Source organism: Peromyscus eremicus, chromosome 7 (genome assembly GCF_949786415.1).
Source record: "Peromyscus eremicus chromosome 7, PerEre_H2_v1, whole genome shotgun sequence".
Lineage (NCBI taxonomy): Eukaryota > Metazoa > Chordata > Mammalia > Rodentia > Cricetidae > Peromyscus > Peromyscus eremicus.
Window position 1 is genome coordinate 84806691 of NC_081422.1, and position 54282 is coordinate 84860972.

At 50.1% G+C, this 54282-nt stretch overlaps 1 protein-coding gene across 4 annotated transcripts; it reads left to right on the forward strand.

The window, feature by feature from the left end:
* The first annotated feature begins 1948 nt into the window (after positions 1–1948).
* Positions 1949–53642, forward strand: Adamts7 (ADAM metallopeptidase with thrombospondin type 1 motif 7). 4 transcript variants are annotated; one of them, XM_059267063.1, is made up of 25 exons: positions 1949–2101; positions 11995–12350; positions 14246–14411; positions 14874–15052; positions 17957–18040; positions 18336–18460; positions 19371–19520; positions 20688–20834; positions 39257–39401; positions 39983–40075; positions 40443–40588; positions 41776–41945; positions 42252–42385; positions 43207–43327; positions 44411–44655; positions 44928–45063; positions 45407–45533; positions 46003–46218; positions 46655–47502; positions 47671–47897; positions 48831–48983; positions 49304–49477; positions 49557–49703; positions 50618–50780; positions 53313–53642. In XM_059267063.1, the coding sequence occupies exons 1-25, from the start codon at positions 2032–2034 to the stop codon at positions 53468–53470; spliced, it is 4680 nt and encodes a 1559-aa protein (XP_059123046.1). In that variant the 5' UTR covers positions 1949–2031; the 3' UTR covers positions 53471–53642. The 4 variants fall into 4 exon arrangements, with proteins under 4 accessions (XP_059123046.1, XP_059123045.1, XP_059123043.1 ...); XM_059267062.1 differs by having other exon boundaries at positions 46655–47897; XM_059267060.1 differs by having other exon boundaries at positions 46003–46216; positions 46527–47897.
* The last annotated feature ends 640 nt before the right edge of the window (positions 53643–54282 follow it).

Genomic DNA, 54282 nt, shown 5'->3' on the forward strand with positions numbered 1-54282 from the left:
TCGGTGGCTGGTTCTCTTTCTGTATTTCCCACCTGCTTGTTTGTGTGGCCTCCTTCAGAGTCCGGAGTCCTCTGTTTCTCACAGCTGCCTCCCTCAGTCCTACAGTGAAACAGTGAACAGCATTCCCAGGATGCAGTGGCCTATCAAAGGAGAGATCTCTAGCTTCGACGACGCTTCTGTGAGGGTAGATGAGGGGCTGAGCATGAGGAGAACTAGTATAAACAACCCCTCTGGAGAAGGTTGAGAAGAGGGTAGACAAGCAGGTAGGAGCTACAGGGGACACTAATCCACAGAGCCGTACATCAGTGTCTTTATGAGGAATAGAATGTTTTTAGACGGAGAGTCGGTAGCTCTTAGAAACCACGGACAGAGGAGCATTTCTGGACTGAATCCCTTGGGGAAAAAGGAGGGAGAGGGTCACAGAGCCCCGGTGAAATCGTTTTCCAACACTGCAAAGTGCCTGCTCTACATGTCCAGAGGAAGAGAAAGTGTCAGTTATAGGCACCTTTGAGCAGGACGGGAGGTGCTGGGGAAGATTTCCTGCCACTGACCAGCAAAACCCGCAGCTATCAGAGGTGGGGAGAAGGAAGATGACAAGGGACTAGAGGGGAAAACAAACAAAAAACAGTGCAGAAGGTGAGCGAACAGCAGGCTTCTCATCTGCAGAGTTCAGCCCCGAGGATGGCACTGCCTCATGTGGTCCAAAGGCCTGAAGGAACTGAGGCGGAGTCCCTGAAGATGACTGTGGAGAGACTAGATGGTTATGCATTACACAGGTCCTCCTGGGGGCCGAGAGAGCTGGAGTGCAGAGAGATAGAAGTGAGCTCTTAGACGTCAGAGAGACTGCAAACGAGCTGTGCACCTTGGTGGGCTACACCAAAAGTGGCCAAGGGGAGAAGCAGGACCATACAAGTCCATCACTCTCAGGGAAAAACCAGGCTTAGAGTGAAGGCAGGAAGTAAAGGGGTGTGTGTGTGTGTGTGTGTGTGTGTGTGTGTGTGTGTGTGTGTGTTCTCCTGAGTCTGCTCTTGGAAGTATATAGGCTAAGGCGGACACAGAAGCCAGAGCAGGGGTGGGGGGTGGGGCCCAAGGACAGAAGGCAGGCGTTTGAGATGGTCTGGTCTGGGGACAGGAGGCAGGGTTGGCTGGCCTGCGGCTCCCAGAGCCCCTTCCGAAAGTCTGTGGGTACTGTCTTGTCCCACTAGAGTCTCCCGGCTGTTGGCTGAACTCCGTGCTGATTCTAGGGGAACAGACACGGGAAAGCGTCTGGACAAGGAATCAGTGGCCTCTACCTTGAGTGGGAAACTGCTGCCCTGTCTATGAGGGCCTAGGCCTCTCTGAGTTGACTTTGGACCCAAATCTAGAACCCCCAGGCCCTGCCTTCTCACTGTGCGATCTCGGTCCCTTGGGAGGTTTCCAGGTTCCCTTTTCAGAAGGGCAGGCCTGCCTGTCCTGGGAAGCATACCCAAGGGTGTCTCCTGAAGCACAGATTAGTGACAAGGCAGAAACTGCAGGAACTCCAGATTCTTTGGGGGACCTCGCAGGGTACAGGCGGCCTGGGCCTGCTCCACCACCAGGGGACGCCTGCAGCCCTGCAGGCGGTCGGGAGCCTGAGTTGGTGGGGTGGGGACTGCGGGTGCGGTCCCCTACTCGGCCCAGCAAGAGGTGGCCCGCCCGCAGGGCTCAGAGGCCCTGCGGGGGCGGGGCGAGGCCGGCGGGGGCGGGGGTAGGAGCTCGCCGGGCGGGGCGGGGGTGGGCGCCCTGCTCCCCCTCCCTCCTTCCTTTTCTTTCTTTCTTTCTCCGCTTCTCGCTCTCTTTCTTTGCCTCGGCAGCTGGCCGAGGGGGCGGTCCTTGCAGTCTTTGTTGCCGGAGGAGCGAGTGCAGCTGCCAGCCGGCCAGAGTCGGGACCTGGACCTTGGGAGCTGCATGCGGCTAGGCGGTCCTGAGTCGGACCCCGGCCCGGGCTAGGACGCAAACTCGACAGACGAAGGCGTGCGCTAGGGGTCGTCCCGCGGCCACCCCACTCTGGCCATGCACCGTGGTACGAGTCTCCTCTGGATCCTGTGCGCTCTGGCGTCCGACGTCCCGGGACCTGCATCAGGTGGGTGGCTGAGCCTCTAGGACCCGCCTGACCCTGCCACCTTCCCCGCACCCCCAGTCGCTTCTCTGTGCACCCTGTGCTGGACGGGCTCCCCCTAAGATTACTAACGGGCCAGGGTCGGGTAGGCAGATTAGCGAAGCTGTACCCACCGGGAGCTATCCCTCAGTCTTCGCCTCAGTTGGCGTCCGGGACTTTCTCCTGGAGCGAGCTTGCACTCTTCGGTCTCCAGCTTCCCAGCCGCGCGTGCAGCGATGCGCGCATCTCTCCGTAGAGAGCGCTCCTCGGATGGGGCTGGACGAATCCTGAGGGACTCTGTTTGTCACCCTCTGCTGTGGGTGACTCTCCTGGAAAGCAAGCTGGCTAGGACACTGTCGGGGACCGCGCCAGGTCTCAGGTCTCCTGGGGTGCGTCGCCGCGCCTCCCAGCTTGGCGGCGCGGGGGTCCGAGTCCCCACCGCCCTTGCATTTCCTGCCTCCCCCTCCCCCAAGTGTGGAAGGCTCAAGGAGGAGAATGGGGAGCCGGAGCTTCTTCCTCCGCCCTGGGTTAACTCTCCCAGCCCCGCCCGCCCGGCCGGCCTCCGACGAGCCTCTGGCGAGCGTCCAGGCTCTTGTTTGGCTGCGACCTGCGTTGCAGCGCGCTTCTGGAGAGTCCGGAGCAGCCTGCCTGGGAATATGCGAGTCAGGGATGTAAGAGACCCCAGGCTTGGTGCTTATGTAGCTCCAGGTCGGCTGGGGGCTGGTCAAGTATTAGGGAATGTATCTGTAGGTGAGGGATTCAAGGGTATTGCCAGGTAGATGGATTGGAGGGATGGATGAACTCTGCATGGATTGGACCAATGTGGAGTGGGCAGGAGTGACCTCGAGGAAAATCTGCCCTGGGCGGGGTTAGGCTACTTGCCTTCCTGGTGAAGATACTGTATCTGTGGGCCCCGAATGTCAGGAACATTTAAACCACTGAGCGGAATGGCTGGGAGAGCACTGTTTTAGGGTTGATCTAACAGTAACCTTCAGGAAGGAGGGTGCGGGGTGTGTGTGTGTGTGTGTGTGTGTGTGTGTGTGTGTGTGTATATATAAAATCATTTAGTGAGCACCTACTAGGACCCAGCCTTACTCATTCTTATTTCTCACCATCTCTTAGTAAACCTGCAAGAAAGCTGACACACATAAAAACCTCTTTCGTGAGGAAACAGGTTCAAAGACAAGCGTGAACTGCTGGTGAGGGCGGTGGAAAGAGAGGGCAGAAACACGCTCTTGGGAAGTGTGTGTGGTCAGGGAGGGGTGCGCCTTTTAGGATTTTTATGAGGACCGAAATAGTGAAGGTCAGTTGCTTACTGCTGGGCAGTAACTGCCATGCAGTGGTCATTATCTTTATTACTCTCGTAGACAGACTCCATTGGATTTCAGGATGCTTTGATGAGTCCTGCTATTTGGACTTGTTGCCTGGGGTACCAGCAGGCCAGCCACCCTCCCTTCACTAATATGAGGACACCACCAGAGCAGAGTGTGTGTCTCTGGAATCCCTCTAGATATGTAGTGTGGGGCCCTGCTGTTTCTGCTCTCAGGATCTCTGACTCTGAGGCTGTGAACCTCTTTGTCTTTTTTTTTTTCCCTAAGCCTGGACTCTTGCCACTGAATGGTACCTCAAAGAGCATGTCCTAGGCTCACTTTTAGAAAAATGTATACTATCTTTTTTTTTTTCCTCCTGGACTCCCGGGTTGCCAGGCTCAGTCGTGACTGCCCCATTCCCTCACACAGGCTGTATTTCCCTCTGCATTGCTCTGCAAGCCCGGTGTCTATGTGCTGCGGTGCTGCAGGCCATTTGAAGGGCTGGATTGTAATTTAGGTTCTTGATAGGGAGGTGAGGGTTAGTCCAAGGTTGGCATTTCTCTGGCAGAATCCCTGACGTGAGAGTTGTCACCTAGGAGTGATATGAAGAGCCTTTATCACGGGAGTGTGTGTGGTGTGGCAGGTGCTCAGTCCCATCAAGGCAGCAGGCTTTCTGACCTGGCAGAACACTTGGCCATGAGCCACTGGCACCCTGCCGGCTGGTGCCAGCTGCTATTCCAAGGGAATTTCAGTTCTGATGATCTGCTTCCCTGTAGGTCCACGTTGGTGAATGTATTTGAACCTGCAATTATCTCTTACGGCCACTAGGTGCTGATGTTTTTCGGCCACCAAAGTCTCTATCCGGGTCTTCCGGTAGGGAAGGCATTACTGAGAGTTACTTATCTTTTAGCTCATCGTGCTCTATCCGGGTCTTCCGGTAGGGAAGGCATTACTGAGAGTTACTTATCTTTTAGTTCATTGTGCTTATCTTTAAGATGATTTAAGGTTGGAGAGATGGCTCAGTCATAAGATGCTTGCTGAGCAAGGTTGGGGACCTGAGGTTTTCAATGGGCTGTCTTTGACGAAGATCTCCTCATCTCAGCCAATCCCAGTCTAAGCAAGCGTCTCCTTCCTTTGCTTGGACGTTCTCTATACTGGGCCAGGGTGGGCACATGCGCACGCGGTAAGGGGGGCTGTGGATGCCTTGTGTCAGCCTCTCTATTTTGAGTGTTTTTTTTTGCATTTCCCTGGACTTTGGAACACCAAATGATCCCAAAGGGCTAGTAGCTGAGGGCACTGTCAACATACCAGGTACTGTGTGAACCCCGGCATTTCATAACAGAAATGAGCAAATAAGGCTGGTGGAGAGACTTTTTTTTTTTTTTTTAATTTAGAAACAATGAATTCTTAGCCTGTTTATTGCTTTTCCCAGTTTGGTTAGAGATGAAGTTTTTTATTGAGTGAATGATGGCTAACAGGCAACCTATGTATACTCAGTCTCAGTACTGGGAATAGTAGTAAGTAGTGGGGACAGAGACAGATGGGGAACACAGGTCTTCCAAAGAGGACTTCTTGCTTTCCTCCAGCCACCTTTGACAGGTGAAAATATAGGTCTGATGTGTGTAGATGACAAGATTTCAAGGAAGGCTGGGAATTGAAATTTTTGTGTAAAGATCACATAATTCTTAAACACTGGAAATTGACTAATTTTTTTCAATATCTGTGCCAATAAATAGAAACAGGCCTGCGGTCTCTGGCCATGGGGTAGTAGTCTCAAAATACTCTCATTAGGACGCCAGGGTAGTAAGCATGCTATCTCCCAAAAGAACCCCTGGAAAGATATGATTACACAGTATATGCATCTTGGGACCCTCGAGTCCAAGACTTACAGAATAGCAGTCTGTGGGCTAGGTCCTAGTTGCCTGTAGCTTTTCAAAGCTCTGTAGGTATTTGGTCAGTTAGCTAAGTTCACTCCCAGTGGGAGATTTCCACACTTCCTCAGAGTCCAGTTCCCTGAGGCTTTTGCTAAAAAAAAATGAAGCTTCCTCATCCTCTTTCTTGGAGATGCTGATTCAGTGAGTCTGGGATGGGGCCTGGGAATTTGTTTTTAAGAAAGTCTTGTCCAGGAAGTCTGGGAACTCTTTGCACTTACCACCCCTGAAGTTCATTGATTGGAAATACTTGCTCAGAGCTACACAGCAGTTCTTCCCAGGTCACTCATCCCATGACTCTCAGAGAAGGCACTTGCTAACAGGGTAGCCATGGGCAGTGTCATTTTTTTTTTCTTTATTAAGAAATTTTCTACTCACTCCACATACCATCCACAGATCTCCCTTCCTCCTTCTTCCTACCCCTTCATTCCTCTTTCTCAAGCCACCCCACATCCCCACATCCCCCAAATTGAGGTCTCCAATGGGGAGTCAGCAGAGCCCAGCACACTGAGCCTAGGCAGGTCCAAGCTCCTTCCCACTGCACAAAGGCTGTGCAAGGCATCACACCACAGGCACTGGATTCCCAGAAGCCTGGAGGGCAGTGTCTTGAGCAGAGGCACACCACTGGCATGTGAGGGGCACCCTGCATGAGTTCTGGCAGCAGACAGAGGGAGGATTTGTTTTGTAACATGGCACAGTCAAGTCTCTGAGTAGGCATAGCCTCCCAACTTGGCAGGTGGTAGCAAAGAGAGTTCAGAATATATCTACAGGACACTTGAACCAGAATATTTCTGTGGACCTGAGGGGTCACTGCTATGAACAGCCAGATATCTAAGAAGTAGTACCTGGACTGGATGAAACCTCAGTGAATCAGAGCAGTATGTTTCCTAGCTGTGCCTGGAGTTCAGGCCCTTCAGAGAGGGGTAGGGCTAGAGGACAAGAGCAGGGACCCAGAGCACCAATGTAGGCAGGTATGCACAAGAGGATTTTGTTTTGTTTTTGTTCTGTTATTGTTGTTTTGAGAGTCTCAAATAATCTACTCTGGACTCAACCTCCTTATGCGGATAGGGATGACCTTGGATTTACGATCCTCATTCCTTCCCTTCCCGAATGCTGGGATCTGTGTATGTCACCAGGACAAGTTTTGACAAAGTTGGTGATTGCCAAAGGGTTTCATATATATGCTGCTCATCACTCTACCATCCAAGCCGTACCCTCAGCCCTCTGAGATTTCTTTTGAAGCCTAGTTATTAACTTCTAGGAAATGTATCTCATCAAATTTCTTTGTATTGACAGAGGGGGACACAGACCTCTGAGAGTACAGAGTGGTGTTACTGAGAAGCCATTTGGGAAATGGGGTCAAGTCTCAATTCTCTCACTCCCAGTGTGTGGCTTTAGCCCACTTTACCCCTCTGAGCTCTTGTTTGCTTTCTTACCTGGAAAGTAGTCTGACACATCTTATTCTTGGTGCCCTAACCTAGAGTCTTCAGCCTAAGGGACTACAAGTCCCAGGAAGCTATGAACCTGGATTGGAAAACATTACACCTACAGTTTTTTTTATAACTTCAAGTGATATTTAGCATTTTCTTTAATTTTGAATATGGCCAACACATTTAATTTATAGAGTGTGAATATTTAATTTTGAACACTACCAGGGAATTCCAATGTTACCACATGTGTGTGGAGGCCAGAGGATGGCCTTGGGTGTCATCTTTAGGAATACCGTTCACCTTCATTGAGAAGGTGTTTATCATTTTCCTGGAGCTTGCCAATTTAGCTGGGCTGCCTGGCCAGCCAGACCCAGGGGTCTTCCTGTCTCTACCTCTCCAATTCTGGGATTACAAGCATGCATCACCCGGCGGCTGGGGGTTTTTACATGGCTTCTGGGGATTGAACTCATGTTTGCAGGGCAAGCACTTTACTGACGGAGCTATCCTCCTCAGCACCACAAGTAGGTTTTTTTTTTTGTTGTTGTTTTTAAGTTAAAAAAAACTTTAAAAAAATTTAGCTGGGGAGTGGTAACTCATGCCTTTAGTCCCAGCACTTGGGAGGCAGAGACAGGTGGATCTCTGTGAGTACAGGCCAGCCTGGTCTACAGAGTGAGTTCCAGGACAGCCAGGGCTGGCTACACAGAGAAACCCTGTCTGGAAAAACAAAAAACAAAACAATAACAACAACAAATGATTTATTTTATTTGTGTATGCTAAGTGTATGTGTGTGTATTATGTGTGTAGGAGTCTGAAGAGGCCAGAAGAGGGTGCTAGATCCCCTGGAACTGGAATCACAGGTGGTTGTGAGCTGCTATGTGGGTGCTGGGAACTGAACCCAGGTCCTCTGCAACAGCAGTATATACTCTTTTTTTTTTTTTTTTTTTTTTTTTGGTTTTTCGAGACAGGGTTTCTCTGTGCAGCTTTGTGCCTTTCCTGGAACTCACTCTGTAGCCCAGGCTGGCCTTGAACTCATAGAGATCCACGCTGGGATTAAGGGCATGCGCCACCACCGCCGGGCCCAGTATATACTCTTAACTAGGGAACCTTCTCTCCAGCCCCACATAAGTTTTCTTGTTTCACTGATGCAGATTCTTTGAAGTAAACCTCAATGCGCATTGCTGCTTCAAAACTACTACACCATTGTTAGACCTTGCTTAATGATCCGGTGAATGACCACACAGTTCTGCGCTTCACTTTCAAGGTTATCTTGATAGCTGTATTTCCATACAGTGGACTTTCTTGGTCTTCCTTATATCTTATGCATTTACAAACGGTTCTCTGAGAAGGGGTGCCTGGGAAACAAATAAAGAAGCAAACAGATAAACAATGTGAAGAGTCTTTTTCCTTTCTGGGCAGTGTAAGAGAACGGAGTGATACACAGAGTGATTTTCAAACCCCGAGGGCTTGAGCTGAGTGAGGTCTTTGGACATTCTTCAGCTCAGGAGCCCTTGCTGCACATGGACTCTTTCCAAGAGAGAAGTCAAGGATGCTCCCCCGAGACAGGAGTAGAAAGGCACCGGGAAGCCCCATCTGGGTGGTCCTTCTCCCCATCCCGGGAGGCCAATAGACACTTGCACATCCCACAGGCATCTGCGGACACATTTTCTAATCCACGAGGCTAGTAACAATCCTAACAACGTCTGCTGAGTCCAGTGGGCTAGGCACTGCTGTGTGTAGGGTGGCTCAGTACATTCAGTCCTCAGAACAGCCCCTGACTACATGTAAGTTCTGTTGTTATTTTAGTCTACACATTCAGTCAACAAATATTTCCTAAAAAGCGACTAAGTTCCAACCACTTCTAGAACTTGAAAAAAAATTCTTCAGCAAATAATATGAAAATTCTTACCTTCTTGGATGATATTGGAAGGAGAGAGAAAACAAAGGGACACATAATTTAAAAAAAAGTTAAGCGATGGGGTGTATCATCATTGCTGTGGGGGGAAATAAAGCAGGAAAGGGGGACAGAGAAACCCAGTGAGTCACAATACTAAAATCAAATGGCCAAGAGAGACCTCACAGAAAGATGTTTGAACAAGGGCTTGAAGGAGGCTGTCATGCGTGAACCATGTCAGAAACAGACACAATGCAAGAGGTTACATCAAGTTGGTTGGCTGTAATTCACCGAGCATTCCATTTCACTCGGTACTCATGGTCCTCAGCAAACAGGTTTGCTGTATGCGTGGTGGATGTGCACTCATTAATGTATGTGTGTACACTTGTCTGTGTATTCACGCACGTGGAGGTCACAGGTGGATACTGTCTTTCTTCAGTTGCTCCCCACCTTAAGAGACAGAGCTTTTCACTGAACTCAAGGCTTGTCGATTCACCCAGTCTGGCTAGTCAATGCCCTTCAGGGACCTGCCTGTCTTCATACTCCTTTCCTCAGAGTTGGGGTTACAGATATGTGCCACTTCACCTGGCTTCATATGTGGGTTCTGGGGATCCAAACTAAAGTTCACACTGTTGTGCAGTGGTCTCCTAACCAACTGAGCCTTCTCTCCAGCCCACAATTTTTTTTTTTTTTTTTTTTTTTTTGAGACAGGGTTTCTCTGTGGAGCCTGTCCTGGAACTCACTTTGTAGACCAGACTGGCCTCGAATTCACAGAGATTCACCTGCCTTTGCCTCCCGGGTGCTGGGATTAAAGGTGTGCGCCATTGCTGCCCAGTGAAATAGGTTATTTTATTCTTTTATTTTTTAAAATGTGTAGGAGTGTGTGTGTGTGTGTGTGTGTGTGTGTGTGTGTGTGTGCGTGTGTGTATGTGTGTAGCATGTATGTACATGTGTAGAGGTCAGAGGGCAATCTCGGGTGTCATCTTAAGGACTACTGTCCACCTCTTTTGAGACAGGGTCTTGTAGATAGAGTTTTCCTACCTGGCCCACAGTCAGGACAAATCTCTCTCACCTGCCAGTCCCACAGCCGCTCAGACCCGACCAAGTAAACACAGAGACTTATATTGGTTACAAACTGTACGGCCATGGCAGGCTTCTTGCTAACTGTTCTTACAGCTTAAATTAATCCATTTCCATTAATCTATACCTTGCCACATGGCTCGTGGCTTACCAGCATCTTCACATGCTGTTTCTCATCGTGGCGGCTGGCAGTGTCTCACTGACTCAGCCTTCCACTTCCCAGCTTTATTCTCCTCCTTGTCCCACCTACACTTCCTGCCTAGCCAATGGCCAATCAGTGTTTTATTTATTGACTAATTAGCAACACATTTGCCATACAGAACATCCCACAGCAGGGTCTCTTCTTGGTGTGGACCTCACTGATAGACTAGAATGGCTGGTCAGGAAGCCTGTTTTTCTGTCTGCCTGTCCAGTTCTGGGATTACAGGCCACCACACTTGGTTTTTCAAAACCTTGGTTTTGGGGATTGAACTTGGGTCCTTGTGCTTGCATGGCAAGTACTTTACCAACTGAGCCATCTCTCCCGGCCCCTGTTCTCATCTTAATTACTAATATTAACTCTCTGCTGGCACATTATACTTGGCACAATAATGTCTAAATGTTACAGAAAAGGTTAAAGAGGCATCCAGCTTCAAAGTGGGACCAAATTTGTTTCATGAACTGCAAGACCACAAGTCCCAGAGCTGTTCAGGGTTCAGAGTTAGCAAATACAGGTCCAGGTGGCAGAGGTCTTGAGTGTCAATTTAAAGGGGAGCGTATGTCCCTGACAGAAAAAACAAAAACAAAAACAAAAACAAAACTTCTTGATCTGAAGCCCCAGGATAGGTGAAGGTCCCTCACCATGGCAGTTTTCCTAGACAAGGTTCATGACCTACCTGGTGGTAGGCTAGTGTGCCTGCTACATCTCAATCTTGGGGATCCTTTAAAGTTCAAAGTGAGAGGATTCCATCTGGTCTGAAACATGTCTGGTGTTTCTGGTATTATTTTGGTACAGCCACATGTTTCTTTCTTTATTGGCACAAATAAGTTATCAGTTAGTCCTCACAATGGGCTGGCAATATAGCAGTTGTTCACTTGTATAAACAGGAGGTAGAGTCATTCTGTCTTGACACTTGTACTCAAGATGGTGTGACTCTTGGTGAAGACTGTTCGACTGAGGACCAGGTTTGGCTTGAAAACTGCTGTTCTGACAACATGGTACTTCAGAGTAGAGGTGAAGAGAGATGATGGAAGATAGAGGGAAGAACAATACAAAATCCTGAGGTGGGGACACATCTGGCCTGCTGAGGGACATCAAGGGACTGGGGGGTCCAGGAGAGGGAAGTAAGGAGTAGGTGGAGATGAGATTGGAGAAGTCTCCTTGCCTAGAGCCTCATGTGCCAATGCTATGAGGTTATTTTATGTTTTAAGTCAGATGGGAGTAGCTGCAGTATTATGAGCAGAGTGAGATCGGGAGTACTTCTGGTTGCCATGTTGAAAATGAGTTGACACAGGGCTCCTGAGGTGTAAGCAGGGAGACAGATGAGTTAAAAGTCACTGTAAGAAGCCGGGCTGTGGTGGCACACACCTTTAATCCCCCAGCACTCGGGAGGCAGAAGCAGGTGGGTCTCTGTGTGTTTGAGGAAAGCCCGTTACATAGAGTAACCCTCCCTGTCTTGAAAAAAACCACTAACAACAAAAAGTTACTGTAGGAATTCAGACAGAGAAACTGAGGCACGGAGTGATGAAATAGCAAAGCTGGTATGAAGCATAGTGAGGGGTTTAGTTTTGCTCTTCTGAGATAGGGTGCTGTTATGTAGTGGGGACTGCCCTCCTACTTCCTATGTGGTCTCAGTCTCTTGAAACTCCTCAGTGCTCGGGGTTACATGCCTGCCTCACAATGCCTAGCCATGGAGGGATCCTGACCCCAGCTGTCATTTCTTACCTGCCCCCTTCTCTAGTTCCTGGTGATCATGTAGTACAGTAGTTCTCAGTCTGTGGGTTACAACCCCTTTGGGGTCGAACGACCCTTTCACAGGAGTCGCCAAAGACCATTGAAAAAACATAGATATTTACATTATGATTCATAACAGTAGCAAAATTACAGTTATGAAGTAGCAATGAAAATAATTTTATGGTTGGGCGTCATCACCACAAGAGAACCTGTATTCAAGGGTTGCAGTATTAGGAAAGCTGAGAACCACTGGTGTAGAACTTTGAGTCTGCCTTGGACCTGAATGCTGCTTTCTCTCTGCAGGTCTTGCAACCAAGGGCCGGTCGGCTTTGGATATTGTGCACCCGGTGCGGGTGGATGCTGGAGGCTCCTTCCTGTCCTATGAGCTGTGGCCACGGGTGCTGCGCAAGCGAGATGTGTCTGCCACCCAGGCCTCATCCGCTCTCTACCAGCTGCAGTACCAAGGGCGGGAGCTGCTCTTCAACTTGACCACCAACCCTTATCTCCTGGCACCCGGCTTTGTGAGTGAGATCCGGCGTCGCAGCAGCCTAGGGCATATGCACATCCGAACCCGTGTCCCCACCTGCCATTTGCTTGGTGACGTGCAGGACCCAGAGCTGGAAGGCGGCTTTGCAGCCATCAGCGCCTGTGATGGCCTAGTGAGTTCTCTGGGATCCGAGTGGGGAGGGCCCGGGGTTGGCATGACGTTGACTCTGCCTGGTGGCTTTGGTCAATATACCTTTCCTCTGCCAGCTTCTGTGTTCACGAGGGAAACAGAAATGACAGTGCAGACCTCCTTGTTCTGAAGGACAGAACGTTTGAAAGTTTTATGTGAGCCAGATGCCAGTTGGCCTTGGTTTTTGTCAAGGTTTGGACCCAATTCTTGAACTTCTGAAAATGTCCCGGGTAGGATAGAAGCTGCTGCTCCAGAGTCCCCCGTATGGAAGAGAGCTTGCAGAGGCCAAGTAAGCCATTGGGTGCTTACTTCTCTGGGGTGTCAGTGATGACAGAATCTCTGCAGATTCTTTTAGGCATGCACCCCTTGCCTTTAGCCTTGCATCCCAGATTAGGGATCCCCTGAAAACTCTCTCTTCCTACCTTTGTCAGCCTCTAAGACAGTTCTGCCACTGCTGCAGCCCCAGTTGCCTGTGGGGTTCCACTACCAAATACTAAACTAGCTTCCACGCCAGGCAGCATCCATCTGCTTTCTGCAGCGTCAAACACCCTAGGGTGTAGAGCCAGACTGGGAGTGTACACACACAGCAACCATCCACGGCTTTCAGAGGGCTCTCAGCCAAAATGGCTCAGGTGAAAACTATGGGACCAGCAACAAGCACTATGAGCTGCAGAACGCCTAGGCTTGGGAGGCCTATCAGTAACATATTCTGGTTTAGGAGCCCATGCCTGCTTCTCAGGTTCAGTTCCTCTCATTAAGCCTGCCTGGCAACTGGGCAGAGATCTCCTTCCCATTCTGTAGATTAAGAAACAGGCTCCCAGAAGACCTTGCCTGAGGTCATCAGTCATTCAGGGATTTTGGAGGCTGATTCAAAACCCCTCTGTAGTCCCTTAAAGCAGGGCTACTTTCTAGTACTCTGAACTTCTTGACTCTGTGTGATCCAAGGGTTCTAACTGGTGCTAGTGGGAAAGTCTAAAGGAGGTGACACCTTCTCTATTGGAGTCCCAAGCTTGCTCCAGAAGTGGCGGGCTGCCTGGATGTTTCCCATGATCCTCTGTTCTCTGAACTCTGTGCCAGGCAGATGTGCCCAAAGCGCTCCTGCCAGCTTCATTTCTCTGGCCAGCTATGGACCCAAGAAACAGGATATCTTGGTGGTCATGGCAACTGTGCGGCTTGGGTATGACAGAGCTGCCTTTGGAGTGATTCATTGCCTCAGGGAGGCTGAAGAGGTCAATGAGAAGTAATGGCCAGCTGGGAGGGGGCATGGTGGCTGGCAAAGGAGATGCAAAACATCCCGAAGGCCTGGCCGTGGGCCACCGACTCAGGAGGGCTCTCTGGGACTGTGTAAAATGTCATCTTGTCGGGGGCTGGAGAGATGGCTCAGAGGTTAAGAGCACTGCTTGTTCTTCCAAAGGTCCTGAGTTCAATTCCCAGCAACCACATGGTGGCTCACAACCATCTGTAATGAGATCTGGTGCCCTCTTCTGGCCTGCAGGGATATGTGCAGACAGAACACTGTATACATAATAAATAAATAAATTTAAAAAAAAAAAATTAAAAAAAAAAATGTCATCTTGTCAGATTCCGACGCAGACCTCTTTCTCCCTCCTTGTTGTGGTGGTAGTGGTGGAGCAGAATCCTTGGAGATGTTTCAAGAGGCTTCTAGTAAGGGCCAGAACTTTGCTTTGAAGCCTTTGGCTGTGTACAATGGCAAGGAAAGAATTAGCAATCGACCAGCAGGAGGGAGCCTCCCTTTCTGTCTGTGGTGGGTTCAGGTTGGGGAGGTAGGGCTTGGCTGGGCAGGCCAGGCCGCTGGAGTATGTGGAAAGGGAACCAGGTACCAGTCCTTCTTCTGTGACCCTGGTGCATCTTCCCCAGAGAGGTGTGTTCCAGCTCTCCAATGAGGACTACTTCATTGAGCCTCTGGATGGAGTTCCAGCTCAGACTGGACATGCCCAGCCCCATGTGATCTACAAGCACCAAGGCTCTGAGAAGCGGGCCCAGCAGGATGACTCAAGGGCTCCAGGCACCTGTGGGGTGCGAGGTATGTAACTCCCTACGGAGTTGGGGCTAGGGATGACCTGCAGACACATGTCCTTTCTAGAAGCCTCTCTCAACATCCTCATGCCCAACTTCCTTGGGTTAGAGGGACACAACATTCTAGCAGACATGCCATTATAGCCTTTGATGTCTCATTAACCTGTGGCATGGACTTGACAGGTCCCCTGGACTGTCTCTCCTGCTGCTACTCACCTCCTTTGCCCACTTTTGACAGACACTTCATCTTCCTCTGCTCTCTCTGCATATTGCTTATGGTGTCCTTGACTCATTCATCATTCTTCCTCAGGTGGCTGGGCTGTCCGTAGCCAGTTCCAGCAGGGATACTGGTGAGGAGCCTCCTGCCTCTCTTTTCTGCTTCCACTCCCGACTAACCAACCTGTGTTACTGGGGCCTTACAGCTCAGTACCTGGGGGGAAGTCTCACCCACTCCATCTCTGCCCATCAGTGTCCCCAGAGCTGGAGCGTCGGCGAGAGCGCTGGGAACAACGGCAGCAGAAGCGGAGGCAGCAGCGATCAGTCAGCAAGGAGAAGTGGGTGGAGACCCTGGTGGTGGCCGATGCCAAGATGGTAGAGTACCACGGGCAGCCACAGGTGGAGAGCTATGTGCTGACGATCATGAACATGGTGAGGTTGCCACGCTTGCTGCAAGGGTGGTGCGGGTGCCTGGGAGGGGGCGTTGAAATGGGACCCAAAGGGAGAGCTGGGTGGGAATGCCGACAGGCTGGCTTCCAGACAGAGGGTCCGATTCCAAGCATGAAGGAGGTTTCCGGGCTCCAAGTCTAGAGAGAAACACAGCGTGGCAGGATCCCTAGAAGAGAGCTGTGGCACAGGACATGGTTGTAGGGCTTCTTGGACCTTGAACTGCACTTCAGTACCCCTTCCCTTGCCCCAGACTATCCAGAGTGCTGAGCAGTATGCTGTGCTACCCTGCTGGGAGGGGTGAGTGAAGGCTGGGCCACCCCAGCCCTGTGCCTGCCTAAGAGCGTGCGGTCTGGTTGTTTCACACGCTCTGCCCTCCCCGCCTTCTGTCAGGATCTGTGCTGAGTGCTGAGAACAGACACACCCCATTAGAAAAGCTCCACCTGAGACATCTACATGCCTTAGAGATGGGAATGTCTGCTCGATTTAAGGTCTTCTAGCTGGTGACCTTGGGCAGGTCTGTGGGCTGGGGAGGACAGAAACACTTGGTGGGCTGGACACACTACTCTTGATTCCACCTGACAGTTGAGATGACAGGGGCTCTGGGATGCATGGGCTTAGCAAGTCCAGGTAGGCAAGACAGAGCTATGCAAGGTAGTCTGGGTCTCTAAAGGCCCACTCAGTGGGGACTGTGGCTGATCCTCCTGCCTTAGTCCTGACTGTAGGGTCAGGGCCTCCTTCCCAGATCCCTCCTTGAAGGGCAAATGGGAACCTGCAGGCCACCAGGCTGATCCTTGTAGCGCCACGCCCCCCCCCCCCCCCCCCCCAGGAGAAAAGCTCTCTGTACTACTCTGTCCCCTAGGCCAGGGCTCACTCTCTGCCACCTTAGAGGAAGTGCCTCTGAGATCAGCTAGCATGGATGGCTGTGAAACCAGGGCTCAAAAGAAGGGGCTGCAGCCGTGACTGATGTCCACCTGCTAACATCACAGTCCCACTGTGTGAGTCCGCGTGAGCGAGTGTAGTCCTGAGGTAGCCTTTCCTGGCTTGGATACCATCACTGGCTCCTTGCTCTTTAGGGAACAAAAGGCCTCTGAGGCCTTCTGCTTCAAGGGCCTCACTCAGGCTTCTTTGCTGAACCTGGGCTGCACAGGGAGGTAGCCACTGAAGGTCAGGCTGTAGGGGGCTCTTGCTAAATAACAGGGCTTGGCCTCAGGACAGGCGAGGAAGGGGAGGGTAGGGTTATCAGCTCCGAGGTCCTGTTCTTCCGAGTGTCACCTCCTACAGGCTCAGCTTGCAAGAGGCAGTAGCTTGGCTGGAACTCCCTATAGTCAGCAGTAGAGTCTCTTAGGGATCCAGACTTAGGCACAGCGAGACCTACCCAGACTTAACAGGCTCCCATGACATCCTTCGGGTGACTAAGGATCAGGCATTTTGTTTCAGGGCTCAGCAGGTTCTCTTGGGAAGAGGTGGGGTTGGCCTTCACATTCTCCTGCAGGTAGTTAAGAGGCTGACACCCAGCCTGAATATGGGGTGATGGTAGCCCCTGGCATCACTTTATCTTCACTTTCGACTTCGGGAGGCCATCTACCCCCAACATTCCTCCTTTTCCTTAAGAATAATGTCTAGGGCCTAAGAGATAGTCCAGTTGGCAAAGTGCTTTCAACCCCCAAACTCACATACAAAGGCCAGATAAGGTGACACGTACTTGTCACCCCAGTGCTGGAAGGCAGAGGCGGGTAGGTCCCCAGGGCTCACCAGCTAGACAGCCTAGCCTAACCAGCAAGCTTCAGGTCAAAGAAGAAGCTGTCTCAAACAAGGTGGGGGCTTGAGAGAGAGCTTAGCAGGTAAAGGCACTTGCCTGGAAAACCTGGGCATCTGAGTTTGCTCCCCAGAGCCCATGGTAGAGGGAGAGAATGGACAGACCCCTGGAGGCTGGCCTCTGACCTCCTCACATGTGCATGCTACACGAGTGCCCACATGCACACACTGTATATAGGCAGGCTAATAATAAATCAATTAAAAAAACAAGATAGTTTCTGAGACGTGATAGCCAAGCTTGACCTCTGACCTCTACACACGTGCACACTCCTCCCAAGTCTCCTTTCCTATTTAGATACTATTTTTCTTTAGGTATTGTGAGAAGTCACAACCAACCTGCCATCTGTCCCCTGGGGACCTGACAACTGACCCCAATTGTGACCTGGCCTCCTCTTTTCTGTGGGAATTTTAAAGGGGCTGGTGGCTATTGGTATTCAGTTCTCTGCACCCTGGTACACTTTCTGTCTTTAGAGGAGGCCCTTAGAGCATTGTCAGTAGCCATGGGGCCTCTGACAGATAGGAACGTACCCACCTTCATCACTCCAGAACTACCATCCTCAGAAAGGACAGGAAAGCAGAGTGGTGGGGGCTCCATGTTGGCACCTGACCCCACCTTAGCTCTCAGGAACCATTCATATCTGCTCCTTGAGAAGGCTGGTCCTGGTTTCCCCAGGATAAAAAGAGAAGAGTCGGAGCCCATGTTACGCAGCTGACATTCAGTGCTCTGGGCTGCTGTTGACTTTGTTGGGGGGGGCGGGGGCAGGCTCGGGTGGGGGAGGGGTCGGTATCTGCAAGCAGATCGCAAGCTAAATTGTTCAGAACAGACCAGAGCCCTAGGAAGCTACTCGGAAGGATTTTGTGCGTGGTCGGTCACTGCTGGGTGGGGGCGGTGTGAGTGCAGGTGTGGAGATGGGCAGGCACAGCGCACACACATCCACGGTAATGTGAGCAGCTAGTGTGCGCCTGAGAGTGATCTTGTGTGTGGTCAGATGTGCCTGTTCCTGGGTGGCTGGGGTGCATATCCTACATCCTAGTTGTAGCCCTGATCCCCTCTCACATCCTCTCGGATAGGTGGCTGGACTGTTTCACGATCCCAGCATCGGGAACCCCATTCACATCACCATTGTGCGCCTTATCCTGCTGGAAGATGAGGAGGTGAGATGTCATATAGTCCTAAGCTGTTCTCAGCAATGGCCAGGGCTCTCCTGCCCTGTGCCTTGAGTACCCTACATGGGAGGACATGCATAGGCCTCCTTGGCCATCACAGTATCCTCCGACACCTCTAGCCCTTGAGACACTTTCTGTCAGGTCACAGACAGAGGGGTGGAGCCTGGAGAGCCCGGTTGCTCCATCCCTTACCTCTCTGACGCCTGTCTCGGTGGGGAGGCAAATCAGGCTTGTCTCTCTGAGCTCCGTATGAGGCATGAGCCACCACCCTTTCTGTCCCCAGAATGACTTAAAGATCACGCACCATGCAGACAACACTCTGAGGAGCTTCTGCAAGTGGCAGAAGAGCATCAACACGAAGGGGGACGCCCACCCGCAGCACCACGACACTGCCATCCTGCTCACCAGGTACCTCGCCAGGAAGGGAGGGAGGGCCTTAGAATTGAGGGATCTCCTGTTACTGTCATACAGAGACACCCCGCAGCCACCCAGGCTCCCCACGGTAATGTCTTGCCCAAAGAAGCTTAGATAACACAAGGCAGAAGTGGACAGAGGCGCGTGCAATCCAAAGATGTGTTCAGGACTCACCAGTTCTACATGCACGTGTGTGTGGTGTGTGAGCAGTGTGTGTGTGTGTGTGTGTGTGTATGAATGGTGTGTGGTATATGTGTTTATGCTGTATGTATATGGTCTATATATGCACATGTGATGTGTGTGGAGTCTGTGGTGTGTATGGTATGTGTAGAGTGTGTGTGTGCACTGTTGTGCTACTCAGTTGTGCAGGTTGGTGGCCAAGAATCCATTTGCAGAGCACTGGCTTTCAGACACTCTTATGCTGTTTATTTTCTATTGCGGTTCCCTCCCTCTCTCCTACTCTCTGGGGCTCTATTTTATTTTATTTTCCCAACTTTACAAGTTATATTTATTTACGTGTGTGTGTGCATGCCATAGCACATGTGTGGAACTCAGAGGACAACTTGCAGGCATTGTTTCTTGTCCTCCATCGTGTAGATTCCAGAGATCTAATTCAGGACGTCAGGCTGGCCACAAGTGCCTTTACCCACTGCCTCTTTGGCTCAGAGCCCGTATTATCATGTGTTATCTTCCCTCTACTGGGCTACGGCAGCTGGAGTGGTACCAGCATTGTTTGTTCTAGGCACACATCCCTGTCTGGGGTCCCACTGTGTTGGAAAGGTTGTATGTGAGCAAAAGCACCTGCTTCTGAAATGGCCATATGTGGGACCTGGGGTGGCCTGGGCTCCTCCTGGCCCTCTTGGCACTGGACTAAGCCAGCCTGTGACCGCTTCTTTCTTCGCAGGAAGGATTTATGTGCAGCCATGAACCACCCCTGCGAAACCCTGGGCCTGTCTCACGTGGCTGGCATGTGTCACCCTCACCTCAGCTGCAGTGTCAGTGAGGACACTGGCCTGCCACTGGCCTTCACTGTGGCCCACGAGCTAGGACACAGGTAACTCCCCTGCCCCTGCTGCCAGACGGAAACCCGACTTTACCTTTCCACTCTTGGGCACCAGCCAGGGAGGATCATGGGTCACAAAACCCCAGGGGACAATACTGTCTGAGATGGTAGTCCCAACCACAAAGCCCCAGGACTGTCCCTGTTTTCTTCAACAAGACTTCCTCCCGTAAGCAGGAGAGAAGGCCTGCTGGGGCATCACTGAGGCCCATCTGCAGGGTGTCACGTGAGAGGAATGGGGATGGCCGGTCAGTGTGTGGAGCCTTGGCCACTCCCTTTACTGCCCTCGGTGCTGGCATCCTTGATTCTTGTCACTTTGCTTCCATTCCTGCCCCACTCCGTGACCCCGGGCAAGTGCCATGTCCTTCCTGGGCCTCTGTGTGCTCCTCATAGACAGAGGAGGCTGGAGTCAGAGCAATGTCACCTCTGCCCGTGGCTCCTGTGTAGCGTGGCCTATGCCCTTCGCCACCTGTGCCAGGGTTGGTTATCTGGTGAATTGGCTTCACGGCAGGCTCCCAGAGAGCTCCGTGGGACAGAGGATTTGGGCTGGGTGACAGCCATGCCTATGTTGGTGGCCTCAGTCCTTCTGTCCTGGCTGTGTTGTTACTCTGGCTAGTTGTTACCTTTGCTTCTCTGAGGCTCTCTGGGGTGAGGAGGGTTAAGTGAGCTAGTAGTTGGCATGGTTCCTGGTTTACAGCTGTGCTCAGGAACGTTTTCTTGGGCTCTTTGTAGGGATGGTCTCTTGAGATCTTCCTGGGAGGTGGTAGCTAAGACCTGTTAACTCAAGTTCACAGCCTGAAGTCATCCTGGGGCCAATGAGGATGTAGGGCCACAATAGACTCTCATCCGCATCTCCTGGATTGCCATTCTTGGCTAGCTCTGGGCGCAAGGATGGGGCTCTGATGGTCTCAAAACAGGTTCACTTCAGGCTCAGCCTGGTACATGTAGGTGGGAAACCCAGGGAATCCCACTGTCGTCCCCATATTGTGTATTAAAGAAACAGGCTCAGAGAGGGTGTGTGAGTTTCTCAAGGCCACACAGCCATGTGGTGACAGAGCTAGCCCCGGGAATTGGGACTGTACCCCTTGCAGACCTCCCATGGAAGGAGGCCTGGTGGCCTCCCGCTGCTCACCTGCCCCTGGGGCCTGTGCTCTCACGCAGTTTTGGCATTCAGCATGACGGCAACGGCAATGACTGTGAGTCCATTGGGAAACGGCCTTTCATCATGTCTCCACAGCTCCTGTATGACGGAGGCATTCCGCTCACCTGGTCCCGCTGCAGCCGCGAGTACATCACCAGGTTCCTCGAGTAAGTCCTTCCCCGGGCCTGGTAGCCAGGCCCTGTCTCTGCGGTCATTGTCCCATGGCGGGGATGCAGTGCCAGGCAGTGGGATGTGTGGGGCGCCTGGTAGATGCGGGGCCTCAAGAGTCCTCTGGAACAGTGCACCAGTGCTGTGGTGCTGTGCCTTGGAGGACGGGCAGGAGCTCGTGGGGGCCCATCTAGGAGAAGTGTCAGGCTCCAGGGCAGGGAGGTGAGCCCGCTGCAGACAGGGAGGGCTATTACTGTATGCAGTCAGGAAGATGCTGGCAGTCAGGGCTGGCAAAGAGTGATCCTGGAGGATGGTGGCCAGCTTCACAGCCTAGTGAGGCCAGACAAAGAGGGGCAAAAAATAGAAGGCTTTTCCTTCCTTCAATCTCTTACTTTGTTGAGCTGTTTTGTATTCCTACTTAATATTCTAAGTAAGAAAAAGGTTTAAATCTAAATTATTTTTTTTACACTTCTTTATTTATTGGGGTGCACATGGGTGGAGGTCAGAGGACAACTTGTGGGCATGGGTTTTCTAGATTTGTCAGGCGTGTTCTGGGGCTTTAACTCAGGTTGTCAGACAAGTGTCTTTACCCGCTGAGCCATCTTCCTGGCTCTAAATTCTTTTTCCCCCCTTTTTTCTTCCTCCTCTTGTTTATAAAGTTAAGATCTCTCTCTCTCTCTCTCTCTCTCTCTCTCTCTCTCTCTCTCTCTCTCTGTCTCGACAGGGTTACTCTATGTAGTCTGGCTGTCCTGGACCCCAGGCTGGCCTCATACTCAGAGATCTGCCTGCCTCTGCCTCCTGAGTGCTAGGATTAAAGGTGTGCGACACCACACCTGACTCACGATCTCTCTTTTTAAAAATTATCAGTGTGCATGTTTGTGTGTGTATGCATGTATGTGTGTGCGTGCACACCACAGTGCACACATGGAGCTCAGAGGACCACTGTGTACACTCAGTTCTCTCCTTGCACCTCTATGTGAGTTCCTGGCATCCAATTCAGGCTGCCAGGCTTGCATGGCAAAAGCCACTTAACCTGCTGAGCCACCTCAGTGGGGCCCTAACCAACTTCTGAGCACACATTCTACCATTCACTTTTACTTTGTACAGGCCACGTGTGTGGTACTGCTGTTATCCCAGAGCCTCAAGCATGGCCGGGCATGCTCTTGGAGACCTTGCTACATGTCCACCCGCTGGTGCCAGTTTGATCTTAAATGCCACTGTCAGCTTTTAACACGCAGAATGATCCCAGCTGCACAACTGGCCTTTCTGAGTGATCTTCACTAGGGCAGTGGAAATAGTGAATGAAACTGTTCAAACTACTTGTTATTTTTCTGAGTTCTTTCCTCTATATGTGCATTCATTCCCGATGGTCCACCTTCTGCTTACTGATAAGGAACAACCCCAAAGGAAAGATGACTGTGAAGCCTATCTTGTCCTTTCCTCTTGTGTTGTCGCTGTTTGCACAGTCATTGGCTGATGCAGGGATGTAATCTGAGCGAGAAGGGACGTGGGGGCTTCTTAGCTGGCCCTGTTTCCAGAACCAATGCTTCTTTCTTCATTGGAAGGAAGTTGGGGTTTGAGTGACAGTACAGCCTCTGGGGCTGTCCATACTCCTCTCTCACTGTAGGCATGGCACTCTTATCTGCGTGGATTCCCTCTCTTTTAGAGGGTTTCCAGACAAGCAGTGCGTCCATCAGGAGAATCCTGTGCTTATGAAGAGTGAATGCTATACACAAATAGAGCGACAAAGAACACTGGGCGCAGACACTGTGCATCTCTTTGGCTTGTGCACATGCTCCTGTGTCCTTTCAGATCTTGCTTACAAAGCTGAGGTTCAAAGACATTGAAAAATTAAAAATGTCAACAGTAGAATCTTAAGTGGCCTCCTCCTTTCTCTTGAAACAGCTGCTTTCAACCCTAAATCATGTAGCTTCTTTCCCTAGCTGTACTTTCATGAAAGCATCCCTGGACTGTTATCTCTTGATTTTTCATTCTAGATCTTAGTGGGAAGTTGGAGAGTCAGCCCTCTTGCATTAATTTGTATTCATACTTGTTTCTCCTACGTCAGCCCCAAATAGCTGTAACACATTTCCATTAAGTATTGTACTGCTTGTCTTATTGCTGTGACCAGATCCCTGGTGAAACAATGTAAGGGAGGAAGGATTGATTCTGACTCACTCTTTAAGGATGCAGTCCATCATGGGTGGTAAGGGGTGGTGGTTGGATTGTCTTTGTCTATGTAGGTGAGAGCCTGAGGCAATTGGGGATGCTGCAATGGGTAGGAGACTGGGCGGACTATAACCCTCAGGACACTCACCCGGTGGGCTATATGCACCCTGTAGACCCAGTGTCTCAAGGTTCCTTAACATCTCCAAACAATGCCACCTGCTGGGGACCAGGTGTTCAAAGCCATAGGCCCATGAAGGACAGTTCACATTCAAACCATAGCAAGTACATATTAAATGTTTCCATTATTATGGCTTTATGCTTATTTTTTTCTGAACCAAGTATTATAACAAGATGAAATAATTTTTTTTTTAAAAATTATTGTATGTGTATAAGGGTTTGTCTGCATGTATATCTATGTATCATGTGTGACCTGGTACCTGTGGAGGTACTAAGGTGTGGGAGCCCCTGGGACTGGAGTTACAGATGGTCGTGAGTTGCCATGTATGTGCAAGGAATTGAACCCAGGTCCTCTGGAAGAGCAGCCAGCGCTCTTAACCACAAAGCCATCTCTCTAGCCCCCATATAACAAGTGTTTTGATTTGCCTGGTTTTCTTCTCTCTTTTAAGCCCTCCACATCTAACCATGCCTCTTTCGAGAATGTGGCTTTTCAGAAGGTTATCCCTGTCACACAATTTATTATTTTCTGTGTTTTCCAGATCCATAACCTCCCCACCTGTCTTAGTTAGGGTTTCTATTGTTGTGACGAAATACCATGACCAAAAAGCATGTTAGGGAGGAAAGGGTTTATTTGGCTTACACTTCCACGTTGCTGTTCATCACTGAAGAAAGTCAGGACAGGCCATAGAGGGGAGCTGCTTACTGGCTTGCTCTCCCTGGCTTGCTCAGCCTTTTTTTTTTTTTTTTTTTTAAGACCAGTTTTCTCTGTGTAGCTTTGGAGCCTGTCCTGGATCTTGCTCTGTAGACCAGGCTGGCCTTGAATTCACAGAGATTCGCCTGCCTCTGCCTCCCGGGTGCTGGGATCAAAGGTGCACCACCACCGCCTGCCTCAGCCTGCTTTCTTATAGAACCCAGGACTATGAAGCCCCAGGAATGGCACCACCCACCATGGGCTGGGCCCTTCCCCATTGATCACTGAGAAAATGCCTTACAGCTGGATCTCATGGAGGCATTTTCTCAACTGAGGCTCCTTCTTCGCTGATGGCTTTAGCTTGTGTCAAGTTGACACACAAAACCAGCCACTATACCACCCCCAGCTTCCCTGTAGACTGGATACTTTCCTAGACTATCCCTAAAATTGTCACAGAGAGGCTTCCTGTTTCCTGGATTCCATGCTTCTGCGGGATTATCTTTTGTTGTTGTTTTGATGGAGCACACCCTCAGGCACCTATCCAAAGTGGGCACATTGAGGTAAACGGTCTGTCTGAACATGCCTTTGCTCTTCTTTAACATAAGCTTGATAGTTTGATTTGGAATGTGGAAGGCATTTTTTCTATTATCTGCTAGTTCCCAACATTACTGTTGAGACACCCCATACCATTCCTATCCTGACGTCTTTGAATGTGACCTTTTAAATAGTCTGGAAGCTTTTAGGAATCTGTGCCTTGGTCTCTTTATTTTGGGGACATTCATTGGGCTGTCTTTACTTAGAAACACGTGTTTTTCGGTTACTGGAGATGTTTTTGTATTATTTATATTTTTTTCTTGTTGAAACCCTTTTAACATTGAGTTGTTTCCCCTTAATTTTCAGTCTTTTCCTACCTTTTCTTTTTAGAGCTGTTGCTCTGCTTTCATATACTTCTTCTGTTAAAGGTTTAGAGATGTCTGTCTCATGCAGCCCAAGCTGGCCTTGAACTTGGTATCTAGCCAAGGCTGATGTTGAACTCCTGATCCTTCTGCCTCCTTCCACTAAGTGCTGGTATTATACATGTGTCTCCCCACTCTGTTAAAATTTTGACATTTTATTTATTGTTCTTTTTATTTCCTTAGCTTTAGTAGTCCCTAAATATTCATCTTTAAGTTGTCTTACTTCATAAGTGCATTGTCTGCTCTTTCTGAGGTTCAGATTTACATGAATTTATGGAATCTTTTTCTTTTCTTTTCTTCTTCTTCTTCTTCTTCTTCTTCTTCTTCTTCTTCTTCTTCTTCTTCTTCTTCTTCTTTTTAGTTTTTTAGAGACAGGGTTTTGTAGTTGGATTTTTCTTTGGGCTGCCAGCTCATAAATAACTACATGGAGACAAAATTAATTATAAAAGATTGGCCTTAGCTTAGGCTTGTCCCACTAGCTCTTATAACTTAAATTAACCTGCTTTTATTAATATATGTTTTACCATGTGTCTTTTTACTTTTCTTATATTCTGTATGTCCAACTTCTTGTGTCTCCATGGCATCTCCTACATGCCTCAATTCATCTCCTCTTCCTTCTCTCTCTGAAAGTTCTGCCTATACCTCCTGCCTAGCTTTTTATTATACAGCAATACACAATCACAGCAATACATCTTCACACAGTGTACAAATACTCCACATTTCCCCCTTTTTGTCTAAGTAAAAAGGAAAGGTTTTAACTCTAATACAGTAATATTATATACAATAAGAACAATTATCAAGTAAGAATTACATTCACAATGTCCAGTCCACTTGTATTTGGCAAATTTAAAGAAATTACTCTGTTATCTTGATGAGTCAAAAGTTTTATACCTAACTTACTTTCTATCATAACTTGTATTATCAACCCAAAATTATCTTTTTAGATCTCAAATCATTTTCTTAGATAAACAGTTTAAGCTTTTATGTCTCTCAATCTTATACCCTTTATACCTCTTTTGTGAGTTTCTTTTCTGAATTTGGTAACAAGGAAAACTGTAACTATAACTATCTTGTTTTCAACTCCATCAGAGACCTGGGAAGGATATATTATCTGAGTAAACAGGAGGTCCACAGCAAACAACTTCTAAAACTATAGAAATGACGGAAGCAGCTGACTGCTGGACAGTCACTTAAGGTTCCTCTGCAATGTTGGGGTATCCATTTTTGGCTTACAGGCCTAGAATATCTGACAGACTTTTCTGTGGAGCAGCAATTTTGAAGGACTGCCCTATCTTGTCATGGCAAAGTTGGGCAGTTGTCTTTTGTGTCCTGTTTCTTCAACTTGGACAGCATACTGTCAGCAGTCAAGGCAAGGGCAGTTTCTTGCCCAGTATCAAACATTTGCACAACAAAAGCAAACTCCATGTGGAGGTTCTTCAATGTTCATCATTCTTTTTTGAAGTAAATTGGTGCTGCCAGAAGCAGACGTGTCTCACTGTCATGAAAAGTCTTATGTTATTAAAACATCTTAAATACCGTATTCTGTAGTTCTCTGAAGTGTTTGAAGACCATCTATCTATCTAAACTATATCTCTGTTTAATCTTGAAAACATATCTAATATGACTGTAAGTTTGATTATTATTGATGGCTAACTACTAACATGCATTTCTTTTTTTTTTTCTTTTCTTTTTTTCTGAGACAGGGTTTTTCTGTGTAGCTTTGGCACCTATCCTGGATCTTGCTCTGTAGACCAGGCTGGCCTCGAACTCACAGAGATCCACCTAGCTCTGCCTCCTGAGTGCTGGGATTAAAGGTGTGCTCCACCACTGCCCAGCTTAACCTGCATTTCTTAATTATCCTAAATAGCTTTCAAGGACTAGAATTTTACATTACATTTTAAAATGAGCTGCATGGGTATAATACCTTAAACAAGAATAGAAACATATATACAGTATAACAAAAATAACCTTGAATTTGTATTAACATACAAAAATCCATTCCAATGTAAAATATTTGAGATTAATAGTTGCTTTTCAGTTAAAAGTAGATTCAACAATTTACCCTTTTATCCTATCATTCCTATATCCTCCTTTTTTCTTTTCAGAATGAGATCCTTGAATCCAACCTCCCTTGCTTAGTTTCCTCCCTTACCATGATCATTAGCAACTTGTAACTAAACCCTCCCCCAAATAATGACAAGCATTCATAACCCACCAAACTACCAAAAACCACCCACCCTATTTCTTAGGAATGGGTGTTGTGTTCTCTAGTCTGCTTCCTGTTGTCTGGGGGTGATAGTATTACTAGGGGACCCTGAAAAAAATTAGGATAATGGTTGAGTCCTGGGAGAACTAGCTGTATTATTTTTTGTTTAGCCTCTGTTGATGGGAAAGAGTAGAGCTTACCTGAAGTCTTAGCTGGATAGTCTGTGAGGCTGGACTATCTCAGTAAGCAGCTTTGAAGTTGTTCTGGATGCAGAATTTTGAGGAAACTGCAAGAGAAGCATTCTGAGAGGCTGGATCACCCTGGCTACTGGTCTTTATTGGTGTCTGGTCCTTTTTTTCTTTCTGAAAACACACATGTAACATATATATCTACATTAACACAAGTATGGAATGTATGATATGCACAAGTTAGCTAAAGATAATCTTTTGTTCTATGTTTGAGCAGGTAAAAGGCATCTATTAACTTGATAAGTCTGTTTGGACTGTATAACCAAATCTCTAACCATGCCATACGAAAAGATGGCACGTAATAATAAGTCATAAAGTTTCTGTAGCCAACAAGCTTTATCATGTTTTATCTAGTCTCAGAGCTGTTCCCATGTTGAGGGATCAGTATATGCATCACTGGTCCTGTGGCTTTTCTTGGTTTCTTCATGTCTGTAGCCAAGATTTTCAGGAAGTCTCTCCTCATTCAAAATTTGATCTTCATTAATTTTGAAGAGAACCATAACTTTTTGTTTCCTGTGGAAACAAGGAGAAAACCTTTCCCCTAATGCAACGTATTTTCTGACTTCAACTTTGAAGTTAAGACATTCTTAAAATATATAGGTTGGTTTAATTTAGCAGTTTCCATTATCCAGTGTCTCTCAACAGCTTTTTTTTTTTTTTTTACATCAGCATTTAAAAAATTCAAAGTCATCAAAGCACCATATAGGATCCAGACACCCTGTGTATTTACCATCTTTACATGGCATATACATACATATATTACTTTACTCTCTCTTTAAAGACTTTTAAACTATTTATTTTTTCTATGGCTATCTATATCCATTTTCTTTTCTTTCTTCAGCATCTAAGCACATTTTTAAACATAGTGTACCTTTTTAGAGGTTTTCAGGGTCTGGACCTGGCTTTACTAAGGGCCTGCAGCATTCTCTGACTGTGTGAGACAAATCTTAAACAGCCATGTCAGCTGCTGTGTGGTTCAGCTTAGTGCATGGTGCTGGCACATGGTGCTGGTGGCTGGCTCCAGCCCCCTTCAGGTCAGTGACAGTGAAACCTCATGCCTGTGGGCCTCGGCCTGGAGCTGGTCTATCTTCCCCAGCTCTAATAGGCTTCTACCTAGTCTCCTGCCTCCATGTAGTGCACTGCCCACTTATTCAAGTGCTCCATAGCAGGGTCTCTTAAAAGGCCACACCTGTGTATACTGTAAGCACCGAGCCTATTCAGAATTCTTCTTCAGCTTTCTCAGGCCCTATGTGGATTCATATGCCACGCATTGGGCACCAAATGTAGTTGGGTTTTTCATTAGGCTGCCAGGTCAGCTCACTAATAACAACATGGAGACCTATTATTAATTATGAAAGCTCAGCCTTAGCTTAGGCTTGTCTCACTAGCTCTTACAACTTAAAGTAACATGCTTTTATTAATGTATATTTTATCATGTGGCTTTTTACTTTTCTTTTATTCTGTATGCCTGACTTCCCGTGTCTCCATGCCATCTCCTGCGTTCCTGGATTCATCACCTTTTCCTCTCTCTCCCCCCAAGAAGTCCCACCTATACCTCCTGCCTAGTTATTGGGTGTCAACTATCCCACAACAGGGTTTCCCTGTGTAGCCTTGGCTGTCCTGAAACTTGTACTGTAGACCAGGCTGGCCTCGAACTCAGACATCCTCCTAGCTCTGCCTCTCGAGTGCTGGGATTAAAGGCATGAACCATCACCTCCTAGCTTAAAATCTTTTTCTTTGGGTTATTTTATTATTTTTTTTTCCCAGAGCTGAGGACCAAACCCAGGGTCTTGCACTTGCTAGGCAAGCACTCTACTACTGAGCTAAATCCCTACCCCCCCACCTTTATTTTAAAGACAGATTTTATTTATATTTATGTGTCTCCATGTTTGCACATATGAGTGAAGTGCCTGCAGAGGCCAGGGAAAGACATTGGATTCCCTGGCACTAGAGTTAGAGTGAGCCCCATGATGTGGGTGCTGGGAACTGAATTCTGGTCCTCTGCAAAAACAGCAAGTGCTCTTAACTGATAAGCCATCTCTCAATAGCCTGGTTTCTTCTTTCTAAACGTGTTTCTTTCATGTTAAAGATTTTCTTACAACACGTTGGTATGTTTTGTATAGAGAAGGAGAAATAGCTGCCTACTGGGAGATCTACAGCCTTGGCGCTTTCTGAGTCACCGATGAAGGGCTTATTGGGATTCAGCTTTTTTTTTTGGGGGGGGGGAGGGTGCATCCTTAAATGCCAGAAACTGGGGCCATGTTTCTGAGTGACTTGGGATACCCAGAGAAGACTCTAGTTTCCTGGGAGCGTGTCACGTTTCTCTGCTGGCATCCAATATGGCAGGGCTGGCTGATGTCTCAGCGTTCACTGTGCAGAGCATTAATTCTGCATAGGTTCTTCTGCTGTGGGCCTTTGCCTGGGATTGGGATTCCTAGGCCAGATCCTCCTGGGTTTCTTTTCTTCTGAGTAGGGTGATGGCAATCACCTGGCCACACCGAGTTGGAGTTGGAAACCCTCAAATTAGCTCCGTCCTCAGCCCTACTGGCCCCCAGATTGCTGACGGTCCCTGAGATCCTGATTCCTGAGTCTTCTAGGGTTCTGTTTCTCCCTTGTTTCTCCACGCCGGCTTTAGCTCTCGGCTTCTGTCACTTTACCAAGTCAGCTACTGAGCCACCATCTGCTTTGCAGCTTCCAGAAGTTCTGTTGACATCATTCATTTGCTGTCATCATGTCCTTCTTACCCTCTGCCCGGGTGGAGTTATGCTTTGTTTATCCTTCAGATGTCAGTGTAGAAGGAGCTTCAGCGGAGATCAGAGGAGATAGGCCTGCTTGCTCAGTGGGCTGTGGTTCCCTGGAAGCCCGCTCCACTCCCTATGGCATTAAACTGGTGCATGCCTGGAGGTCTGGGCTGGTGACAGCATGGACACGGGCCTCCCCTAGAAGAGGGATTTGGGTGAGGGGTGACAACTGGAAACGGGAGAGTTCCGTTTGGTGGTTAAAACTTGGACTCTGGCCCAGTCTCCTTGTGTTGGCAGATGAGTTACATTAGCCCTTAAGCCTCCAAAAATGGGGATCATGATGGACAAGCTCGGTGTTTGCTTTGAGGATTAACCAAGAAAGCAAGAGGCACACTTAGCACATTGCCTACCACATAGTACACAGTCAGTACACGGCCATGGCTGCTATTACTCTTTCTACAGTTACCGAGTGGTTGACCTGTGCATTTGAACCTGAGAAGCAGCCTGGGTTGGGGAGGAGGTGAGCCTCCCAGAGAGGAACAGAGGATGAGATTTCTTGGGAAATCAGAATAGTGGGTACCCTGAAACACCCACAGGGCTTGTTCCCAGCTGCTCCACCCAGAGTGCCACCCAGCACCCTGGCTCAGGGACAGACAGCGGAACAGGCAAGTCTCTGTGTTCCTTTAGCTGCTGGAATGTATGAGAGCCTTGGCTGGGGGCCTGGGCTCAGGGTAGGAGGAGAGGCACAGAGCCTGAGCCTGAGGCATATCTTGCAGATGGAAATGGAACCCACCACCTGAGGGTGCTTGGGAGGGAGAGTCGCCCACACCAGGTCAGGGCACACTTCTCTACTGCATCTGTGAGTGAACAGGCAAGGGGCGCGAAGTCCAGGAGAAGGGGAAGCAGAGGAACCCTCTACAACAGGCAGAGTGGCTGTTCCATCTCCCATCCTCTAGCCCCTTGCTGGGGTAGGACAGGAGACAGTTTCTGCCAAAACAGGGTGGGAATCTGAACGGGTGGGTGCTGAATGGGTGGTCCAGCAGTCTTTCCACAGCTCATAGAACTCTCAGCATCATGTACAGACCACCCACTATCCCTATATGGCCACACCCCTCGGTTCTCCGTGAATATCTGTTTCCTGAGCCAGCACACTGAGACATGGCTTCCCCTGGCTGGGTCCACAGGCACACATGTAACAGAGGCCAGGGTCACACATAGAACCTGTCTGCAAGCTCTCACCCATACAGAGATGAAGGCACAATAACTCAAAGTGATGAGGGACGGCAGCAGTCCTGGGTGTGTGGGGGGTGTAGGGAGGTGTAGAGGGACAGAGACCTCTCTTGGAGTCAGGGAAACGCTGAGGGCTTTTAGAGCAGACACTGAGAGAGGAAGCCGGGCATAGCGGAAGCCTGGGCAGAGGCAGGACCTAGGGAACCGGACGAGGTGAAGGATCAGGAGGTGGTTGTGGGGTGAAGGGGCATTGCAGCTAGTCCAAAACAGCTGACCAAGAACTCCAGGCGTCTCTGGGCTGAGAAGGGCTTAGGTATGGTGGAGAGGTTGCAGCATCCATGAGCCTCTCCTGTTCAAGGCAGGGAAGCCCGGCTCATGCCTCTTCTTAAAGTTAGGGTTTTTGCAGGGTGGGAGGCAGGCCTGGTGGAGTGTAGGGTTCTTTATCTCACCTCCAACAACCTTCTGTGCAGCAACTCTACGACTAGAAACTAGGACCAGGGAGGGAACCTGGCAGTTGACAGCTCTTCCCAATATTGAGGTGAGAGTAAGGCTTCCTACTGGAGTCACCCCATGTCTACTCTGACCCTGTGTGGGGTGACGCGGCCCTGCCATAATCAGCACAAGGAAGAGCCCCGAGGGGATGGCCGATGGGTGTGGGGACCTTGGTGTATGTCCAGCTGTGTGAGGAGCTTGGCCATGAGCCAGCCAGAGGAAGGAAAGGCTGCCCCTGACTTTTCCTAAGCAGACACAGCTCTGAGTACTTCTGTAGCTTGGGGCCAGCCTCTTACACATGAGGATGTGAAGGTCCAGAGAGGGTGGGTGGTAGCCCAAGGTCATACAACATTCACAGAGGAAGGGAAGGCCAGCCACCAGCCGCTTCTGTGACTGTCCAGGCACTGCTGTGGGTACTTTCTATAGCTTGGGATTGTTCCCTTGGACATGAGGCTGTGATAGTTCAGAGAGGATAAGGAGTAAACTGAGGCCACATAATATCCTCAGCCAATTAGAGAGGTAGGTACATCACCATCTCTTTAGCTGTCTGGCATCAAGCCCATAGGTGCCCTGTGCCCTGCAGGTTGGCACAGAGTCACAAGGGACTAGTTTTGCCTCTCCCTCCCTTGGCCAGATTCTATTTTTTTTTTTTTTCTGGGATTTCTCCCTCTGCCTGCTCCAACCAGAACCATGTTCATCCTGGCTCCCTGGCCTGGTATCTTCTGTTGTCAGATTTACCTGGCTTGGGGTTGTACTCACCTCCCACTGACTGGACTTGTGTCCCACAGATCCTCCCTCCTATTATTTCCAATTAAGTCCTTTCTGTCTCGTGACCTATTTTTGTGGCTCAACCTAGTTGCCTATCTTTGTGGCTCAATTCTCTTTAGGCTCTGGGCCCCGGACCCTCCTCCCATCCCTGAAGGACCAAAATGAGCCCTAGGGGGCTGGCAGCATGCTGCCACCCTCCTGCTTCCAGAACATTTAGAGTTAAGGCAGGGGTGGTTGCATGGGACTTGGGATGTCCCTCCCAAGCTCTGTTGCCTCCCTGGTCCTTGCCTGCTGGCAGTGCTGCATGGCCACCTTTCTGGGCACCACATCAGAAGGAGTGTGTGATGGACATGGGCTGGCTGTATCTGCTCACATTGGTCCATTCTCTTGTCACTGCCTTGGAATGCTGGCTAGAGGAAGGCAGGAAGGAATAGGGAGTAAGGAGCAGGGGGCAGGCCCTCAGGTCAGGGTGGGAGGTGGCTGGGCAGCTGTTCCCCCAGAGGCCTTTTGTTTTATCAGCTGTGGTGTGATGGTTTCCAGAGCCTGGCCCAATCCAGCCTGGCCCCAGGGTCCCAGCAGGGGTAGAGGCTGCAGGAGCTAAGAGTGTAATCGCTTGAGGGCTTGGTGGACCCAACTTTTGGGAGAAAGGTGCCAGAGTGTCTGTGGTGGGACAGTGGCTTGTGCCAAGGCCTGCAGTGGGGATGGTGTGGGGGACCATCCGTCACCCCCATATTTCCCCAGAGTACTCTTGAGTAGGAGCAGCGGGAAATATTAGTTAGAAGAATAGAGGGGAGAGAAACAGATAGAAAATACAGGATAGCTTCTAGAGGGCCTGGATCCTAATCCATCAGGCCCTGACTGTCTCTGCCCTAAGCTAGTAAAAAGAATGCCAAGGAGTGGAACAAAAGACCTCCCCCCAGCACAGCCAAGTGCAGACCATCTCAGACACCTGCACTCAGGCCTATGGTCCAATCATCCTCTCTATGCAGACCTGCTGGGTGAAGCCACTAGGAAACCTAAAAATGGGCTCCAACAGGTCCCCCCTTCTTAATATATAAAAAACAACTCCCCATTAAGAGCTCACAACAATCTCCATAGCTGTCACACCTCCCAGTGAAGGAGTAGAGGATGAAAAAGATGGCATTTCCTTGTTGGAATGGGTCTAAGGTGACTATAGCAGTCTTAGCCCTTTATAAACCAAAAAACTCTTGATGCAATTGCATCAAACTTAAAGACTCCCTTAGCTTCATCATTAACATTAACAGGTTAACATAATTCTAACGAATATTTCCATACATAGTTATAAGTCTCTTTTTTTTTTTTTTTTTTTTTTTGGTTTTTCGAGACAGGGTTTCTCTGTGTAGCTTTGCGCCTTTCCTGGAACTCACTTGGTAGTCCAGGCTGGCCTCGAACTCACAGAGATCCGCCTGGCTCTGCCTCCCGAGTGCTGGGATTAAAGGCGTGCGCCACCACCGCCCGGCGTTATAAGTCTCTTAATCTTACAACTTAAAGTAAACTCAATAGAACCATTTGAATCTCTTGCCAACAAAACATAGGATAAACTTCTGATGTATTCACATCAAACTTAAATATTTCCCTATCTTCACCAAACCATGGTGCATCAATATCAATAGGTTAACATTACTATATATAATTATAATTCCTATAAACCTACTCTCAATATTAACCCTTTCTTACAAACCCACATTCAAAAACAATTTCTTTTTTTTTTTTAAACTTGTTTTTTTTGTTTTGGTTTTGTTTTTTCGAGACAGGGTTTCTCTGTGTAGTTTTGCACCTTTCCTGGAACTGGCTCTATAGCCCAGGCTGGCCTCGAACTCACAGAGATCCGCCTGGCTCTGCATCCCGAGTGCTGGGATTAAAGGCGTGCGCCACCACCGACCGGCTCAAAAACAATTTCTTAATAGCACTATACAAAACATAACATTAATTTACTCAAGTAACACTAAAATATTTTTTAAGTTAAATAGACTGAGGTTATTAACACTCTCCCTTTTCTTTATAATTTTTTTTTAGGAAAAAAACCCCCCAAACTTCTCTATTTAAACAGTTCCATTTTTAAGCAGTTCCATTTTTACATAAATAGTTCCATAAATCAGCATTGATAGAGTCTATATACATAAGTAAATTCAAAATTGTCCCATTGCAATGAAATTATTCCTGTTCAATTCATTTCTTAAGTCTCAAAATTCAAATAATAAATTCTGGTACCAGCCTTCCAAATACAAAGAAATCCATAACAAAACATTTTTGCAGTTTTATCTCACTTTTTTTTTAGGTTCAAAAAGTTCAAATAAATTCTGGTACTAGACTTCCACTTCCAAATATGAAGAAATGTTCCTCACAACCAAAACCTTTTTGCAGTTAACAATTTTAGTTCAAACAAGTATATCTGTAACTTTCTTTCTCAGGTCAGAGACATTTTTAGTTAGAGTAGCATTTTATGGCAGTTTTTCCTTCAGGATGAAAGCTATTAGTTCCATAAGAGCCGGTTGGTGCAAAGTCCTCTAAAAAAAAAAAAGGCTTTCTTTTAGCCATCAAACAGAAAACTGCAACGTTTTTGCTGCTAGCTCAGGTTTTTCTGCGCTGCATTGATGTTCCGTAGGTCTCAGGTATGGATGTCTGGCTGTGGTTGTTATGCTGGTTCTGGCCTCTGCCATTCTTAGCAGCTTCTGGAGCTTCTGAAACTGCTCAGACTGCCAGCTTGCAGTCTACTATGGACACTGTTTTCTGCATCCCAGGTTCCTTCACCATATACATTAAGCATAGATTCACATTCAACATTTACACTTTTTCACAAACTCACATTCAACATATACTTATTTATACTTCTTACAAGTTTATTACTATATGTCTTAAAGAAATTCTAAAGATCTATTTTACAAACTTATATTCGTAAGAAAACTCTGTAGGACTATCTTAGCAAAGATACTTCTTATTCTTAACTAACTTACACTAGGAAGTATCTCTTAGCAAATTCTCTATAGGGCTACCCTTAGCAAATATCTAACTTAGCAAACATTTAAAAGAGATTTCTTAACACCTAGCAAATATCTAACTTAACAAACACTTAAAAGATTTCTTAATGTTTAGAAGAGACTTAAAGATTTCTTAACATTTAGAAGAGATATTATATTATCTTCCAATAAGACAGAGAGTAATTTTCTTTGGACTTCATTTCAAACCCAAAAAGAGAATGAGAAGAAAAACTTTGTAAGGAACATTCTGTTTCTGAATTGCTCAGCTAGTCATTCCATAACAGTCAGTTTCCCATCATGAGAAGATAATTGTCTAAGTTGGAGTGGTGTTCCAGACCTGCATCATTCAGCAGGTTCCCCTGTAGACTTGAAAGCTTAATGTATTTCTAAGTGACTTCATTGCCCTTATAGGTAACTCTTTGTCATCCAGCTACTGTAAAAAACATTCTGTGCAGATATTAGGCAATATAAGGCATTTTCCCAAAGGAGCCAAAAGTGGCAAAGCTCTGAGCTCCATTTCCTTACAGTTCTTTTTTCCTTCTTAATTTTTTAGAAGCTGTATTTTAAGTTTACTATGAGCGACTTTTAATGCTATCCACGTTTCTTTGGAATCTTTAACACAACTCAATCTCATAAGCTTTTTTGTTTTAAGTATCTTCTGTGAAGCAAGCTGTTTGTTTGCTCTCAACTTTTTGCGAAGTAAATCTAAGCTTTCCAGCAATGTTTAGGGAAAAAACTTCATTTCCAGTTAAAAAAACAATTTTACTGGGCAGTAGCCATCTTTAGCAAAAAAAAAAAACAAAAAAACAAAAAAACAAAAAACAAAAAAACTACCTTTCCCAGAGTGCATTTCTCTTATATCAGCCTGCTGTTACGAGCTACCTTTTGGGTTATTTCCTATAATTCTTTTCAGGTCTGGGAGTCAACTTCTGGTTCCCTTTGACCAGGCTTGCTTTCTATTGAAAATCAAGAGTAAATGAGCTTTCCTCTTCACTATGGGAGGTTTCTTGACTCAAAAGATTTCTGTTCTCCCTGAGCTTTCTCTCTCATCAATATTGGCCCGGGATCAGAATCGCACCTGCCCCATTAGCGCACATAGAGGCGGACATCCCTGATACCAAAATTTCCTCAGGGCTTGTTCAGGAACGAAAGCACTTAAAGCAAAACTTTCCTACAGCTCCTTCAGGGAGACTTTCCGTGACAGACCTTTATCTAGTCCTGCTTGTTCCTTCCTCCCAGCTGCAGAGCTTCAGATGCCTCAGGCTGCAGCTCTCTTCCTCTGCTAGCTGCTCCTGGAGAGAGGTCAAACTCTAGCAGCTTTCCCCAGGTCCTGGACCTTACAGGGAGGAATCTGTACCTTCTCCACTTCTGTTTTCAGGGTCTGTGTGGTTTGTGCTCGTAAAGCAAGCTTCTGGTTTTTTTTTTTTTTTTTTTTTTTTTATCAAGGGAGGTTTTTGTTATCCCTAAGCTCACATGAGGACAGGTGTATTTCCCTAATCAGGCCTTTCACCTGACCCAGTCCCCAAATCCTGCGGCTTATTGCCGGAGGCAACAACCCTTCAGAGCTTTACTCCCTCTCCTCACCAGAAGTCAGAAACCAAAAGTGCTTGAAACAAAGCTTTTTTCAGAGAGATTTCTTTTTGCAGCCATGGATGCTGCATAGCCCCACCTACCAACTCAGGGCTTGCAGTCAGGCAGGTGACTGTGCCATTCCCGCTGGCTTTGGCTTTGCTTGTATGCTAGCAGTTTTTCCCCTGGTCCTGCACCATTCTGCCCCAGCTCCACGCTCGAGGAAGCTGTTCACAACTGCAGAAACACTAATATCCCCAGAATGCACTCAAACTCGGGGGTGCTGGCTGGTCACTTCTCAGTTGTTGGTTGGAAGCGAGGATACAATGCTAACAGAGAGGGTTTGCATTGCTTCAGGGGATCTTTGCATTAGGGCGATTATGAGCGACCTTTTCATTCTCAAAGACACCCACCCAGAAACAAAGTTCCTGATGCCTCCCTCAGTTGCACCTGCAGCTGGGAGGCTTGGTTTTACTGTGTCTATAGTACCAGCAGTTTCCTGCCCCAAACGGCTCTCTGTGGCTCCCTGCCTGCACTTTCCCAAGTTCTATGGCTAGGTTCTAGTTATGGAGGGAATTTCTATTGGCTTGAAGAGACAGAGCTTAGAAGAGAGGTTTTGCCCTGTTCCAAGAGGGCTTTCTGTTGTTTTTTTTCTTAGAGCAAACTACAGGTGAATTCCTGTACTCATCCAGGTGAATCTAATTTTGCCCTTACAGAAAGAGAAACTGAGAAAGTAAATTCTGAAAGCCTTTTAGTTTCCAAGAAAGAAAGATTAAGGTTTTTTTTGTTTGTTTGTTTTTTCGAGACAGGGTTTCTCTGTGTAGTTTTGGTGCCTGTCCTGGATCTTGCTCTGTAGACTAGGCTGGCCTATGAACTCACAGAGATCCACCTGGCTCTGCCTCCTGAGTGTTGGGATCAAAGGTGTGTGCCACCACTGCCTGAAAGATTAAGTTTTTTTAAAAAAGCTTTTAGTTTGAGAGAGACCGTAAAGTTTTCCCAAGACTTCTAAATTTTGGCTTATTTCATCTGCATTTTTGCCTCAGGGAGAATTACTTTCTCCTGTTGCTTGACAGCTTCCCGCAGGAATCTTTTTTTTCTGCCCAATAAGCTCAAGGAAGAGCTTTCTTCTGCCTGTTAAGCTCAAAGAGGATAGATTTTTCCCAGTTTGCATTCATAGCCACAAAGTTAGAAAATTAAAGACCTAGTTTCTCTGTCTAGTTGCCTATCTAATCCTAAATTTTCTTTATGCTATTTTTCTAAATTTTTTCTACACTACCTTACTCTAAATTTCTTCCTGCACTAAATTATTATACTCTACCTTCTTTATTTTTCATAGATAGAAATTAAGAGAGAGACAAAAAGAGAGAAATCTCGATAAGAAGATTCTACACTGCAGCCTTATACTCAGACATCCTTCCAGTCCATTTTTTCTTTTCTCTCTAGGATTAAACCCCCCTGCCCCATTTAACTTTTTTCATTACAAAACCAGACTGATTCCTCTTTAACTGGCAGGATCTCACTCCCACTTTCGCCAAGTACTCCAGTTATAATTATATATATATATATATATATATATATATATATATATATATATATATATATTTCTTTCCTTAGTTCCTATTCAGTGGTGCCATCTGTGGGGGACTATCCCTTACCCCCACATTTCCCCAGAGAACTCTTGAATAGGATAGAGGGGAGAGAAACAGATAGAAAATACAGGATAGCTTCTAGAGGGCCTAGATCCCAATCCATCAGTCCCTGACTGTCTCTGCCCTAAGCTAGTAAAAAGAATGCCAAGGGGTGGAACAAAAGACTCTTCCCCAGCACAGCCAAGAACAGACCATCTCAGACACCTGTCCTCAGGCCTGTGGTCCAATCATCTTTTCTATGCAGACCTGCTGGGTAAAGCCACTAGGAACATGAAAATGGGCTCCAACAGGATGGGATATTTTTTTAGCTGGCTGGAGCTCCAGGCAGCTGAGAGAGGTCTACAGGGCTGCTTTGCTAGGCTGGGGTCACATGACCTGCTGGCCAGGTGGCAGATTGCCATTTTCCTACCATTTCTACAAGTCCTACCTACTCTGTTCTTCCACCCAGGCCTTTCTTGTGGGTCTCAGGCTGCATTCTTACCCCAGGGACCTTACTTTGCCCTCTCATTTCATTTTTTTTTTGCAGCCGTGGGTGGGGCCTGTGCTTGGATGACTCTCCAGCCAAGGATGTCATTGACTTCCCCTCGGTGCTGCCCGGTGTCCTGTATGATGTGAACCACCAGTGCCGCCTTCAGTATGGGGCTTACTCAGTCTTCTGTGAGGACATGGACGTGAGTATGGGTATGGGAGGCACAGGCGGTGGCCCTCACCAGCTTGAGAATGCCAGGCTCTGAGAAACTCTGCCTGGCTTGGGCTGGGCTCTCAGGGGCATGGTGTTAATGTGACCTGTGGCAGAGGCCTGGCTTTGGGTGACCACAGGCTCAGATCTGGATTCTGTATCAACTGCTAGGAGACTTTGGGCAAGTCCCTCAGACCTCTGGATTTGGCTTTGATGAGAAAAAAAAAAAAATCTGCTTTTCAGGGTCCTACAGTGGATCCTGTACAGACATGACGTAAGCTTGTACCTTGAGTGTTTCAGGAGGTGTATCTGGGGGCTGGAAGAGGTGACCAGCTGGAGACAGCTCTTAGCATCAATGCAGCCTGGAGGGCGGCCCCTCCCAAGGACCCCATGATATCATGTGGTTTAGGGGAGAGGCCAGAGGAGAAGCAGACAGAGGACCCTCACACTCGCACACTCACATGATATACTGTCCCTGTGGAAAGTGTCCAAGGAGTTCTTGGGGGACACTTGGGGCAGAGTGGGTGGTATCACTAGGGCGAATATGAGGGTAATGTCCATGCCTCTTTGCAGAACGTCTGCCACACGCTGTGGTGCTCTGTGGGGACCACCTGTCACTCCAAGCTGGATGCAGCCGTGGATGGTACAAGATGCGGGAATAACAAGGTAGGTGGGAAACCTCAACCCTGGCTGAATCTGGGGGGAGGGGAGGCTGCCTTCCCTCTGACCATGCCTAGCCAGACTTTCCTGGGGTCAACTTTAGCTTATCATCCTGTGCTGTTCTCCATTGACCCTCGGCTTTCTCTGGCCCAAATTGCCATCACGAAATGGGAGCATGAGTCTCACCCTCAGCTTTATCTAATTTTTCATTCAGCTTCACCGTGGTGTCCGGGTTGTGGGTGACCATAAAGGCTGTCTTACACCTTCCATCCTCCTGTCTTTTGAGACTGTCTTGTTCACTTTGTTTTCACTGCGGTGAGGATGACTGATAGGTGTCGGGGTTGGGTTGCTCTGCCTCCATCTGTCTCAGTAGTGGTGTCTCAATGGAGAGTGCGTCCCTGAGGGCTTCCAGCCCGAGGCGGTGGACGGTGGCTGGTCCGGCTGGAGTGCCTGGTCTGTCTGCTCGAGGAGCTGTGGCGTGGGTGTACGGAGTGCTGAACGACAGTGCACACAGCCTGTGTGAGTGTGGGGCCCAGGCTGGGATAAAGGACCTGAACGGAGCCAGCTGATCGCAGAGACTACCTCTGTTCCAGCATCCGGTTCTCAGAAGTATCCCTAGAATGACCAAGTCCAGTGTCTAAGTCACCATGGGCCACTTCCAGGGAGTGTTCTGGAAGCATTTCCCCAGAGCTGACACCATTGCAGAGAGGGGAGTGCTCTCTAAGAGCCTGGGGAGATGCACCAGAGACCTCGCAGCAAAGGCAGAGGCTGTGAGGAGGAGGGGGCAGAGACAAATGCTTGGAATCTGGGCCCTGGAATGCTCGGGGTTCAGGTCCTCCATCTTTACACAAGGACCTTCCTTCCTCATTGCTTCTCTGGACCTCAGTGTGCTAGACTCTATAATTGGGTGCCAGCAGAGCCCTCCTAGTTAAGTTGCCATTGGGTAAACTCAGGCAACGTGGGTAAAGTGCTGAGCCCTCCCAGTGCTGTGGGAAATGCCCAGCACAAGCTGCTTCAGGCATCGGAGGAGACTGGCAGCAGCTGGGAGAACTGGGCAGCATGGTGGGGTGGCTGTGGCCTGGGGTGAGCTTTCTCATCTTAAGGGGCCAGTGGAGACTCAATGACACAATGGGCTGTCTGGCTCCCTTGGACAAACTTCTTTGCTTGGCTGCCAAAGGAGGTAGAATTCACAGCCAATTCCATCTCGGGGCTGGTGCTTCACCAAGCCTGTGGTCTCTACCCCTCCGCATATCTCCTCCTCCTGCTCAGCCAGAGTGAGGCTGGCCTGGCTTAGATGCAGGTTAGATGCCAAGCCAAGGCAGCATCTCACTTCGACCTGGCCCAGGGCCCCAGGAACAACTCTAATGACATAGGGCTGGCCTATTGCTCACCACATGCTCCAGCCTCTCAGCAACCCCCTTAGAGGCAGTCCAACTCCATTTTAGAGATGAGAAAACTGAGGCCTAAAGGATGGCAGAACATTTGCCCATGGTCATACAGCGGGTCTGGGCCGAACTCAGGCCTCTTGCTGCCGCTCTTCCGTAGATCCTTGGGAACAGGAAGGATGTGTGGGCCAGAGAGTGGCAGCCCCTGAGGGCAGGGCAGCATGACTGAGGACCGCGGGGGACTCTGGGTGCAGAGGATGCAGATGTTGCTTGGCATTGGGTACTAATAGCATGCTCACAGCCCCATGGCTTTCCTCGTAGGCCCAAGCACAGAGGCAAGTACTGTGTGGGGGAGCGGAAGCGGTTCCGGCTCTGCAACCTGCCAGCCTGCCCTCCTGGCCGCCCCTCTTTCCGCCAAACCCAGTGTAGCCACTTTGATGCCATGCTCTACAAGGGCCAGCTGCACACATGGGTGCCTGTGGTCAACGACGGTGAGTCCTGCTACCCGTGTGGACACTGAGGCCCAGGGGTGGGGGACGTATGGGCCCCAGTGACATAGGCCCACCTATAGAGGTCCAGATACCACCCTCAGCCCTTGGCTGCTCCCTGCTGTTGTTTGGGGTAGCCGTTCATTCTCAGCTTCTCAGTCTGCAGCTTTGCAGGTAGCTATCAGTCCTGCCAGATGCCCTTGGCTTACTACTCATGTGTGTTATGGAGGATGAGGGAGTTTTCCTGATGGCCTCTGTGATGCTTGCTCTTTTGCTTTTGCTCCACGAGTCCTCCCCTTGTCCCCTCAGAGAACCCCTGTGAGCTGCACTGCCGGCCCTCCAACCACTCCAATACAGAGAAGCTCAGGGATGCTGTGGTGGATGGCACCCCTTGCTACCAAGGTCGGGTCAGCCGTGACATCTGCATCAATGGCATCTGTAAGGTGTGTGGGATAGTAAGAGGCTTCCTAGCCTCACTGGCAGGCCATGGATCCACCTCTAGGTCTTTCCTGGCTTTCTCCAGGCTGCATGCCAGCCCCGGCCCTTGCCCCCTGACTCTAAGACAAAGCCTCTATGCCCTGCTGTCTCTGGCATTGGACACCCCACAGTTGGCTCCATATTCTCAGCCACTACCATCTTACCCCTTTGTCAGCTGCCTACTGCTCATCCCAGCATGCCTGCCTATACAGCCCCAGCCATGAAGCCAGAGCCTGGATGGATGCAGGCAACTGCCTCCTCTCTGATAGGAAGGGGCTGACAAGGTGGTACTGGTGCTGTGGCAGGCTCTGGGCCTGCAGAAAGCACTGTGTTTGGAAACAGTTCTAATTTCTAGTACTGGCTGCTCTTTCATGCCCAGTGCCCAGCCACCTTCTTACCCTACCTCGTGCCTTTAAAGCCACTGTGCCAAAGAGCTGGGTTTTGAAGAGGCCTAGGAAAGAGGTGCTAATCCAGTGTCTTTGATATTGAATCTTATTTCTGGAAAATTCCACCATGTGCCAGACTCCATGCTTATCTGTGGCCTTATATGAGGGAGACTTCCTGCCTTTTGTCTCATGTGATGCTCTTAACACTCTTTTAAGGCATGAACTGATGTCCCCCTTTTCCATCAGGGGAAGAGGAGCTCATGTGTGTCAGGCAGGATGACTGTGATAGGACTGGACCCAAGCAAGGGCTCTTGACCTCCACCTAGGGTCTCTGTTCTGGACCCTGGTGGATACCCGGAAGTGGCTGGCAGCCAGCACAAAGGGCCTCCTCTCTGTTTCAGAATGTCGGCTGTGACTTTGAGATTGACTCTGGTGCCATGGAGGACCGCTGTGGTGTATGCCAGGGCAATGGCTCTACTTGCCACACCGTGAGCAGGACCTTCGAGGAGGCTGAGGGCCTGGGTATGGTTGGGACTGCTGGGCTGCCAATGGGTGCCTATAATTCTATTCTCTGCCCTCATGGTTCTTGCCTAGACTAGACATGGCAGAAAGGGGTTTCCTTGTCTGGCCAGGACCCTTACAGAAGTCAGTGAGACCCTGTGCCATGTGAGACCTGTCTTAGGGGTCCTTCTATTTATTCTAGGGACTGTGAGTGGTCTGTAGTCCTTTCAGAGGGCTGCTATCTTCTGAGGCTTCAGAGACCTTCCCAATGCCATGCTTCAGCCTTGGGATCTGAGTTCCACATATGGCTTTTAAGTGCCAACTGTGTGCTCTGCTATGGGGACACCTTGGTGAAGAGCTCACAGAGTGACAGAACCTTTACCAGGACGAATGCAGTAGGCTGTGTATTTCAGGGAGGGAAGGAAACACCAAGCTACAAGGTCTTACCTGGGAAGTCAGGGAGGACTTTCCATGGGAGGTGGAGACTGAGCTGGATGATGATGGACTCAGGACGCTGGATGAGGAGAACCCCAGGTAGAGCCTATGGTGGAGCCGGCCCTGCAAGGCAGGTGGTCTGTGAGGCTATAATGCTGGGCTCCACAGCTCGAATTTCTTTCCCAGAGCTGACTTGTATCCCCATAGAAGCCTGTGCAGAGCACCCAGCCTCAGTGTTTCTTTTCCTCATCTGTAAAATGGGGATAACAATAGTGTCTATGTTACGGCCTGGAGTAGCGCTGGGCATACCCAAGAGCGGGGTTACAGAATGGAAAGAGAGAAGTTAGGCTGACTAGAGAAGAGGAGAAAAGCCCAAACATTTTGGCTTTCCAGGATGGGAGAGATGATGGACAAGACTGTGACAAAGACCAGTTCAGTCTTCCAGGAGAATGATGCTGGGCCATGGGTTAGAGGGGAAGATCTATAGGCCTTTTCAAAGGCCTTGGTGACCCAGAGTAGATATAATACCTGCTCTTCGGGGGGACTCAGAATCCTGAGCTGATGGTGGAGTCTTTGGCTTCCATCAGCAGAAACAAGAGGAAGCAAGAAGGTGGGGAGAGATAAATGCTTATCCCAGGGCCAAACACTGTGTACAACCACTGCCAACAGGGTACGTGGATATAGGGCTGATCCCAGCCGGAGCCCGAGAGATCCTCATTAAGGAGGTGGCTGAGGCGGCCAACTTCCTGGCCTTGCGGAGTGAGGACCCAGATAAGTACTTCCTCAATGGCGGCTGGACCATCCAGTGGAATGGGGACTACCAGGTGGCGGGCACTACATTCACCTATGCACGTACAGGCAACTGGGAGAACCTCACATCCCCAGGCCCCACCAGTGAGCCTGTCTGGATCCAGGTACCTGTCTCTCGAGGCCAGGATGGGAGGAATAACTGGGAGTGGTCCCCAAGGTAGGATATACAGGGGAAACCTTAGGGCTGCCATAGGGTATAGTTCTGGGCCAGGGTCAGCTGCTGGGGCCTCTGAACCTCTGCCTCAGTTTTCCCATCTCTAGAGTAGGTCTCCAGTACAGCTGAGTTCACAGAGGTGGCTGGGGATGACCTTAGGTACAGGTGCTGGGCAGATGGAGAAGGGTCCCTGGGCTCACAGGCCCCATTTGCCTGTTCCAGCTGCTGTTCCAGGAGAGCAACCCTGGGGTGCACTACGAGTATACCATCCACAGGGACAGCCGTGATGAAGTCCAGCCACCCGAGTTCTCTTGGCACTATGGGCCCTGGAGCAAGTGCACTGTCACTTGTGGCACAGGTGAGACTCCCACTTGCTGAGCCCTAGGCTGAGCTTGCTTGTGTGTGATCACGTGTAATGGTCACCCCAGGGCTTTGAAGTGGGTCTTGTTATTTACTTCCGTTTTATAGAGCTGAAAGTCCTAAGCCACTGCCAAGAAGCAGCGGGGTGGGCTACCTAGCCTGTCTGCTGCCTCCAAGGATAGAGTGTCATGGAGGGAAGGCCGGGAGGGCAGTGAGAGGAAGTCATGGAGGCCTGCTTTCACCCTGACAGAGGTTCTGTGAGGGTCTGGGCAGAGCAGATGTGTGCATGTCTTTTGAGGCACCCTGGTGCCAGGCCCAGGCTGAACCCCCATGGCTTCCAGGTGTGCAGAGGCAGAGCTTGTATTGCATGGAGAGGCAGGCTGGACTTGTGGATGAGGAACACTGTGAACATCTGAACCGGCCCGATGACCGCCAGAGGAAGTGCAGTGAGGAGCCCTGTCCCGCCAGGTAAGCTTACTGTCCCCAGCCAGACTTCCAGGTCCTCGGTGTCCTGCTCCTGCCTCTGAATTGGGACCCCAGTAGGTCTGGAGAAGAAAGCTACTGCTTGTGGCCTCTTTTCCCAAGTCAAAGGCATCAATCCATGGACCTAGCTTGGCCCTGGAGTGCACTTGGGCAGCTGGTACCAGTATCAACACTGCTGATCATTCCTTGTCCAGGCCTCTGGGTACCAGTATCAACACTGTTGATCATTCCTTGTTCAGGCCCCTGGGGTGAAGGTGGAGGGAGTGAAGAGTGCTCTGCTACGGGGATTGAGGGGCAGGGCACCAACCTGGGGCTTGGGTCTCTGGGGATTATTCTCCATTCAGCCCTGCCTGAACCCGAATGGCCTGAAGCTATGTCGCGGCCACCTTTGCTCACGAACGTTGCTCATGATAGGTGCTAATGTCACACTGTCACCACATGTGCCCCTTACCAGGTGGTGGGCAGGGGAGTGGCAGCTGTGTTCCCGATCCTGTGGACCTGGAGGTGTCTCTCGCCGGGCTGTGCTCTGCATACGCAGTGTAGGGCTGGATGAGCAGCGAGCCTTGGAACCACCTGCCTGTGAACATCTTCCTCGTCCCTTGGCTGAAACTCCATGCAACCGTCATGTGACCTGTCCTGCCACCTGGGGTGTGGGGAACTGGTCTCAGGTAAGTGTAAGGAGGAAAGGAGACCTGACTTTGGTACCACCATTGCCTTAGATAACCTGCACAGAATCCTTACTGTTTGTTACCCGGGGTGGGAGGGAGTCTGGGGCATTCCTGGGACAACACTGTGCACAAAAGCCTTGGGGATCAGGAATTCCCAGACATGCTGACTATCGTCTTGAACTAAGCATGGCCATAGAGGGCTGGCTGAGACCTCTGTCACTATGAAACCAGCAATAGGCAGGTTCTGCCACCATGCCCCAGCTTCCCCAGAAGCCTCCCATCCTGGCTTGAGCTATGACCTCCTTTGCAGTGCTCTGTGACATGTGGAGCCGGCATCCGGCAACGAAGTGTCCTCTGCATCAATAATACCGATGTCCCCTGCGACGACGTTGAGCGGCCAGTGACTGAGGCCATTTGTCTTCTGCCTCCCTGCCCACGCCCCATGTACATGACGGGCATGGATGGTTCTGGCAGTGGTTCCTCCAGCCCTGAGCTCTTCAATGAGGTTGACTTCATCCCACACCGGCTGGCCCCACGCCCTTCACCGGCATCCTCACCCAAGCCGGTCAGCATCAGCAATGCCATTGATGAGGAGGACCTGGAACTGGATCCGCCGGGGCCTGTGTTTGTGGATGACTTCTATTATGACTACAATTTCATTAACTTCCATGAAGACCTGTCTTATGGGCCCTTTGAAGAACCCCATCCAGACCCGGTTGATACAGGGGGTTGGATGGCACCACCCCACATCAGACCCACTGAACCTACCTCAGATACTCCAGTGCCTACTGCCGGGACTTCTGGAGTTAAGGAAGAGGGGGTCCGGGGAGCTTGGTCCCCTAGCCCTTCACTCAGCCAGGCTAGCCATTCCCCACCTATATTCTTGGAGCAGACCCCTGTGAACCCCTTGGCTAATTTCTTGTCTGAGGAAGATACTCCCATGGAAGCCCCTGAAGTTGGGCTCCCCAGCTTGCCCTGGCCCCCTGCTTCAGCTGATGACATGGTGACACCTGTTGCCCCTGGAAACCCTGATGAGTTACTAGTGAGGGAAGACAGGCAGGGCCAGCCACCCACTCCACGGTCTGACCCGAACAAGGTTTCCAAAGATGAGAACACCTTGGGTCATACGTCACCAGCTCTGCCCCAAAGCCGGACCCCCACACAGCCCTCTTCACCCTCCATCAGCACCACTCAAGCCCCTCCTGGTGCTGGTATGGTGGAGGTGTGGACAGGAGGGCCTGTGGTCTGGGACCCAGTGTTGGAGGTTGACCTAAAGCCTGTGCACGGTGAGCTGTGGCCCACTGTAGAGGTGGCTCCTCCTCTCCTTCCGCCCGTGGCCACTGTGCCAGGCATCTGGGACAGAGATAGCCCCCTGGAGCCAGGGATTCCAACCCCAGGACCGGGCTCACAGAACCTGAAAACTCTGGCATTTCCAGGGACCTTCCTTGTGACAGCACCAACTGATCTAAGGAGCCCGGGACCAATGGACCAACCCCAGCCCCCTCACCCTGAAGGGACCCTGAGCCCTCTGCTGCAGCCTAGACCAGCTCAGGAGACTCATACTAACAGCAGCGAGGACCCTGAGGTCCAGCCTTTGCAGCCCAGCCTAGTGGAGGATGGCTCCCCTACAGACCCACTGCTTGCCAAGAATGCCAGTTGGCAAGTGGGCAACTGGAGCCAGGTGAGTGGTAAAGCACCAGGGATGGTGGGAAGTTTGAGCCACCGGACCCTGGGACTCAGTTTTAAGCAAAGCAAGACCCAGCTGTGTTCATCCTGCCTCCCTTGGAGAACAGCGTAATGGTTCCTGGGATTAGCTGACTGACAGCCGTGGTGGGCTGAGGCTCCAGGAAGCAGAAGGAGTATTATCCCAGCTCTCGTGTAGCTTGAGGCTAGTCCGTCTCTCCCACTGGGCCTCAGTTTCTCAACTGTGAAGTGGAAGTGAAGTGAGGGGCCCCATCTGCTAGAGTTTTTGAGTCCTCGGAGGGCCATTCCTCAGCCACATGGTGGGCTTCAGAAAAGTCAGTAACTATAAACTAAGTGCAGCTGGGAGGAGTGTCCTCTAACTGACCTGCATGCCCCAGAAATGGAGATCTCCCCCTAGCCAGCTGTAAGGGTAAGGAAGGCCTTCTTCCATGGATTCCAGACCCAGCGCTGCCTGGGAGGGCTTGGCTAAGGGTTTAGCTGAGACACAGCCAGGCTCCTCCAGATGCTTCACCTTTTGTCACCCTTCAAAGTCTCCCCTTCTTTCGTTAGGGATCCCACAATAGTCTGAGTTGTATGGAAAAAAGATGACCCGTGCCCCTTCTCTAGATTCTCATTGTGAGAGATCCATAATCTGGGGGAGAGAGAGACAGGCTGAATTCCTACTCATTTAGCTGCTTGGATTAGGGCCCAGACTTCCCTGGTTAGTGAGAAGCCACAGGGTGGCAGGGTAGGTAGGTGGGTCTACAGGGCTCTTGGGAGCAGGGATAGTTAACTGCTGGTGACATTTGACTTGTTCTTTCACAGTCTCCGTGGGAGGTGGGTGGAGGCAGATAAAGATGTGGGGCCCTCTTCAGCGGGGCTGGCCCGGTGAGGGTCTGCTGGGCTTACAGACAGCGTCTCTGGCCCACAGTGTTCCACCACTTGTGGTCTGGGCGCCATCTGGAGGCTGGTGCGCTGCAGCTCTGGCCGCGATGAGGACTGCACCCCTTCTAGCCGCCCCCAGCCAGCTCGCCATTGTCACTTGAGGCCCTGTGCTGCCTGGCGCACGGGCAACTGGAGTAAGGTGAGTAAGGAGGGAGCCCTGGGTCTCATGGCCATGGTGTGGAGACAGAGCAGGGCACCGTCTGCACCCTGATCCCATCTGTCCTCATCTCCCTGGGCCCTGCTCATGCTGCTGACCTTCCTCTCTATTCCTACCACCCATCATTGGCTCACCCTAATTCCATCTGTCCTGTCCTCTGGGGTTGTTACCTGGTGTCCAAGTCGTCTGGGGCTCTTGGGCTCAGGCTGGAAGGTCTACCCCTGCTGTACCATAAACCTCACTGGGTCAAAATGCATGCATGGGTTTAGACTGTGTCTACATCTGTGTTCTTTGGTCTCCAGTGCTCTCGCAACTGTGGTGGAGGTTCCTCTACAAGGGATGTACAGTGTGTGGACAAGCGGGACCTCCGGCCACTGCGGCCCTTCCACTGCCAGCCTGGGCCTACCAAGCCATCCACCCGTCAGCTTTGTGGGACCCAGCCCTGCCTCAGCTGGTATACCTCTTCCTGGAGAGAGGTGAAGCCTGGGTCTGGGGGGTAGGGACTGGGGATACCCTCAGACCCTGGCTATACTTGATGCCTCCCTGTTCTTCCAGTGTTCCGAGGCCTGTGGCGGTGGTGAACAGCAGCGTCTGGTGACATGCCCAGAGCCAGGCCTCTGTGAGGAGTCGCTGAGACCCAACAGCACCAGGCCCTGCAACACCCACCCATGCACGCAGTGGGTGGTGGGGCCTTGGGGTCAGGTGAGCGGGGTTCCTTGGGGAGGAAGTGGGATCAATCCTTGGCAGATAGCCCCTGGTCCTTAGGGCTTTGAAGGCTGGGTTGTAGGGTGTGCTGTGTGCTGGTCTCTCTGTAGCCACTAAATATACAGTAGTGACCAGATGAAGTCCTTGTACTTTGCCAGGGAAAATCAGATAGAGGAAAACTAGCTATGTGGGGTAGGTAAATCTTCTGAGGAGAGACTTTGGATGGATGCCTAAAGGAGTCAGTGAGTGAGGCGAAAGACAGGGATGATGAGAATAGCAAGCGCTGAGCCCTACGGCAGGAATGATGGGGGTATTTAGGGGATGGCACAAGGACACATGTGGCAGAAGCAGAGTGGAGATGGGCCCCCCGAGGGCAGGGCAGCTCTCTGTTGGGCCTGCTGGGAGCTGATTGGTTCAGGAACCTCAGGGATTCCTTGATCTACCGGCTGCTGAATGACTGGGCAGGAGCTTGGCCCTGCGGGCCGGTTTCTTTTCACCTTTAAATTGGGGGCAGCCTAGAGGAGCAGTGAAAGAATTAAGTGAGGAACATAGAGCCTGTATCATGCCAGCGCAAATTAAACCAGAGAGCAGGCTGACTCGGGGTGGGGACCCTGGCTGAGACCCTCTGCTGCCCATGGCTTGCAGCCCATCTCCTGTGTCTTTTGGGCACTGTGGTCTCACCCCAGTGTCTGCCTTCTCTGCCCAGGCCTCTTGGGTGAGTTTTGCATTCCTTCTTTCTTTCGTCTTGCCCTCGCTGCAAGGGGAGATGCCTCCGGTGACAGTGGGGTTCGGCACTATGCTCTACTGGGTCAGCGATGGCTTCCTGGAGAGGGTGGTGCTGTCCAGTGACAGCCAGTCCCTGACTGTGGTGGCCGGTCCTGGGGACGCTCTGTCCTCTCTCTCCTGTGCAGTGCTCAGCCCCCTGCGGAGGTGGTGTTCAGCGTCGTTTGGTCAAGTGTGTGAACACCCAGACAGGCTTGGCAGAGGAAGACAGTGACCAGTGTGGCCATGAGGCCTGGCCTGAGAGCTCACGGCCATGTGCCACTGAGGACTGTGAGCTGGTTGAGCCCCCACGTGAGTGTCTCCCTACCCCTGGGGGTGGTGGGGGAGGGGGAGAAGGAGGGCTGGGACCTAGAGAGACTCATCCAGATGTCAGTCCCATAACAGCTGCTGTTCTATTTACAGTTCGCTCAGACCACATGGTCACCGTAACTGGGAGGCCACAGGGTGCCAAGGTCCCAAACTGGGAATCAGCCAGGGGGAGTCCCAGCCACACTAGCATCCTGTAGGCAGCTTCTGTAGCCTCGGGGAGTTGAAGGAGCCCCCTGACCTCTCAGTTGTGGGGAGCTTTTGTCCTTTGGGGTCTTAGTCCCCACAGTGAGGCGAGGATGGCCTTGGGCTCTGGGCACTGCCTATTCCTCAGAGGATAACTGCCTGCAGTGAGCAGTGGAGCCCCAGGAAAGACTCCCTCCCAGGGTCCTGCCGCTGCCGCTGCCGCCGCCGCCGCCGCCGCCGCCTATGGGCTTCCTGGCCAGCTGGGCCAGTATGGAGCAAAGGTCTGAGCCAGAGGTGGCTCTGAAAATCACCTCCTTCCTGAGGCTGTAGCTGTCCCCAGCAGTGAGAAACACAGGAAACAGTATGGCTCTTGAGTCACATCTGGGCACCCATTCACCAGCTGCGTAGTCTTGGGCTCTATTTCCCTATCTGGATTGTCATTTCCTCTTGCATAAAGGGGCTGGCAACCCTTATTTTGGTATTGGTGGGGTCTGAGGAGTCTGAGGCCACCTCTGACACTTGAGGGAACCCAGGAGCTTGGCATATACCTACAGGGTTGCCGCACCTCTCCCCAGGACAGTTGGTGGGCGTCAGCTCTCATCTGCCTCTCCCTGCTCTGCACGGCCTTCACTACCAGCAGCTGGCTCCCGTGGTACTGGCTCAGGACCCGAGTGGCTACTGCTGTGCCATTCTGTCCTGAATCCCATTGCCTCAAGGTGCCGAGGAAATGCTAGCCTGGGTTTGTCCAGCCATCCCTGCTTGTCTTGCTCTCAATTCCCCGAATCTGTCCTTCCGAGACACTTCAGCACAGCTATGCCGGGTGCTGTACCACAGTGCTTGCCTCCGGGGCTGACGGTGCCCATGGCTCTTCTGTCTCTTGCGCCACGCTCAGGCGTGGCAGGGACTGGGGTGGCTATGGCCCCAGGTGGTGCAGAGCAGGAACCGAAGCTCTACCAGAAATAGTGTGGCTTAGGAGACTGTGGCCTTGGAAGGTCTCCCAGGGCGATGGGGAGGGTGGGCTCAGCAGGGATTCGTGGAAGTGGCTAGGCTGCTACCCAATGCTCACCCACATGAAGAATTTCTTGCCCCTAGTGAAGGGAGCCAATCAGGGAAGCATCTTGGATCCCAAGCTCCTGGAGCTTCCAGGATGTTTTGATGGCTTGTGGGATTGTCCGACAGGACATTTGGAAATTCTGGAAACTCCAGGGTGTGTGATCACCGTGGCAAAGCAGCTGACATGCCTAGTCATGTGGCCTTCCCCATGGAGGTGGGGGCTGTTATCAAGAGGAAACCTTCACCCAGTGGTTAGGCCTGCCTGAGGTCATTCAGGGGAACTAGTGTGCAGGCTGATGGAGTTTGCAATCGCTGCCTAAAAGGTAGGGCGGGGAGCCTTTCTGCTGCTGCCCTGTGCCCTCTGCTGCACCTGGGGATGTCTCAGACCAGGGCTCAGCTGTTCGCCTGTTCTTCCTCCCCAGGGAGTCCGCTGAAGTAAGCAGGGGTCTGGGCAGCTGTGGCTTCAGCAGCAGCAACAGCAAGGCAGTAGCACTGGGAGAGAAGCCAAGGGTCTGGAAGCAAGCCACTTCCCAAAATAGCTTTCCCAGGAGAGCCAGCCAAGCCTCGGCTCCTGACAGTCAGGGCTTGAAGAGTCACCCTCTCCTGTGCCGTCACCAGAGGTTACACCCAGCCTTAGGTGCCTACTGATGACCTTTGTGGCCCTGGCCAAGTCCAATTTTCTGAGCTACATGACCCAACGAAATGGGTGGCTATCCTGCCACACAAAAGTTGAGGATGAATATGGCCCATATGAGGGGGGGGGGGCGGCGGTGGGTAGGGTGGTGTGGTGCAGTGGTGGCTGCAGAGGCATGTGGCACAAAAGAAGGTGGCAGGGAGGTGGAGCGGATGCATATTGGCACAAGTGCATGAGATAAAGTTGTGGGCCTGGTCCTGTCGGGTTCCATGATTGAGCAGGGATGGTGATGATGCTGGAAGGCTTGCGTCACTCCTGGGCAGGCTCTTGGGCATCTCATGGCCTCCTGAGGTGCTCAAGGATGGGGTCTCGGAACCTTTCTTCCAGAAAGTTAAGTCCAACGGTGTCAGTAGTCCAAGGGCAGGTGAGGGCAAAGTGAGGCGGGGACAATAGCTAAGGACTTGGGGTTCTGATTCTGGGGACCTCCTTCAGAAACTGGGTCTCCTGCTGGCTGCTAGTCTTCTTAAGGCTACTGAGGTGAGGGGTCTTTCAGCCCAATTTACTGGGTCATGAAGTGTGGTTCTGGGTGTCATGCCCACTGATTTCTAACTGTCTCCCTGCACCCCTTCTCATCTCTTTCCCAGGTTGTGAGCGGGATCGCCTGTCCTTCGGTTTCTGTGAGACATTGCGTCTGCTGGGCCGCTGCCAGCTGCTCACCATCCGTGCTCAGTGCTGCCGCTCCTGTCCCCCACTCAGCCGTGGTATCCCTTCCCGGGGCCATCAGCGGGTGGCCAGACGCTGAACAGAGGCCGGGCCTCCACCAATGCACATCAGAATGCACAGACAAACTGACCCATGACACACAGACCTCAGCGCCCCACCACAGGCTGCGGTGGAGCCCTGCTCCTCGTGCCCTCATGGTGCTAACCCCATCCCTGTGCAATGGCAGGCTGGGGACCCCCCCCTTCCTCTCAGAAAAGGTATTTTTTTATTCTAACAGTTTGCACATTTGTTATTGTTTTACATAAATGAATATCTACCCTTTCAAAGCTGTTGTTCGAATTTCTAAATGGTCTTATAATAAAAAACCCAGACAGGTATCAGGGTGAAAGCTGAAAGATCAGAGAAGCAGAACAAGCCACAACCACCACATATTACCTCACCAACTGCACGCATCCTCAGACTGAAATCCTCTGGGTCTTCACCCGAAAGGGTCTCACCTGAACTACTTTAGTTCCTGTCTCCTCACGTCTTATATACCTTTCTCAGCCCTGCCGTCACTTCCTGGGATGAAAGGCATGTGTGCTTCCCAGTACTGGGATTAAAGGTGTGTGCCACCACTGCCGGGCTCTGTTTCCGGTGTGGCCTTGAACTCACAGAGATCCAGATGGATCTCTGCCTCGTGATAGGATTAAGGGTGTGAGTGCCACCACTGCCTGGCCTCTATGTCTAGTGGCTGACTCTGTCCTCTGATCCTCAGGCAAGTTTATTTGGGTTCACAATATATCACCACACAAAGCAGCTTGGCCTTGCCTTGGATTTGGAGGATCTCCAACATGACCTCTACCTACCCCTCTTATCAGACGGCTACTACCCTGTCCCTTGTTGAGGCCT

Bases quoted from the DNA above. Each gene is read 5' to 3' on its own strand.
- Adamts7 (XM_059267060.1), top strand. From the start codon at position 2,032: ATGCACCGTGGTACGAGTCTCCTCTGGATCCTGTGCGCTCTGGCGTCC. The intron at 12,351-14,245 runs GTGAGTTCTCTG...CATCTTCCCCAG, and splicing joins TCAGCGCCTGTGATGGCCTA to AGAGGTGTGTTCCAGCTCTC. The intron at 18,041-18,335 runs GTGAGATGTCAT...TTCTGTCCCCAG, and splicing joins TCCTGCTGGAAGATGAGGAG to AATGACTTAAAGATCACGCA.